The following is a 60,948-nucleotide window of genomic DNA, read 5'->3' as shown; positions in this document are numbered from 1 at the left end:
TGGAGTGGCAAATTTATAGCTGGTCGTGGTGGGGAATCAATCATTGTCTTCTACCCCACACTGCCAGGAGGTAGAATAGCCACATCTCTTGTTTTCTGCATTTCCTTTTCCTTTAGTGTTTGTAAAATCAGGACCAATACCTGATTACTCAGCTATTTAAGCTAGGAGAAGACTTTGAGTACTCTTTTCTAGGGTTGTTTGGCAGACTCTTGTTTACAAGAGTGCTCATTTTAAATAAAACAAGATAGAAGCTTAGAAGTTTGACCTTTAGCAGCTTTAAAACTAGAAAGAGAAAAAAAACCCTAAAAACTTACCCTGTAGTTTTTTTAAGAATTCAATTTTAATTGAATTTTAGGGCATGCCTTGCATTTTTGGTGGTTAGTGAAAGAGCCTTAGACTTTGTGACTGCTTTGGACTGAGGTTAACGATTGCTTTCCCTTTTTTTTCTACTTACTTCCAAACAAGGGAAAAACATGTTTATTTCAACTGAACAAATCCATATGCTGTTGTCCAGACCTAGCTGCAAGTGAAGGCTTTGTTTTGTTGTTGTTGTTGTCTTCTTTTCCAACCTAAATCATTCCATGAGTCTGTGACTCACTGCGTTGGCTGCCAAGGCAAATTCCCCGCAGCTCTATCTCCAGCAGGACGTGCAGACACACCACTTCTCTGTCTTGCTGAATATGAAGCTCTTCTGGATTTTCTGTGTGATATGTGAGGGCTTTTGGCGCTGAGGGTGGGTTTTTTAGTTATTCTTTGTGATACATGGAGGACTTAAGGGTCTGAGGTTGGGTTTTGGTTGTTCTTTGTGATATATGAGGGCTTTTGGGGCTGAGGGTGGGTTTTTCAGTTGGTCTTTGTGATGTGTGGGAGCCTTTTGGGGCTGAGGGTGAGGGTTTTTGGTTGTTCTTTGCGATGTGTGGGGGGGCTTTAGGGGCTGAATATGAGGTTTTGGTTGATTACAAACAAATACGTGGAGGACTTGAGGGTCTGAGATTGGGTTTTTGGTTGTCCTTTGTGATGTATGGGGGAGCTTTAGGGGTTGATGGTGGGGTTTTTGGTTGATCTTTCTGATATATGGAGGGTTTAGGGGCTGAGGTTGGGTTTTTGGTTGTTCTTCGTGGTTTGTGAGTGCCTTAGGGGGTTGGGAGGTGGATTTTTCTGCTGGCGTTTTGGAGCTATGATGTTTTCACTCCCACAATTACAAAACTGGCTTTCATGCTGTGCTCAGTGCCCTGTCTCTGGGTGGTAAGGAGCAATTTTTCACGGAGTTATAAACTCCCTCCCGCTTGGCAGGGCATTTCTAGAAAGCCCCATTGTTCTCCTGCTGCCAACACTGCCCTTCTTTCCAGGAGCCCATTCTCCCTGCTGCAGCCCGAGCTCATATTTTCCTTCTTCTTATTAGCACACTGGAGAAAGTCATCATTAATCAAATGCAAGCACATTTAGCAAAGTTCAATGTGTATGAAAAATTTATGTCAACCTTTAGGCTCTATGACAGTCCCAAGGCTTCACTTAATAAGTTCCATAATGACTTACTGTTAATGGCCAATCCACATTATCTCTTTGAGGTCTGCTGGGCCTTTCAGGAGCATTTTCCATTATTGATTCTGGAGCTGCTGTACGTTGCCCAGACATAGAAACAAAACTGTTTACATTCTTCACTTTCTAAAATGGAAAGTTGGATGCCTTAAAGTATAAAACCTCAGAGAACATGATTTTCTTTCCTGTTATGAGGCTCTAGCACAGAATGAATGAAAGAGTAGCTATTTGTGGGGGCTGGCAGAAGCTCTGGGAAATGACTGGAAATTTGATAAATCTTGTCCATTGATTTAGCAGAAATCTGCGCTTCAAAAGCTGTCCTCATGCAGCCATCCATCAGCCTTGCTAAGAGCCTTAGAGGAGCTCAGGTACAGAATGGCTCACTGCCCCAAGTTCTGCAGTTTTGTTCACTAATGAATCATAGTTAATCTCAGACATTTAATTTCTATCAGAATTTTAGCTGGGTAAAAAGGCTTCTGACATCCAAGAAGAATTCTGACATCCCCCATTTCTGGGGCTTTATACAATGCTCCAGCAAATGCTTTTCACTAAACACAGTCTCTCAGGATTATTCAGTTCCCATAATTGTATCATTTTGTGAAGCCTGGATCCTGTGTACACTCTTTAGCACAGTGTTTACTCCTGTGAGTAACTGGTAGCACTCAGAACAGTCAGTGTAATGAGGTAACACTGCTGGAATCCAAGTGCTCCCACATTCCTGGAGGCTGCAGTGTCACACTGTGTTTAAACATCATTAAATGAAGGAATATGGACACTGTGTGCCCACCAAGGCTGCACTGCACCAACTATTCTGGAGTGCCTGATGTCACAAACCACTCCTCTCGTGAGAAAAATCTCTCCAAAAACACCTAAGTCCCCCACTAAGAACTGCTAGAAAGGCAGATTTTTGGTCGTGGCCACCCAAAGAGAACTGACTGTTTCACTCACTCAAGTAAAAATATGCACCTGTAGTAAGGGTAAAAAAAAAGAAAAATAAATAAAGACATAGGAGCTGCTTTACAATATTTTGAAAAAGAAAGAAGAAAACAGCAACAATTCATTGTATTGACAGACACTGTAAATCTCCAGCAACTTCAGCCACTACTGTCCAGCCACTGTATCAAAGTATCACAGAATGACTGGGGCTGGAAGGAGCCTTAAGGATCCTCCAGTTCCCAGCCCCTGCCGTGGCCAGGGACACATTTCCCCAAGCCAGGCTGCTCAGAGCCCCTGCCAGCCTGGCCTTGGACACGCCCAACACGCCCAGTTGTTTTTCTTTCTTGCTGCCCTGCCCTCCCCTTTCCTATCCCGCCTCCAAGTAAGAGCGGCAAGGCCCGCACCATCCTACAGAGCACAGTGCAGTCCTACAGAGCACAGAGCCGTCCTACAGAGCACAGAGCCATCCTACAGGACACAGAGGCACCCTACAGAACACAGAGCCATCCTAAAGAGTACAGAGCCATCCTACAGGACACAGAGGCATCCTACAGGACACAGAACCATCCTAAAGTACACAGAGCCATCCTACAGGATACAGAAACATCCTACAGAGCACAGAGCCATCCTAAAGAGTACAGAGCCATCCTACAGGACACAGAGGCATCCTACAGGACACAGAGGCATCCTACAGAGCACAGAAACATCCTACAGAGCACAGAGCCATCCTAAAGAGTACAGAGCCATCCTACAGGACACAGAGGCATCCTACAGGACACAGAACCATCCTAAAGTACACAGAGCCATCCTACAGGATACAGAAACATCCTACAGAGCACAGAGCCATCCTAAAGAGTACAGAGCCATCCTACAGGACACAGAGGCATCCTACAGGACACAGAGGCATCCTACAGAGCACAGAAACATCCTACAGAGCACAGAACCATCCTATAGAGCACTGAGCCCTCCTACGGAGCACAGCATTGTCCTACAGGACACAGAGCCACTCTACAGGGCACAGCGCCATCCTACAGGGCACAGCGCTATCCTACAGGGCACAGAGCCACCCTACAGAGCACAGAGGCATCCTACAGGACACAGAGCCACTCTACAGGACACAGAGCGATCCTACAGGACACAGAGCCACCCTACAGAGCACAGAAACATCCTACAACAGGGCCATAGCAGCACCAAGAGCATGGACGTGGGGCATGGCTTGTGCTGTGCCCAACGGTGCATTGTAAAACCCCCTAATTCTGACTGGATTAATTCCACGTGCCTTTTTCACAGCAGATTCAGGTTTCTGATGCTGGAGCAATGGCTGGGTGGTGGGAGAAGTGGACAAATACGTTCAGAAGTCTGCTGGCTGCTTTTCAAGTGAGATCACAGTGTACTCAAGCTATTTACCACCAAACTCTTTAAAGAATTAAAAGCTGTGCATAACCCTGAATATTCCAAGGAGACTATTGCTGGCAAAGTGCTCTCAGCCATAACAGATAATCAGAAACTTTAGCGAAAAAAGCTTTGCTATTAACTCTACCTCAAAATAAAAAGGGCATCTGTACTTGACTGTAATAAAAAACTAGTGCAAAATGTCTGCATGGTAATAACAGAGACCACAGTTTTAATGAGAGTTGGGGAAAAAGAAAGAGTAGAATTTCTGACTGTTTATTTGCCCTTGGTGGATTATGAGATGAAATGAAAGTCCCTGTTTTTTTTAGCATGGAGGTCAGCTTGGAGTCGTGCTAATAAAAGAGCATTAGACTCCCAGTGCACCTATAAAACCCAGAGCCTAAACCAGCCCTTCCCGTGCAGTGTAGGAAGCCAGATGCCAGTGATTCACTGCAGACACGGCCCCTATCACACGTTCCAGAGGGGAACCAGACCCAGGAACAGTCGGCTACTCTGTTTGCTTGGGGCTCTGGGGGTTCCTGGAATCGTCCATCCCCGCCAGCCCAGGCTGTGTCCTTTCCTGTGACCCTCCGCGTACCCTGCAGGTGTTATCGCTCTCTGCTCCCAGTTTGTGTTGGCTGTACAGTCTGAGGGCAAAATTTATGAGATATTCCTGGGAGCCAGAAGCTGGAATAGCCACTGATGGATGAGAGATTTAGGGCTCCCTGCCCAGTGGATGGGACACCTGGGCTGCCCTGGCAGCAGTGTGGGTGAGCCAATGCAGAGCTGCATCTGCCAAGAGAACGATGTGCTGTGACTGCACCACCAAAACCACCACCTCTGGGGCCAGAAAAAACATCTTTTACTTTAGGGAGTCAGGAAATGGGGGTAGAAGCATTTCTAGGAAAGGGGCCTGCCTGGAAACACCAGGCAGCAGGAGAAGGAAGAGGAGCTCATCTTAAACCCTCCTGGTCTCCCTGAGCTTTATTCTTTGTCTTGAAAGCTCTTTCAGAGAAGAGTGGGAGGAGAAAAGATCCAGGCAAACTGCATTTGGTCTGATCGGTTCAATGTCCGATGGGATGAGAAATCAAAGTCTACAAGGCAAGCAAGATAATCTGTGTGTGTGTGAGGGTGTGAGAGGGACTCAGGCCTCAATGCTCACCTCAGCCACCACTTTGATTGCACTGCCATGAGGGACACTCAGCTCCAGAGCACAGCACAGGGGACACATGGATGTGGGGAGCAGACTGGTTTCTGTGCCACAGGAAAGGGCTGCTCTACGCCCTGGTGAGTGGGACCAGCTCCATGGAAAGGCCCTGCAGGTCTGTTGAGGGTGCAACATTTGAAAGGACCCAGATCCCTGCTGACTTCAAATGTTACTTTGCAGCTCTTAAAATCCCTTTCTCTCACGAGCCCATTGATCTTTAAGAAGAGTGACAGACCCCTGGAAACTTTCATCTACTCTCTGCTGGGTTCCTTCCCAACCCTCTTGTGCTCCAGGGCTCCCCATGGGCTCAGCACATCACTGAGCAGAATCAGGCAGGTCAGAGCATTGCTAGCAAACAGGATAAATCCTTCCAGTCCTTCCTTCAGGAAAGCTTCTGTGCTCACAGTGGAACGGCAGGGAAGCAGCATCCAGCTGGAAACAGGCTCTTGCTCTTAATGGGCCAAATTCAGAGTTATTTATCTGGCAAAGAGTTTCCATCTCTCTCAGAAACTTCAAAATGAGTCTGTCAGGTTGAATCCCATCATCACTTAAACTCAGAAGACTGCAATGTTTGTGTTGTTTTATTAGCCTTGAGTTCTGACACCCAAGCTCCTCCTCTCCTCCCAGTTCTCCAAGCAGAACTCAGTGTGCTTTTTTGACTCTATTCATGCTACTCACAACAAAGGGCACATGCTCATTTTGTCTGGTTTTTTGTTGTTGTTTTCCCTGAAAGATGGTGTTTTCTTTCTTGATCTCTTTTAGATTTCATTTAAAACCTGTTCTGTTTGCCACCCTGAGCACTCTATTAATATCCCTGCCACAAACATCCACAAGTCAGTGTATTCTCTCCCTTCAGAAAGTTTAATTTGGTTCAGTTAAAGATCATTGTTGGCATGGAGGAGCAGAATATCACCCTCACCAGTTTAATGAATAAACAGGGTAAATACTAAATCACTGCTCACTTCTGCAGGTCCCTCTGGTTCACTTGCAGGAGCTGTGAGGAGTATGGGGATTGTCTATGAGGGCAAAGTTCCTGAAGTTTAGGGCCCTTATGCAGAAAAATGGTCAGATGAATCACTGAAGTTACTCTAGGGAGAAAGGTGGCCATATGCAAATTTAATGCAGAATGGCCTCACCCTGCCAAGGAAAAGAGAAAGAAAACCACAGAGGGTTTTAGGGGCTGCCAGTGCATATTATTCAACTTTCATTAACTCTCTTAAGAACAAGCCAGAGAATTGAATTTGGATTCTTGCTGCAAAGCTAAACTGCAGCCCATCTGTTTTCCATCCCAGACAATGGATGGACCGAAATTTATGCAACAAAAATTTTGCCTAGGATTTGAAGGTTTAAGTCACAGTTACCTCAAAACCTGGTGCATCTTCACTGCTTCAGGGCTGTATTTTAGGGGAGATCTTTGCATTCAGGCTTCTCCTGGCTGTATTTGAACACTGCCTGAGATGATTCAGGAGTTTTGCTCGATGAACGGGTGCTGTGATCCAAGGCCCATCTGGCTTGTTTTGGAGTGTGTAAAGGTCAGTGCTTCTGTTAATACAACTCGTACAAATACTTCCCTGCCATCTGACGATGTTCCTCCTCATTCAGATTGGCAGCCATTCCCCCCCCCACAATCTGGAATTTCCTCCCAACGTGGGCTGTTGAAGTGGGGATGATCACAGTTTTAAAATCAAAGGTTGAATGCTTCTGTTGAGTTATACTTGGAAGCGACCATGTTCTGTACAGTGAGAACATCCCATATGGAAAGGACATATGTGTTGGAGACAATAATACATAAATAGTGGGTACAATTTTATATAACCCTTACATTCTTACGGCTGTTACATATAATTCTCTAATGGACAGGTGAAATACATTGCTTCAATACTGATATTTGAGTCCATATGTTGAAAGCTTACACAATAAATAGGGAGCTTTAAAGACAGATTTAGCTGTACATAATTTTTCAAAGAATTGCACTGACATAACTCGAAAACCCTGCTGGGCTATCCTTATACAATAGCTGGAAACAGCACTGGAACCTCACACTGAAGATCTGCTTGGACACACACACATACAAACATTCATAATTTGTCAAATATAAATTATTTAGACTGATTTTTTCCTGGTTTAGTTAAAAAAAACCATCAGGTTTTGGAGGAATAAAGCAGGTGAAAAGTTTCAGCGAAAAGGTAGAGCTAAGATGAAGAGAATCCTGACAGTAGTTTTATTATGAAATGTCAGCATTGCTCAGGTTTGGGGCTGGGCTGTGGGAGCAGGATCCTGGACAATCACGTCCATGTCATCACTGATCCTGCCCTAAGAAAACCCATCCCAGTGTAGAAGATGCCTAAGCCTGGGTGGGGAGGAGGGGAATAAAACTCAGTTTACAGATGGTCAGTGAAGACCTGTTAGCACTTGGCAGCTAAATTCTCTCAGGAGTCTGGGCAGACGATTCTCCCATCCTGTCCTTGTCCTCCCCAGGCTCAGCATCAGCCCCCACAGAGGAGCCTGAGCACTGAGCTCTCTGTTTAAAACAGGAAAGGGTCAACATGATGACATTTCTGCCTATTTGAAAGGAGATTAAATAGGTTTTTTTTCCTAAGTAGTCATTTTATGAACTTGCATTACCCAGTTTCAGAAGTTAAGGAACAGTGATGATGCATTTCATGTTCACATTAAGTTAGCTACAATATTTTTTTTCCTCATCACCACTGTATTACTTCACAGAACTTCCCAGAAATTAGGGAAATGTTTGTTTTCCCGCTAATGACTAAAACTGTTGTGGCTGAAAAAATTATTATTCTGATTTTTCGTCTCTGTTTTTTTCATTTTTGTGTCAGTGAATACAAAACACTGACATTGCTTTGTGAGAACCTTTTGGGGAGGCAGTCTGGGGATATATGTTATTCTCTTAACATATGTTCCCTGGAAATTAATCACCTATGAGATGAAGAACCTAATGGTTTGTGGTCATGCAGTATTAAGGCACATTAAGCACTGAAATGGAGCTGCTTTTTTTTCAGCACTACTGTGATAACCAAAAAGCCTTAGAAGAGAAACCCACATTTTTATTCTATGCTTTTTCATATATCTGATTAAAAATTAGCTGAGTGCTTTAACTGAGCTTGGTGCCAGTGGCTTATAAAAGAACCATTTTAAAGACTTCAAAGCTCTTTGGTGCCTAGTGGAGGCTTCAAAAGACCCTAAATCTGGTGTCCTTTTTTCCCCAAAGCATTTCCCAAGATCCTCCTTGTAAAAGGATCTGTGCTCCATGAACCTTTCTGCAAGTTTCCATCTTCCTGTGAAACGAAGCAATTTTTTTGTTTGCTTGTTTGTTGTTTGTTTTCTATCTAAATAATCCAAAATGCCGTCAAATAAACTGGGTGAAAAAAATCCTACATTGAAAGAAAACCAGTGGCCAAAGGCCAGGCTGTTAAAGAATAGTTTAACACTGCAGGATGGGAACATTTTAACCAGCATGGCCAGGCTGTTAAAGAATAGTTTAACACTGCAGGATGGGAGCATTTTAACCAGCATGACCAAACTGAACTGCACTCAGGAGTGAGGGTACATCTCACCCATCAAGTGATTCCTTAATCAACAATTCTGCAGCTTTACAGCCTTGAGAAACAAAGAGTCTGACTTCTTCATAAGCTTACAAACCGAATTACCTAGAAAACCCTTCACTGATTTTTGATAACATTCTTATTACAGCCATTATTGACATGGTCAGGCCTTGACACAAGTTTAGTGGGGATTTTCATGGTGTCCAAAAATCAAAGAGCAAATTTCCATAGGTTCCCTCCACAAGCCATTAGAAAAGCAGTGGGGAAGGGCTGAAAAGAGCCTTTTTGCACCCTCCTCCTCAACTCTCAGTGTACCAGCTCTTATCCAGCCTTCTTCTACATCACTGAATATTAACTAATTAATTAATTAATTTGTAAATTGAGCCTCACTCTGGCTGGTTTAATGAGCAGGAATGGTAAAGCAACAAGCAAACGAGCTAAATAAGAGAATTTCCTGGAAGCCACCCAAATTGGATGCAACGTTTTACTCACTGCGACGATGACCCTTCACTCTTACCCCGTCTTCTGAGCCCTGCAGGGAGGAACTGTCACTCAGTGACGCACAGAATTCCTGTGGCCCTCAGAGCAGGCATGGCTGAATCTGCAAGTCATCCTGTGCATTATCTGTTACATCTTTCCCTTTAAAAATATTCAGAGATACTGTGAGGCTTCTTCCACAAGTCATTTCCAAGTCAAAAATTTGCTTTTCTTTTTTTTTTTTTTTTTTTAATGTACATTGACTCACTCTGACACGTGCACAGAACTTCAGATTTCCACCAGATTACTGTATCTTTTGGCAGCCTGCAGCTATTAAACTGCTTGTGTTTTTATAGGATAGACTAATGGTATTGATAGTCCTTAAACATTGCTCCTATAGCAACTGTGGAATTTTTGGGGTGCTCCAAGGAAGCAGGAATTTAAACACCAGTGAGAATTAACCTGTTGTTGAAAAAGTTTGAATTGGTGTGGAGAGAAAGAGGGAGGGAGGGAGGGAGGGAGGAAGGAAGGAAGGAAGGAAGGAAGGAAGGAAGGAAGGAAGGAAGGAAGGAAGGAAAGGAAGGAAGGAAAGAAAAAGAACTTACCGAAAACCCCATATCTAAAGCTTTGTTTATCATGACTGCCATAACAGAATCTCCAAATACCAATTTCTCTTCCCATCTCTCACATTCTGAAGCAGCTGCATGACTGGTTCTGGCCTCTCTTGAACATCACCAGACTGAACATCTTTGTGAATGTGTCTTCAGCTCGCTCTTTCTTTTCCTCCCTCCCTTCCTTCCTTCCTTCCTTCCTGCCTTCCTTCCTTCCTTCCTTCCTTCCTTCCTTCCTTCCTTCCTTGTCCTTTCTCTTGAGGCCACAGAAAAAAGGAAAACTGTCTCTAAAGGCTTTAAAAAAAATTAAAAAGACCTTATATTTATCATTTTTTAAATCTCAGGGTTTTCAGCTCAGCAGTTTAGTAGGTCTGACTCACCGCTTTTATCTCTTGGGGATGGCAGTTTGGGAAGCAGATTTCATTACAATAAAAGAACAGGTGCCATTCATATCCTTAACATTTTTTTTATATCACTGCATAACATACATCTGCCTTACTGCAACTACACAAAACAGAAGCCCTAAGGACTATTTGCTGATTATTCCACACCATTTTTCTTAAGAGCAGGACTGTTCCCCTGTTCTGGTCAAACTCTAATTAACAGAGCGATAGCATCACTGTAGCATTGTGCAATTCCTATTTTAAATAATGTTCAGTGTGTACCGCTGCCCTTTTCTGTCAAAGTATTACTGTGTGTTTTGGCACAAAGATATCTGCATTTCTATATCTTCTACCAATTTTACAAAGGTTTTATAAGGCTTAATGAATGGAAAATGCTTTGAAAAGCTGTAGATAAAAGGCAATTTTGAAGGCAGTCATTAGTAGTAAATACCCTCATCAGAATTTCTCTTGCTAATCCTTTCTGCTCTGGCTGTGCAGGCAGTGCTGACAGACCATTCCTCCAAGGTTATTCTAATGCCACCTTACAGACAACCACCCTGAAAGTCACTTATAGTCACAACCCTGCTGCCACCAGTGTCACCCGGCTCAGTTTAAATTGTGCCACCTTAACACCACAGAGCAATAGCAAAAAAAAAGAAATTCATGGACTTTCTATGAGTCCCACCATTAAAACTAATATTGTGTAACTGGAAATCAACCGCTTCAATTAATGGGAATATATGGCCTCATTTCGTAGGCACAACCTTTCCATTTGAAAGCTCACTGACATATGGGTTCCCACTGGTGCTGTAATTACACCGTGCCTAAAAGTCATCATTAGTTTAAAGTGTGGAGGTGCCTTTTATATATATATATATAATGAACAGTCTTGGTTACAAGCTCTTTTCTTTCAGCACCAGTTACAATGGCACTCATTCACTGCGTTCCCAGTTCCTCCGTGGCTGCTCCATCCCCCTTGGCGTCAGCGGGGAATTCCAGGCTGACATTACCTGAGGACTGCTGGGTACAATGCCCCTCTTTAAAGCGCTCTGTGGCTGTAAGACAATGCAGCGTTGTTTTCCGTGGGGTCCAGGGTGAGGCCATTAAAGCTCTGCACCCCATAGTCCTGCCGGAATGGGAATGTTTATCCCACTGGATAATTGGGACTTCGACAAATGAGACGCTGACGGTAGCCTGGGGAGAGTGACTGTCAGAGAAGCAAGAGAGAAAACTGCTCTCCGAGCGCCTAACTGCACTGAGTTCCCCAAATTTGCATTTCTAAGGTCATTTTTAACAGTCATTCTAGTGAGAGATGCTCATCCAATGCTGTGGCACTGGGAGCATCTGGCTGTGTTTGATCAGGAGGTTGCCCGTATTGCCTCCAGATTAAGTTTTTGCCTTGCTTTTCTTTAATAAATAAAAAAGGTAGGTTTGTAAGAACAGTATTTTTAAGGTTTGGGGTGTGGACAAGTATGTATTTGCATCTTACTAATGGATGAAAGCCTTTACTTTGATCTGCAATGAGCACTTCATTTTGGATTTCAGTATTTCAACAACACTTGTATAGTTCAGAGGGAATGTTTACCTGAATTTGAAGTAAATTCCAAATGAAATCTTATGCAAATAGGAGCAGGGAGATATGTTTAAAGTCTGTCAAAACTAAAAGTTTTGATTTTTGTAAATCATAGTGTTTGGCTTTTTTGGGGGCCATGAGTATTTCAATGAAAGCAATATTTGATTGAAAAATGCCCATCAATGTCAAGGGTCTGTATTCGTCACACACTTCCAGTAATCTGTGTTTTGGTTGTGCATTTGACAGCTGTGGGTCTTGTAGATCCTCTAAGCATTTTGTTTCCTCAGACAGCCCCTTTAACCCTGAAAACAGACCCCCCACACCCAGCCACATTTCCAAAGGGGCACCAGAGAGGCACCAACATTACTCACATTGGAGCAATGGAGTGGGGACCATTTATTTTCCCTCACCATCCCACCAAATACCTAGGAAAGACCTGGAGTTCTTAAAAATATTTGGGCCTGAGGTCAGTGGAGATGGAAAAGCATCTTTTTATTGAACTACACAAGGTCTCATGAAGCAGCTGTCTTGTCACCTATTACGTATGAAATGATTTGTATCAGTCATTTTTATGTCTTCTCTCCTCAGGCAACTTCTATTTGGTGAGCAAAGCACCTGAGCAGGTGTTTTCCTGTGCTACAATGAGGCCTGGTGGTGTCACTGAAACGGTGGGAAAAACAAAAACTCTCCAACAACACTTTTAGTGACACTGCTTGTGAAGGCTTGGATGCAGCCTGGAATTCTGAGTCAGTTTGGGATTTGGAAAGCTACATGGGGCCATGTCAGGATTTGTGCTCACACTCTCTATCTTCCAAGGTGTGTATGATGCTCTCCCGAAGCGGGCTTGAAGCTGCTCAGTCTCTGGCTGTTTTCTATTCTCTTTGCTGTTAATTATTTCTGGAATGTACTTGGCTGTTGTTCAGCCTCCTTTTCTGTGTTGTGGAGAGGATTGAAGGAGCCAGGCCGAGGGAAGGGACCATTCCTGCAGCGAGGGAAGGGCAGCAGCGAAGTGCTGTGTGGGAGGATGTCTCACAGTCAGGCACAGCCACCAGCACAGGCTTGGTGTGGATCCCACAGGAGCTCTCTGAGCTTCCACTGCAAGGAGCTGTAGGAAGGGGGATGTTCCTGACTCATCCTTGCTGTGTGAAATATTTACGTGCACAGTCTGTGCACCCGGGTTAGCTCAGCCTGAGACGTGCCCTCAGCCCTCTGAGCCGCAGGAACGCTCCTCTCTTTTCCAGAGATCTCTTTTCAGTTAAGAAGTGCTGCTGTTTGCTTTGATGCACAGCTCTCCAGACCTTCACCCAGCTCCTCACTGCTAGCTCGGGAGCATTTCCCCAACTCACACTTGCTTCCTTTCCCTCCTGGCAGCACCCCATGATCCCAGCTCAGCCTTCCAGCACAGTCACCTACATTTCCCAGCCTCCAGTCTGCCTGAGCTGGGAATGCTGTCACACCAGCAGAGCACAACACAGCTCCACTTGACCAGATTTCACCTGGTACAGCCAACTAAACTCCCCCAGGCCAGTCATTAGGCTGTGTTAATTATGGCAATCAGCCTACCCAGTCTGACCTAATTATAAATAATTAGCTTATCCCTTTATTTCCAAACCTCTTCCCTAGTGAGACGGTACTTTTAAGATTTTTAAACTAGCAAAAGTTCCCTCGCAGAGTTGCTTTTCAGGTGGAGCAACCTTGGCATTAAAGGCCCAAGTCCATGAGAAAGGCATGGCCAGATCTCACAGACATGGGGGAGAAGGAGCTGTCTTTTCTTCCTTGAGGAATTACAAGCCTTAATTCTTAAGGTACTTCACTCTTCTAGGGCATTTAGTGGGATTTTTAAAAATACCTATAGGTACCAAAATGCCCATTTGCCTAATAAAAATATTTTTTAATGCCTATTTAAAAATCTTGTGCTTTTGGATTAGAGTGCAGCCTCTCAGAACCATTGTAACAAGAAAGTGAGCATGGCACAATCATGCCCAGTTATGCCCAGCACCAAAAAAGATCATTGCTCTCAGCACCCTCTGGACATAATTTGACACCAAAATGTTAAAAATTATTTTCTTTCAGTGAAAACATGCAACATTCTTATTTTTGCTGCTTCAAGCAGCAAAGAATTGTCTATTTGCCTCTTGTCTCGAGTTAGACAGTAACTAATCCTCACCGGAAAGACCAACTCCATATGAAGCCGCGTGGCTTCCCAAGTTTATGTTTTGCTGCTGTCATTTAGGAAATGAGCCCTGCACACGTAGGTGGTGTGGGATCTCTCAGGAATAGCGCACTTGCAGGAAGTGGATGGTGTATCCTTGTAGCCTCAAAACATCACTCCAAATGACTCTTCCAATAAAAGCTCTTTGAGGACCTTTCTAAATCCTTCTTCCTGACCCAAAAAAATCATTTTTTCTTGAGTTCCTGTAGGTGATTTTCACTTGTGTCCATACCTCCATGCCAAGCAGGATATCCCTGAAATTTTTGCTCTTTTCCTGCAGTTCTCCCTCCATGGGCAACAGTTAATAGAGATTCCTGTGGAGGAGAGCACCCCTGGGACTTTAGGCTTTGCCCACCCACATCTGGGAGAGGTTGTAGGTATTTCCCCTCTCCAGACTCCATGCCAAGCACAACTTTATACTATCATGCCCTGAAGGACCTCTTCTCCTTACCTTTCCCACTGGAAATGATGCAGTTTAAGCCAGTAACTGATGTCAGCCTAAAATCATTTTGAAATAATTCTCATTCCAAGGATTTGTGCTCCTGGCTCATTCACACTAAAGCAAAGTACTCCCAAATGTGTCAAAATTTCCTACTTTGAATACTAAGTCGAAGCTCATTAAAGCCAATTTATTTTCCCCCTCCAATGGCTCCCAGGTTCTGTGGATCAACCCCTGTTTACAGAATTCTCCCCAGGCTGTCTCATGCCTTGCCTTGCAAACGACATTTGCAAAGTTTAAAGCCACCTTTATTTCTATGCAGGGCATTTACCAATAGTTAGATCTGTAAATAACAAAGCTCCCTGCCTGGTCAGGAAGGCAGCCTGTGTGATGACATTTTACTCCAGAAAAGTATTCCAATGACTTCAAGTGGAAGCTGACTGGAAAAAAACCTACTTGCTCTTTGCTAGGAATTCTAAGCACAGTCTGGGGAGAAGATAAAGTTAACCTAAAATGGAATTTTTCTGTTTTGTGGAGTATGTGTTTCTGGACCCTTCATATGGCATTGGCACTGGGATAAATGGATGACTGGGCAATGCAAGTTCCTGCATTCCGTTCTGCTTTACGTGGGAGAAATGTTCCTGGGTCATGGAGAGTGCCTTGTTACAGTAGATGTTTTGTGCCAATTATCACAAATAGCTCTCATTTGCAGAACAAGCTACTCTAACCAATCTCTCTGAGTTTTCCTTGTACCTCTGTAGTGTGAGCATTATTTTAACTGAGTACTGGGCTGTTAGATGTGCTGGGTGTGCTGGTGACACTGCTGGGATAGAGAAGTGCACTTTGTTCAGGATGGCAGATTATGGAATCATAGAATGGGTTGGGTTGGGAAGGACCCTAAAAACCATCTCTTCCCACCCCCTGCCATGGGCAGGGACACCTTCCACTGTCCCAGGCTGCTCCAAGCCCCAATGTCCAGCCTGGCCTTGGGCACTGCCAGGGATCCAGGGGCAGCCGCAGCTGCTCTGGGCACCCTGTGCCAGGGCCTGCCCACCCTCCCAGGGAACAATTCCTGCCCAATATCCCATCCAGCCCTGCCCTCTGGCACTGGGAAGCCATTCCCTGCGTCCTGTCCCTGCAGTCCCTGAGGAATTGTCCCTCTCTGGTTTCCCTGCAGCCCCTGCAGACCCTGGGAGGTGCTGTGAGGTCTCCACACAACCTTCTCCTCTGCAGGCTGAGCAGCCCCAGCTCTCCCAGCCTGGCTCCACAGGGGAGGGGCTCCAGTCCCCTCAGCACCTCTGTGGCCTGCTCTGGACTCACTCCAACAGCTCCATGTCCTTCCTGTGCTGGGGGCACCTGTTCACAGGTGGCACCACACCCCAGACCAGGTGAGGCCTCAGGATAGCAGAGTAAAGGCGGAGAATCCTCTCCCTCACCTGCTGTCTGAAGTATGGTATATTTTGGTAGCATAAAAGAATAAATAAAACCCTCCTGATACAAGCCCTCTGTTATGGATGATAAATTAAACCATACTTTAAAAAAACCCCAAACCTTGGCACACTTTAAGCTTCATTTCTCAGTGGATTCTTATTCTTGCTTTTATTCTAACCCTCTCACATCATCTGTCTTGTCTCTTGTTTTTGCCTGAGTACTACAAAATGCTCCTTTACTCTCTGGCTCCCCTTTGCAGCCCATTATCCTGCCTCAGAGGGAGCTGCTGCCTATCTCCTGTTCCTTGCAGGAATTCCTGCATGCTGCTAACCTTTGCCTGCCTTGTACCAAGAGCTGCTCTCCGCTGTCTCTTATCTCTCTGATCCAGGCAGAGGTGTCAGAGTGTCCCAGGGAGCCATTAATCAACACCCCCCCTCTGCCATCAGCTCCTCAGAAGCTCTCTGAGAAACTGGAGTGCTTTTGGAGGTCTGCAGCAAACAGCACAAGAAGCTTTTACCACCAATATCTTTCATAGATCCTCTAACCTGATTGATGGTAATACTGAGAATTAAATATTTATGGCTTAGGGGCATGGGGAAGTTTTGAAATACATATTTTAAATCTGTGTGACAGGAGCAATGTCAAGGCATGTCAGGAGCTTTGAGCAGTGTTTGGAGGAGTTCTGTCTCCATTCTCTGCTGTTTCCTTCCTTCTTCATTCCTTCCCCACTCTTTCATTATTTTATATAAAGAGCACACTCAGGAAGTAGATAAAAATGGTAGATAAAAATCCCAAAAAGGTGCAATAGAAGACAGAAGCTGTCTCAGGCTTTTTGTCTATTTAACCATTAGAAAGAAAGAAACAACCTGTCATGTTTCACGTTGCTGAAGGCAGCCCAAGGCAGGGACTATATATACATCACAATAATGAATAATTTACTATGGCTGTATCATCCAGGACTATGATCTCATGCTCTCCTCCTCTTCCCACAACAAATGGAAGCTCCCACCAGGTCTCACACCTTGTGGCTGGAAGATCCACAGAGGTAAAAGGACAAACATCTATTAGCAAATCAATCCTTCTCCCTTCCATCTGCAGGCATCCTCTTCTCTGCAAATGCTGAACATGCTGGAGGAAGTTTTAGCCTCACACCTTTAAAAACTCCCATGAGCTCCTCATGGCATTTGGGATGTTCAGACATTATAGGGTTTTTAGCCAAGTAGGCCAGTTTCAGTGTTGTGAACTGCATTTTGGTACAGATATTGCCTTCGATCCTAAATAGGCCAAACTGTCCTATTAATATTCATTCTGTTTACCTTAATGACAGCAAAGAAGTACTTGGGCAAGGTTAAAGTGTGTTTCATTCCCTCAGAAGATTAGTGACATTTCTGTAATCTAAAATGTGAAGCCCTCCATATCCCAGATATGAAACCTGACAGCATAATCTTTTATTCCCATTCTAAGCAACAATTTGCATGGGTGAGCATTCTCAGGATTAGTTGCATAGTTCAAAAATGTCCAGGGCTTGTTTAGGATTAACAGACTGAAGAAACAAGACATTTTTAAATTAAACTGCTGGGGTTTAAGGAATGTTTCCTTAATGGGTCATCACTACCTTTTTTCCTGACTGAATGGATTTTTCTAAACCACATTGTATTGAGAAAGACTTTTCATGTCAGCTAAAAATACAAAGTGTTTGGCTACATGATCTATAGAAATCAAACAAAGAAACACTATTAAACATAAGAATTTTCTTCTCTGCAGGCCAGCATAAAGTCCATGCCCTATATAAATGCTCCTGGCAGCTCTTCAGAAAGGCTGACTTCACCTACAATTATGAATTTAGACCCAAAGTACTGAGCATACGAATTGATTGCTTCCATAGGTACCATTAATTTTCTTGCCCACCCCTTTCTTGATTCAAGATTAGACTTCAAAAAGTGAGCCCAGGAAACAAATCAGCAGCGTCTGAACCGAGGTCTGGTGGAACCTGGGACCTCTGAAAACACAAAGTACAACTGAGCCATAAATTAAGACCCCCCCAGTCCGGAGCATGGCTGCTTTGAACACAGCACACTCCCTTCTATTTGGGCTCAAATTGCAATTCCCTCTACAACCTTTGATCTTCTTATAAAAGAAATCTGAACAGCCTTTCTGCATGACCAGGAAATCATTTTGAAGTTCTGAGTTCTCCATCTCCCATGTCTCTGCAGGGCCTGCTGTGTCTAATTCCCAGTCAGGTGGAGCTCTCCTTTTCCAGCATTCCAGACGTTGTTTTGGAAGAAGGCTTCCACCACCTACTTATCTACAGAGAATGATCTGCCCACCTGGCATCAGCAGCAGCTCCTTGGGAGATCCCTGTCTTTGCAGGAAGGGTAAATAGTGGGATCAGCTTAACCATGACAAGTAAAGGCAGCATTATCCGTGCTTTTCCTGATTATGGTGAGCTCTTTTTTAACATCTTCATTGCACCAGGGAAATCTGGTTTTAATACTGGCAGATAGACAAGGTGATAAACATAACAACAACAGGGAGTGCAGCCCCAGATTTATCTTCATGTGAACACGGTGAGGTTCCATGGTTAGTCAGTCAGCAGAGCATTTGAAACTGGAATTTGAGCATCACATTTTATGGGCTTGGGCCTGGGACTAGAGAACTGTGACCCACCTCCCTGGGAGCCAAATGTCAGGAGTCAGACACCCATCTTTGTGTCTGGTTGAGGGCTCAATCAGATCTACAAAGGACCTGATTTCCAGAGCTGGCAGAACCAGAGTAAAACAGAGACAAGAGGGAATGCAGGACTTTGGCTGGTGTTGGGAATCCTGAGGTGCAAAGAGACGTGCACAGGATGACACCAGCAGGTGACAAGGACAGGGCTCTTACAGTCTGCTCTTCTGGCTCTGCAAATCAGTTCTATAAAATATTCATTCAGGTTGCATATATTGAAATTGCTCCTGCCTATCAAGTCATGTTGAGGTCTACAGATCTCAGCATTTTCGAATCAATGTTTCAAGGTGGTCAGCAAGTGCCCACTTTTTTCTTTTTTTTTTTGCTATTTTCTACTACAATCAATTTTTCAAAACCAAGACCAAAAACACAGCATGAACACAAATTAGAGACTTTCTGATTTGTGGTGATCACACATCAATACTGAAATCTAATTAAATCTTAGAAATAAAAGAATTGATGGCTAACTAAGCAAATTCTTGAGTCAGAAATGGTAAGGAATATGCTTATCTAGTGCAATCAAAAGGTTGAATAAGGTATCTGATGTTATATTACTTTAGGAAAAAAGTCCAGCTAAAACTTTTCCAGGCAGATTCAAATATTCTCACACAGTATTATCATTATCAAAATATTTAGATATTTACTGCAATATTCATTAATTCAGATATGTGCCTTGAATTCTGTCTATCAGAAAATTTGGGTTTCTCTGTGATTACTATTTCCTATAGAACCCAATCAGAGATGAGATTAAGGGTATTTCAATAACCTCTGCAGCTGATTTTCAAGTCCTGCTTTGAACCAGCCAGGGTCAGAATTTTAGCAAAGATCAGTTTTGTCACTGATTAGTGACTTGAATTAACTCAAGTCTTAAACCCATGGGAATTAAAATGATCTGGGTCACATGTTTACTGAGAACATCAAGCTGTATATCAAGTTTTTAGGTGAGAGTTTTGATATTTGTCCTTCATCCTAAATCTGGGTTTTTCCAACCAGAGAGGTCCCGTGTGGAGTTCAAAGCAATGTTGGGCTCAGAGCAGTGGATGACCACAGTCCTCAACACTGTCAGTCTGAAACAAGACAGAGGAGGTTAAATGCAGCCTTAACTCTCTGCTGCAAGCTTTGCCTTCCAATTTACTTACAGATAATGTGGGGTTAATACTCAGATCTATTTCTAACTGGATTTTTCTCAGCTCATGTTTGTATTCCAGCTCTGCAGCCTTTGTTGCATGAAGTCTGGGGACTTATGGCTGAATGGAGGATAATGCAATCAGGACTGGAATGAGTTCTCTTCAATCCTCTGTCCCACTGTAACAAAACCAGACTGGATGTGCACACAGCTTCCTGAAATCTGCAAAGTTTGGAAGAGAGCCCTGTGATTTTGGTCAATATACTCAGAAAATATCATGGCTTCATGGTTGTTGCTTATATGAAGACAAATTATTTTTACTTTTTTTTAGGTTCAGAGAACATGAGGATATTTTCTTGCGTAAGAACAGTGTGCACTTTCCCCCAACAGAGAGTCTGTCTCCTCTATTTACTGAAAAATCCAGGAGGAAAAGTCCTGTAACACTGAGGCTGTGATGGTTTCTATGACTTAATGTTAAATTTGGTGAGATCTGCTTTAAAAACCACTGTTTGCAGGTTCTGTAGCATTATTTGTGTTTCTGTTGAGTGGAGTGCCTACACAATCCTCAGTTGATGTTCAAAGTTGGTAAACATTTTCCACAGCTATATTTCCTCAGCAATTCCCTTACTTTTAATTGCAGTATTTCTTTTTATTGCTCTGATATTTTCCATTAGTTTCTAAATGGAGCAGATGTTTTTCCATCAGTTTGGGATTTTTCCTACCAAAATATTAACTTCTCTTTTCGATTTTGTATCTCATGCTTAGGGCTGGGAAACCTTTATAAAGTAGCTGTTCCTTCCTCATGGCACCAATGTTCTTCCAGCCCAATGTTGTGTTTCGTTCCCAGAAAAATCTGTCACTGTGGAATTGCAAAGGGATTTGATAATTAAAGTATAAACTGTTTTTCTTTACAAAAATGTATGATTTCTGTGGTTTAGGCCTTAAGAATAAATCAACATAACTGATTTCAAGAGAGAGATGTTAACACTTACTAAGGCTTTACCTTTTTCAGTTTCTTTTTTTAATGCCTTTTTTGTAAGCAGCAGGAAATGAATATTCATTATACTGATATTTAAATTGGTTATGAGAATCTTATATAAAGCTTTTTCATGGGCAAATATGAGAGATTTATCCCAACAATATTTCTTTCTACTCCTCTGAAATCCAATCCAAGCCCAAACCTCAGATTTGGTTTTTTGTCACTGTTTTCCATTGTGCCATACCAACCCTTCCATCAGCTATTGACAGAAAAAAGAAATAAAATCCTGATAAATTACTCCATAATGACTTATTCTTTTGCTTGAGCCAGACAGAGTTAAGCCTTAAATTTGCTATAGAAAAGGAGAAACTGCAGTGTACTCAAGACACTCAGACTTATTTAAAACTGAGCGTGTGTTCCCTTTTTAAAAGATTTCTCTCAAAAGGTTCTTTCTGAACCTACTACCAGTTCTGAGGGCTTATTTATCCTTTGCAGTTGACAAGCAATTTTAAAATAAAATATCACAACCACACAATTAAAAAAATATATATCTGCACAGGAAAAGAAAGACAGAGCAAGACTACATCCAAATGAAACTATCAGTGTTCTCAGTGAAAGACAATGAGGAGATGATTTTGTAAGTGTTCTCAGCATTCCCACAAATCACTGTGCTATTGATGGCTTATATTTGGGGTGAAGACACTTAAAACTTCAGAGGCTTGAAGTATTTTCTTTTCTTTTCTGAGTCTTTGCCATTTCCATTACCTGTCTCCCTGTTACGTTATACACAACTGCTTTTGTGCATTGTAATTTTCAATTACGCTTCAATTTTCTAATTGAATAAATTGTTCTGCTCGAATGTAAGGCTCCAAAGGTGTGCGAAAACACTGGATCAGAAAACCCCATCATAATGAATTGTTTTATAAAATACTCCTGTTTCATTAGAGATTTTATGTGTCTGAATGCTTGAGGTGAACAGGAGGTCAGGCCACGAAAAACTGCTGAAAGCAGCCTTTTTAAAAGTCAGAGCATTCTAATAAGTGGTGATGAGAACATGAGAGAGTTCCAAGCTGCTCCTCACAGTTGTTAAACCCGGGAGATAAAATCCCTGCGTTTTATCTTGTGTTGCCAATGATTCATTATCCACAGGAAAAAAAAAATCAAATACAAGACAGGGATGGGAAGAGGAACAAAGTTTACTTTAGATTTTTATTGTTCATAAGATGTTATCTACATGGAAAAAGATGAACATTTTCCTACAAACATGAACTTAATTTCTTCCAAATACATAAAGTCTTCTGCAGTGAATATTTGGTGGCCTGCTTTTCCTGTAGTCTCATGTTATTGACTGTATACCTGGGTTTCTTTAAATTTTATGTGCTAAACTTATACCTCTGACAAGTCTTCAGAGTTCACTATTTTATACATGCAGAGAAAAGTTAATGAGAGTTTAATTTTAAATATTTGTCTTCAATAAACACATACAGACATATGGTGGTTTTTAGTGAAAGGCTCATGGAAAGGTTCTATTTATTAGGGCAAAAGTTATGAATGTGAACTCTGTGGAGCTGTTCATTAAAAATATTTTGTTTACGTGTATTCAGGAGATTCTAATAATTGCAGTACAATAGATGGGAACCTTGAGCTCACATCAATAAATCTGGATGGAAATTGGGGCTTGGAGAGCACCTTGTGGTTCAAATTGAGAGGGAAGGAAACAAAGGAGGAACTTGGCAAGGAAAGCACAAAGGAGGTGTTTAACAGCCAGTCTGGATGGTTCATCAGCCAAGATAATCCTCTTAGTATTCAGATGTGATAAAGCAGCCAGATATTTGGGAAGAAAAAGAAAGTGAAGGCTGTGGATGCACAGAGATTTACAGGTTTTTCCCTCCCGGTGCCTTGAGGATGTAACAATGCAGATATTTGGTATTCCCTTGCATTCACAGTGGTGCAGCCTCAGCCTGAACTGTGTTATTGCAGGAGGGGATGGAGTCTGAGCCTTACCAAACACACAGTCTCTTCAAAGAGCATCCCTGTAATGGAATACATTGCCAAACCCACACCTGTGTGAGCAGTGATTTCTAAGCACTTCAAGGATATTCAGTCCCAACAAAGCTCAGAAGAAGAATAACAAGGGATGGATTCGATTTGTTTTCCGAGCTGATTCATTCTTTAAATTTCGGAGGTAATAATTAGACAAACAGATCTGATCCCCGTACTGTAGGGATGCTGGCAAAGAAATCCTTATCTTGGCAAAAGAACTTGGGTATTTTTCCTCGGTTCCTTCCCCTTAAAACTTCTGCTTCAGCCATCCATAGCCAAAGGCTTCCTTGGATTGCAGTGCTTGTGTTCTGCCCACAAACTCCTGCAACAAAGCTGTCCCCAGTGCTCCTAAGACTATGCCCTAATGTTTTCCACAGTCACATTTCTTTCGAGATGAATGTCTCAAAGTGAATAAAACCTTGGAATGATGTGAGCAGCTCAATTGTGAAAGAGATAAAGATATGAGCAGGAAGTATTTTTATTTAAATTCCAAATTTCACACAATACTTCATATGGATAGATATACTGTTTAACATAGTTGCACTACCAATGCATTAATCTTTCTTTTCTCTTGCCAATATTAGGCTTCTATATTGATTTAAACAAATGCTACACCTCCCTGATTAGCCTGTGCACCAAGATAAATCAACAAACCTCCAAAACCTAGTAAGATGGTGGAAAGAATTAATGTTAGCTGAGGCCTTTTGAATAATAGGTTTTCATCACTGTGCATTGCCATAAAAATCTCCATTTTTGAGCAAACAATCTTGATTCCAGAGTGGGCAAGGCTTCCTACCAACTATAATTATATGTAGGCCAACCAATTTGATGTATGTAGGACAACCAAAAGGAAGGTGGGTTGCAGACACTTAATTTGAAGGGTATTATTTTTAGTCCCACTAAGGACTAGTGGCATGAAAACAATTAGGATCTTTTGTCAAGTTAATTAAATTTTAGTAAGTCTAGTAGTCTCAGTGGGTTTAGTACACCAGAGGAAATGCTAATTAAAACTTAAATTCTTCCTGGTATAATAAGGAGCTCTAACTCTGGTAGCAAATGAATGTTTTGCATACTGATAGATATTCGAACACTGATTTTTAACTAGATGAGGGCAAACCCTTAAATGATTCAGATCTGCTGAAGGCTCACTTGAGAACACCAATAAGTGTGTTACATCCTAGAGAAATCCACCTCAGGAACATTAAACAGTCTGGGAATCTTGCCTCGTTCTTAAAGGAAATGATGTCAACTTAGCTGGACCCAAACTAACGTAAAGCAATTCCAAAGCCATACAGGTGTAATGTTTAAAAGTATGGGGCAAAAGAGACGAAATAATTCTACCAACTCCTCTTCCCTGTTTGCTTTTTCTGCTCTCTTGCTGAGCATCACAGTGTTCTTGAGGTTATTGGTCTGCAGCAGGTACAAGAACACTGACTGTGCCTTTTTTTGTTCATGCCACTTGATTTTCAATGGTCAGACAATCATTTGATATCTTTTTACACCACCTTTTTCATCATTATCTGCTTGAAAAAAGGGATCTCCAATAGCCTAAAGGTTAAAAAGACATACAAGGAAGATGGAGATGGGGCTTTTTACAAGAGTCTGTTGTGACAGGATAAAGGGGAATGGATTCCCACTGACAGAGAGTCAGTTTAGGTGGGATATTGGGAAGGAATTGTTCCCTGGGAGGGTGGGCAGGCCCTGGCACAGGGTGCCCAGAGCAGCTGGGGCTGCCCCTGGATCCCTGGCAGTGTCCAAGGCCAGGCTGGACATTGGGGCTTGGAGCAGCCTGGGACAGTGGAAGGTGTCCCTGGGCATGGCAGGGGTGGCACTGGATGGGCTTTAAGGTCCCTCCAAGCCAGGCCATTCTGTGATTCTATGATTGAACAATAGTCAATCTTTCGTTGTAGCTTTATTCTTTTTTACCTTTTAATTTACTAATCAAATTTAGACATGCAAAAGATTTTTCTTTAAAATGATAGTTACCAATCTGGACTGGAAAAACCCTTTGGTTTGAAATTTTATCTCTGTTCTAAAAGGTAAGCAGAGAGCATTATGGTGTTTCCCTCCTTCCATGGAGGATACACGGCACTGTCTGCACCCTCACTAAGGCTGGGCTGTATCTGCATGTGCATCCCTGTGCTGAGACAGAACTCCTGGCTGGAGAGCAGAGTCCTCTCCTGAGGTGTGTGTGTCCATCTCTGCCACACTGAGCTCAGGATCACATTGCAGATCTGCTCTGTTGCACTCCAAGGACTGGGAAAATTGATGGGAATCTCTCTGTCGGATAGCTGGCTGCAAAATCCAGCTGATATTCTGAGTTTGGAGTCATTTGGGCAAGTAATGCTCATCTTGCAACCACTCAAAGATAGGGTCAAAGCTGGGACAGAGGGATCTGTAAATTACAGATCTGCCTGGCTGGGACATGGGCTGCTCCCTGGAAAAAAGGAGGAGTGTGCACCTTGCTGTGCCCTAGGCACAACACTGCCTCTTTCACATCTTGCTTCTCTTATCCTTAGGCCCCTGGGATGCTGGAATAAAGGCTGGGTGCTTCTCAGTAAGGAACCACTGCTCATCCCAGTCCTGGATTACCTGGGAGCCTTGCCAGGGACAAGTAGAATACTCAGTCAGAGGAGGAAGAAAATAAAAAAAAGACAGAGCTTTGTGGTCTGTGCTGTTTGCCTGTTTGATGATAAACCAGAATGGTTTCTATGGCCTGGAAATACACAGAGAACACTTAAAGCCCATCCAGTGCCACCCCTGCCATGAGCAGGGACACCTTCCACTGTCCCAGGCTGCTCCAAGCCCCAATGTCCAGCCTGGCCTTGGACACTGCCAGGGATCCAGGGGCAGCCCCAGCTGCTCTGGGCACCCTGTGCCAGGGCCTGCCCACCCTCATGGGGAGGTAATGCTGCATCAGATGTGAATAAGGAGGGATACACTGGGCTTGCTCCATGTCTTCATTTGTGATGATGGCAATGTCTACTGTGCTTGTCACGGGAAGGATTTCTCTCTCCTGTAATAATATGAGGGAAAAATAAGAGTTGAAATCAATTCTTATTGACTTTAAAGCAGAAATAGATCTGCTAGGGATAGCACTGGGCACTGCAGAAATGAGCTGTGGTGGTGTCCAGCTGTGCAGTCCCCTTAGATCAGACATCAGTACACATCAGGGAGCAGGAATTTCATTTGCAGATATCTTGAAAATAGTGCCTAAAATCGCACCTTCTGAAATGTCCCCCTCATTCCTCCATGGCCATGCAGCCTGCAGAGCTGACTGAGCAGCAGCATGTTCTGTACCCATGGCTCTGACAGACACATCACCCCTGACTCCTAATTGGTGTATACAGAGGAACTACAACACATCCCTTGAAGTTTCCTTAACAAAGTGATTTCATTGGGGTCTGCTCAAAAAAGATGCAGAGCTCAAAAGCAGCCTGCAGAGAACTTTTTTTGGGAGCACTCTCCTGCATCAGACAGATTAAAAGTACAGGGAGAGCTCTTGCTGCCACAGATTCACTTTTGTCTGTTCCCAGGTGCTTCCAGCCAGGAGGAAAACAACAACAGAGCCTGTTGCAGGCACCGAGAAACAATGAACACTCGAGGCTCCTTATCAGTGTGCTGTTCAGCATGAGTTAACGCCGACACACTCACAAAATCTTTGGACCTTGAAAGTTGGAGGCAACTTTCCTTCAGAAATGGAAATATCTTTTAAATCTGTTTGGCAGACTGGCGGTGGATTAGCAAATACATAAGGAAAATGCACAGCAGCTCATATATATCCATCTTCTATTCTGACAAGTGAGGCTTAAATTATTGATAACAGACTTGTAAACATACTCCTGTGTCCTGCAAACCTGACTTACTTTTTGAGGTTTTCTGATGGGTCTGTTATTGAGGCTTTTCTCCTTGGAAGCTGAAGGAAGGCAATGTCTATTTTTCCAATATCAAAGTGTATTATCAGTTAGGTTTATCTGTGATGAATTAGCAGTAGGGAAGGAAAACTTTTTATAAAAGTGAAATTCTGTTCCTGACAGCACACAGTATTTCTGCTTCACAGCCAAAGCCCCTGCCCGTACTCTAAAACAAGAATTAACTCAATAAAAAAGAACACAATTTCTATCAAACCTCATTATAATAAGCAAAACCAGCAGCGAACCCAAAGTCTAAATTAGTCAGAAGTAAATTGCAGTGAAAACAACTAATTCCAAAATACAGTGTACCTTTCAGAAAACCATCTACCACACATATCCAGCCCAGGACAGACACATTATTCAAACATATCCAAACAGAGGGGGAGGGAGAATATTTTTGTCCTGCATGCCAAGCTTTGGCAGGACACCACCTTAATTCCTAAGACAAAATAATTCCATTGCAGCTGAAGGAGGGCAGATGTAGGTTTAGATGTTGCCCAGACAGTTTGTGGATTCCCCATCCCTGGCAGTGTCCAAGGCCAGGTTGGATGGGGCTTGGAGCACCGTGGGATAGTGGGAGGTGTCCCTGCCTGTGGCAGGGGGTGGAATGAGATGGTCTTTGAGGTCTCTTCTAACCCAAGCCCCTCTATGATTCCATGATCTCTAAAAAACCATAGGTAAGACCAAAGCTTAGCGTCGGCTTGTGGAGAATGGTTAATTTTGGTTGTGCACCACGATGTTTATGTACTTCATGAATAGGGAAGGTGCTGCTTGTGTGGCTAATGCTGAACAGAAGTGCAGGTGCCTGGCCCGCCAGGGACACCGTGTGCTGTGGGAATTGTGCCGCTTACCCAGCCAGCTTTACTGAGACACTGCAAAAATGTGCTGTGCAAGAACAGAAATCCCTTCTCTTCCCGTGCCCCAGCCTGTCCTTAAGCCCTGAGGAAGCACAAGGGGTGGAAAGCACCTGAGCAGGGCAAATGCTCATCCCAACCAGCCCTGTGCCATGTGCCCTGCTGAGCCACGGCCCGCGGCCAGCCCTGAGCTCACAGCAGGCACAGGGGGACATGGCACTGAGGGCTGTGTCCCTGACAGAGCCCAGCACAGCCTGCACACCACGTGGCGCCCAGAAACATTCCATTTTCGTGCAAGTAATACAAATAATATGGCACTGGCTGGTGCAAAGACGATTTTGATAGAAACTGTTCCTTGGCAGGCCCCTGTGTGTCCTGTGTCTGTTCAACTTCTAATATTTTCTGAGAGGTGGAGCCTTGTTTCTTTGTTGGAATTGTCATGCCAGGATATAAACCTAAAAGGGCTGTTTATATGCTGAATGACAGTATTTTTGTTTCTCTGTTGCTGCCAAGGTATCCACAATATAATACTTAATATTATATTTCTCTACATATATAAATATATAACATACATTAACATTAATATTAATAATATTAATAATTACATTGTTTATATAATATATTGATATTATTAATATAGCAATATATCATTAACATATCTATATGTAATATATAATACATAATATATACTATATAATATTATATATTTAATATTTAATACTTAACATTAATATATATCAATGCATATCTCAACATAATACATCAATATTAATTATAAATTATATATAAAAATATATCTAAAGTAAAAACATAAACACTTAATTGTACTTATTTTATACTACATATACATAATGTTAAGTATTCATTTCGGACTCCAAGTCTGATTTTATGCCCTCCAGATCTCTCCTCCCTCATTCTATATTTTCCAATTTATAATATGATTTTAAACACTGATGATGGCTATGCTGTTCCTCAGGTAAATGCAGACCAAGAGGAAGGTCTGTCCTTCAACTGTTTAAAATGAAGCCATGGAGTAAAGAAAGCAACTTTGATGGCTCAATCTTGTCTTATATTCCAGCATCTACAACTTTATGGCAAAGAATGGTGTGAACCTTGAAACTTCAGCAACAAACCACAAGTTCCCAGTTTGCTCTCCTGTCTTTTGAAAAATTCCTTGAGTACGAAACCTGATGGAGTGACATCAGATCCCTTCAAACTACAGCTGCTGAAGTTTCTGAAGGTGTGTGTTGTTCTTGTAACAGTTGTGTTGTTTTGCCTTTGCTGGGATTTATATATTCGGAATCCAGATCAGAGCAGCACCACCACTGGACAGTGTTGGAAGGGGCAGGGACTGGTGTGTTCCCAGCAAGTTCCTCTACTGTCTTTTGGTACCAGATGCTCACTTGGAATGGAGTTCTAATGCCCAGGGCCATGACCTTGTGATTTTACTCTTTTAGGACAGGAGACGTGCTGCTGTCTTGTCATTTGGTTGAGAACAAGATTTTCATTCTTCCTGACAGGTACAAAAAGCTATTTGTGTGTGTGTGCAGCTGGCAGTTATGTAATTTTCAAGCTGGACACTCCCTCTTGCCCTACTATTTCTTCCAATATCCGTGTCACACCCTCAGATTCACAAAGGTCACTTTAACACCTCATTATTCCCCATTAGTGCAGCCCCCACCAATTCAGTGGGGAAATCCAGCCAGGGGTGTCTTACTACTCTGACAAGCCTTTTCTTCTTTTTTCCTTTAAGTCTCCCTACCTAGATAGGAATCAAGAGCTCATTTTCTTATAAAAGTGATTCATAACAGCAGCAAGACGAAGAGAGCCGTGCTGATGACTGATCATCTTAATATATTGAGTGTTTGCAAGGATCCTGAGCTGTCTAATGCACTTAGCCATAATCAGGAGATAACTGCTGTGCTTAAGTACTTTAATTTACCTTGGACTACATTTCATGTGTCATTCTAGCTCCCTGATATCATTGCTTTTACCAAAAGAAATTTCAATAATAAATCAACACGAGCACATCTATAAATTCAGCCGAAGAGAGAGATTAGAGAACCTTGGTATCAGTTCAATTTTCCAGTCCTATTCAGCTCCCTGTTGCCTACCAGGATAGGGGAGGGATATAGAGAATGGGTTCATTAAGAATCTGTGATGATGTGTTTAAATAGTGCTGTTTTTCTGAAGGAACTGTCCAACAGTGGAATGCAGCCAGTGATAATTTGTTAAAGCTGTTCGAGGGTTTGAGAGCAGCAATCATTTATCTGAGTGAGGATTGCAAACTGCATTTTTATCCTTCTGCAGGCTCCTAATGGCGTGGAAATTGAAAGTATCATTTTTGCTCCAGCAAATGTATGTAATAGCATTAATGATCACCTTCATTGCCTTGTTACATCTGCTCCTACCAGTGTTCAACCAATACCTCCTGGCCAAGAACCAGTGATTCCAGGGAAAAGTAGATTTGCTCAGATGTCTTCACTCTCAGAAGACATGGGAGGCATATTTTGGTTATATTTAGAAAATAGTCAATAAATGAAACCTGCATCTGCATCTGCTAAAGTCTTAGCAAGATGGTGCATGAAAATATTTGCATGTTAACACCAAGAGGATGTTCATGGCTGAGAGGATGTTTGCAGAGATGGATGCTGCCAGATGCAAGGGAACTGGATGTTAAAGCAATGTGATTCCCCAGTTAATGAAAGCAGCTATATTTTATAAAGTCTCAGAGCACAGCAGAAATCACCAACTCAAAAGTCTCTTAAGGGAATATGTTTGGAAAACAAAAATTAAAAAAAAATATATAAAAGCTTTAAAATAATTTTTTATATTATTGAAGTTAAAATGACACACATTATCTTTTCAGATACACATAGATAATTCTCTTTTTATATACACATGGATAAAACCTTCATCTATATTTATCTGCTGGTTATGCAAGCGACTTCTTGTAAATTAGGCAGCCAAGCAATCATGTCATTAGGTAATATATGCATTTTGAAAAGCTAACTAAATACGTATTTTTAGTGATTTGAATGAGAAAAAGTTGTGTGACATTTCTGCAAGGAGGGGGAGATGGAGTTGTGGTCTCTGGATGGAAACTGTTATTATCTGTGTTAGCAACGAGAGATGTGGCATTTGGGCCAGAAATGGAAAACTCTGCTCCTTCCACGGCTGGATTTTCATATGCCACTAGCACATTGCTGCAGGAGCTAAAATTTAGCTTTATCAGACATCATAAACCCTGCTCTCATAATTCCTGCATCTGTGATATCCCATCTATTTTTGTGGAGACTTAACTGGGTGCACTGAAAGGCCAAGGAATTTCCACCTCTAAGTGAGATATGGATCCCTGTGTGATGAAAGGGAAAAACAGCCCAGTGAGAAAAATCCCAGGCTGAGGAAGGTGAAATCAAAACCTCATTCTCTTCGGAATTAGATGAATTGATGAGATTATATTTGCAAAGGTAAATACTGGGGCTAGGACCTGTTCCTTGATCTTCCAGAAGAATATGATGAGTAGGTGTTGATTACCATTCTACACGCTCTCTTCTGCTTGTCAGAGTGTGGTAAGTAAAATGTTAACATTTGGTTCCCACTTACATTTTATTGTCTGCCCAGTTTCTCTGTTATTCTCTCTTCTCTGATATTTTTTGAACTGCTATATTTTTAAAAAAAGAGATGTATGGTTTTCCTGTTGCTGGACAGCAGCTTAGATCAAGGTCAATATTTATTTCAACATCATTTAATCTTATGGAATTAAATGGAGCTGTACTGATAATTTCTTTCTGCTGTAAATACTTCAACCGTCAGAATGAAAATGCCTCCTTTAGTTCATAGATAGTCAATTTTTGTCACCAAAAAATGGACCCAATAATGTATTATATGGATAATGTGGTTTACATCTCAATAAGCGACAAACCTCAGCTTCACAGTTTGGACCTGTTGCCAATTATCAGGCAAGAAACAGGAAAAAACCTGTTTTCCCCAGAAATGGTACTTTACCAATGTAAGAATAAACACACGCACTTGTGCAGCACTAGCTACTGTTTTTAATTACTCAAATGAAGATAAAATATTTAATTGCAAAGTTTGTTACAGATTTTTGCCATCTTTTAGCAAACTTCATTTCCAAACATTTATACTTAGTGAAATGCAGGAACAAAATAATAAAATAGAATCAAATGCAAAATAGATTTAAGGTCCAGCTGGCTTTTTGATGTACAAAATTATTTTACCTTATAAATTCTTTGATTTTTATGTTGCCTAGAAAGAACAAAGAAAGCCAGGATTCACAGTGAAAATTAGTTTTACTCAAGGAGAGAATGATTTCAACAGAATTGGAAGCAGAAAATATTTCAGACAATATAATTGGCATCCCTGCCCATGGCAGAAGGGTTGGAGGCAGATGATCTTTAATGTCCCTTCCAACCCAAGTAATTCCCTAATTCTATGCTATAAATATTTCAATAGTAGAGTTTTAAAGGTAAATCCACCTAATGACGTGTGCTTGAATTTTTTGAATCATTCACTCGCTGATTTAAATAAAAATGAAGCATTTAAAGGAGCATCAGATGCACAGGATTTGGTTCACAAAATGATTTGTGTGCCACCAAAGCACAGCAGGATCCAGTCACATCTTAGGTGTAGCTGGCAGTAAAGGCATCCCTGATGGGATATTCTGCTCCTCCCTGCCTTGTCTCCATCCTGCAGTCAAGAGTCCTCTCCAACATCCACCTGTGGGAATAAAATCATGTTGATGATAAAAAGGAACATTAAGCCACCCCACACAAAGGCAAAAATAATAAAAAGAGGGCATTATAGTTGTAGGGATAAAGTGTACAAGGGAAGGGGAGGGACGCAGAGCTGAGAGAAACAAAACAGGGAAGGAAGGGAAAAAAAACCTCCTTTCAGCCTGGATTGTCTCCTGCTTCCCCTTCAGGCACCCAGGAGTGTGAGTGTGGCCTTCCCCCCACACTGGCACAGAGCCCTGGCCACGCTCAGCATCACAGGCAGGTGACAGTGCCCAGAGTCATCTGAGCTGGCTCCAGTGGCTCTGTGAGTGTGGCTGCTCTATCCCAGGGCCAAACACCTGCAAAATCACCCCAAAGTGAGCAGCTGGGCCAAGGGATGGCTGGAATTCAGCTCCCAGCTCACGGTTCTTGTGGGATGTGACCCCCGGCACTCACTCAGGGCAGCTGTGGTGCAGCATCCTGGGCAGTGCAGGTAGGAGCTGAATGTGGGACTGTGCCATTCCCACAGTTCTTCTGTTTGCTGGTGGGTGCCCTAAGGCAGCTCCCATTTTTAGGGAGATCTAGGAGAGGCTTTTCTGAAAAGGGTTGGAGTGGAGTCAAAATGAATAATAGTCCGTGCAGCCTCCGAGCACTGCTGGAGCCGCTAAGTATTAACAAACAGAATTAACATTTACAGGTTAAAGATCTGTTTGCTTGGTGGTTATTTTTCAGCATTAAACATAATTTATGGCTGGCTGATTTATGGGCATGGAGTCATTTAAGATATTAAACAGCACCAAGTAGCTGCTTCATCGCTGCTGAGCAGCTCCAAGTCTTGGGCTCAGCTCCCTGTGCCATCCCTCTGAAACAAAGACACCATTAATAAACTGCTCTGCACAGAACCAGCAAGGCCTGAGCATTGCAGCCTCATTGCAGGGGTAATAGACTTAATAATGAACAAATGACACTGGAATAGTTTGAGGCTATTATTTTTAGGAATGTATGTGCCTCGCTGGAGCTCTGTATGTGGTAAGCCTGGCTCAAGGAAAACATTCCATGGTTATTCACATCACAGTCTGCTCTGTGCTAGTTTTCTGTAAAGAGATCCAGACAAAAGCTTCCAAAGGACGAGGTGCCAAGGTCAGAGCCAGTTATTACTTAAGAAAATATTGTTGGAATCAATGAGAAGTGGTGTGGGAGTGGAAGGAGGAACTGTGGCTGCAGTCTCTCAGGATTTCACTTCACATCTGTCTCTACAAGAAAGACACAACTCACACTATTAGCTCTTTGTGGGTTACTTGAGTGGAATGGTTTGGAGGGGGCAGGGGGAGAGAAGAATGTTTATATCAGGTTTTCTTATAGACCTAAAATTTTGGCAGGCAGTATAGAAAACTTTGAAATTGCCAAATATTTCAGGGGAACTTGGGGTAAGTACTGAGCGAACTTTAAACCACCTCCTGGGATCTGCATAAGGACTTAGTGTAGCTATTTGAAACCAAACTAAATATAGAGATTTTGCATAGTTCCAACCCCAAGTCAGACTGTGCTGGCAGTTCAAGCTGGGTTCTCCTTTGGGCTCTCAGTTTTGTTTGAATTTGAAACTCTGAGCAAAACTCAGGAGATGCAAACATATGCAGACAGTTTCCCCCCTGAAGTGCTAACTGACTTGTGAACCAAAACCCAGTTGAACTCCAGTCTATTTAAAATCCATCAGGAAAACACTTGGCTAAGGACAACTTTTTATTCCCTTACACACAGAAAAGGGAGATAAAATGGTAGCACAACACCAACCACACAAAAGCATTTTTAGAGAACGAGAGAGTCTCCATCCTCCATACAATACAATTTTGATGGAGGGTGTCACATCATCTCCCTGAACATCTCTACTCTTCTGGAAGGGTTTGGATATGGATAGCAATGGGTCTTCCACAATCCTAATGAGATAATTTGCATCTACCAGAGTATTGTAGAATGGCTAGAGACAAACTAAATTTAACAAATTCACATCATCTAAGCTGTGATTTCACCTGTGGACTCAGAACATTTCCAGAACCACTGCACTGTCCACCTCCCTTCCTTTTCCTTCTCCAAGATAACAAATTTTAAAAGAAATTTTGGGTGAGGGCCTGCTGACCACCTTCCTCCTGCACTGGATTGCCAGACCCATGACTTCCACAGCAATACCTCAGTAATAAGCACAGACAAAAATGTTGTAATTCTGCCAAAGCTCTCATTAGAAAACAAAAAATAATGTTTATGGAGAAAGCTTTTCACAGGAAACTGGAAAGAAAACACTTGAAATTAGGACGGGTTCATGGCATGGCAGTTCCACACAGCCTGGTGTGTCAGGAGGCACTGGCCAGTGCATGCAGGAGGTGACGAGGGTGAGCACTTGGGCAGCACAGCACTCATCTGTGCAAGATGGGCTCCCACTGGGATGAGGGGAAGGACAGAAGAGCCTGGCTCTCATTAAAGAGGACATCTGGCCAGTGACTGTTCAGTTCAGGCAGGTTAACAGCTGGGTGTGCAGTGTGATTAACCATTTACAGGTGTGCTTGTATAGAGCATTCTCCTGTTAGCTCTGAGTCCTGGGGCCTTTGCTCTGTCCCTGTGGTCCTCCTGGTCCCATGAGGCAGCAGCTCTTGTAACAAAGGCTGCACATCCCCCAAAGTACTCAGATGCACTAAACAGCTGAAAAAAGTCCATGTTGTGATGTAAAGAGCTGCAGCTACAGAAAGAGGCAATTTTCAGAGTCACCCAAAAGCAAAGAAAGGCCAGAGGGAAAAGAGGAATAAAACAGCTGGGATGAACTCACTGAAGAAAAGTGATGTTGGGTCTGCAGAGGGAAGCAGCAGAGCAGGGCCCATGTCAAGAGCTGGGACAGGGATGGCCAGTGTGGGACTCCTGAAAAATAATTGCAGAATAACAGAGAGGTTTGAGCCCAGCTTTAAGGTTCCTGCATTCGTGTCGCTCTTTAGCAATTCAGCAATCACACCATGGAGAGCACCTTGTCCTCCACCACCATGTGAGATTCCATTCTCAGATGGAATCTGTCTTCAGGGCCACAGTGTGAGCCACACTTCTGACGAAGGGTCTTCAACCTTAAGAACTGTTACAAAGTGAAATTCATTCCCACCATAATTAGCGTGCCTGTGTTAACAGATGGGCAGCTGAGATTGTGAGAGTCTTGTTTGTTCAAGGTCACACAGGAAATCTACAGCAGAACCCTGATAGGAACACAAGTCTCCAGAGCCCAAACCTAATGCTTGAAGCACAAAGCTTCCCTCAAACAGCCCAGCTGGCAGCTCACTGGTGGAGTGCAGCAGGTAAGGGCTGACATTCCAAATCCTTTCAATTGATGTTATTAGCACAGAGCAGCAAAGACATGTGTGGTGGAGTATTGGCAGCCAAAGGGATAAGTGATGATTGTAAGGGAAAGTGTTTCTGGCCATCTGTTTGCAAATAATCCAAATTATTACTTTTAGGAGTGCTGGTTCTGCCTTAGCCATATTTGTGGGGTAGGGCAGCTCTTCTCCAGCAGTGGGTGGCTGAGAAAAAACACTTCCTTCTGGAAAAAAACCAGAAAAACTTTATATAGTTCTAGTTCATCCTTCTGATACAATACCAGACCTTTACATCCACAAGTTTCTTATTAAACAGAACCATGTAATCTGGATAACAAAAAATATCACGGTGAATTAGGAGAGCAAAGGTGCAGAGACACACACAGATCTGAGCATGTGAAGCTTTTGCTTTCTAAGGTTTAAATCTCTTCTGCTGTAATTACTGCAGAAGAAAAACAGCTTTCATAAAGCAGTGTCCCTTTCCCTGCACGTGCAAGGTACCTGCTCTGCTTTCCTCTCTCTGACACTCACACAAACAATTTAATTCCTACCAACCCAAGGTGCTTGAGTGTCCAAGCAGTGACAGGAACGAGCCCTGTCTCCTCATGTGCTCTGGAAAACAACAAGAGCTGCAGGACAACACAGACCAGAGCAAGGAGGGATTGCTGCTCAGGAGATTCGAGCCATGAAATCTCTATTTCCAGGCACACGGAGCATCCCTCTCGCTGGCAGCAATAAAAGGCAAAGAGAAGGCAGCTCCCCTCCACCCAGAGGAGCAGGTCAGGGCTGAGGACAGCCTGAGGCTCAGCACCAAAGCTGAGGAAGAAGGGATGTCCCTTTGCCACTGAGCTTTGGTAGGAACTTGCTGTAACACAAAACTCGAAGTCTAACTTGTCCTTTGGCTCTCACAGGTGTCCTCCATGGAACATTCCCTCCCCAAACCATGCAAACATTGCCCTCCACCACACTAAGGTACCTTCTACATATGAAAAGCCTATGAAGTGAGTGGCAGAACAAGTTCTACATTCTGATTTATTGTCTGCTTTGCCTCAAACCCACAGGACTATATATTAAGGGGGGAAAAAACCCCCATGCTGTCTCTGTATTTATAACCTTGTCATTTAAACACTTGGCAGCCTTTCAGCTGCTCCATATGGTCACTGTATTAAGCTTTACCATAAAAGGAACTAAGCAGCAAAGTCGAAAGAAAGCTGATATTGTATGGCTTAAAAGTCTGGCAGTAAAAATAATAATCAAGGCAAGTTCTCAATAACGGCCATTTGTGGTACCTCAGGAACTTCAAAGGCCTTGTAATGAAACACTGTCATCCTTAAACACTTCTGGCAGGCTGTCTTCAGACAAGAGGGCTTGGAATACACACTTCAAAGCTGCTGGTAACCTTGTGCCTCAAAGAAATAGGATTTTTTTTTTCAGTAGGTGGCATCAGAAGGAGAGAAAATTAGAATTTAGAAATTGGGAAAATTCTACGCCATTGAAAGGGTAGGATAAAATAGCAAAGAAATAAAATCCTCTGGAAGAAAGTTTGGAAATGGGTGGTAATGGGTCTTTCACAATCCTAATATGATAATTTATACTTATCAGATTATTATAATATGAAGACAAACTAAATGTAACAAATTCCCATCATAAGTGCATGGTTAAGTGTATTTCTGTACACACTTGTGGTTGATATGTCAGCACCTGCCTGCAGATGAGAGACCTCCTCCCCCAAACTGCCCTTTTTTGGCAGAATTCAGAGGAAATGCCCTGCTAAGGTAAATAACAAGAGAAACCCAAACTGCTCAGTGTGGAGCTCAATCTCCCATCCCTAAACTTGTATCAGCTTTGCAGGTTTAGAACTTTATGGTTGTTGTTAAGGAGTTGGATATTTATGTTTGTTCTTTGAGATAAAAAATATTTATCACCAGCTAATTCTAATTTTTTAATTTTTTTTTTTCATCACGGGGTTTTCTTTTGAAATACACCCCAGCTGTGGATCAGAGGCAGCTGAAAGAACTCCCACAGCAGCATCTCCTCACAGCCCCGTGGCACTTCCCAGGAGCTGGGGCCCTCATCTGTGGAGAACAAATCAGAATTGACTCCCCTGTGAACCTTCCCACTTTCATATTGGAATCAAAAATGCCTCACACCACACTTGCTATTTTTAAACATCATCTGTGACTATTTGCAATGTAAATAATCTTTAGTAAAAAAAAAAAAAAAATGCTTATCCTGTGCAATAATCCATTGCTTCCTTTGTAGAAACTGGGCATGGATATGATCCTGACACTGCACATGTGGAAAATAAATAGAGTTTTGTACAGTATTTTCATTTGGGAGTGGAGAGAGAGGAGACATAATTAATTAATAAAATGAAAATACAAAATCATTTTGAACTCAGTATTCTTTCCTAGTTGTTAACTCCCCAGAATGTTTCCTATTATTTTCTTACCCACAGTGCAAGTGAGGAGCTGAAATATTGAATTGCCCTGCTGTGTTGGACCAGAGCTATCCAAGCCCTGACATTTAATATTCCCAAATTCTATATATACATATTCTGGTCATATTTGGACAATCTCACCAGGAAACAGAGGCAATCAACCCCCACCCACTGTCAGAGGAGAATTCCCATTTTGCATTAATACCAATACAATTCTGAAGATTGATATCTATAACAATAAAGCTCCTGGTGTTCTGCATGTAAGAGATCCGTACAAGACAAGCAGCTCTCCCATGACTCCAGCAAATTCCAGTTGCTTTGCTAACTACTGCCCTGGACTGCTTTTGAATGTTAATTTTCTCGTGTGAAACGTCTAATTATCCTTCAGGATAATCTCTGCTACTCTTTTGGATCACTCTGGGGCTTGTTAAGTGGAGTGATCTTTCCTGAGAATCTTCTGAGTTATTAAATGACTTATATGCACTAAAAGAAATTCCCAGTGGAATTCCTCTGGTCTCTGTTAATCAAAGAATCCATAATTCTGTTGACATTTTCACATCTTTTTTTCAGTGTGATTATGGGATGTTATTGAATGACCAAACTGGTTTTGATTAGAAAATCATCACCATCATCTCCTGCTCATGAAATGGGTCTGGAAAAACCAACCTGTGCCATTCCCTAGTAAGGAATCCTCAGGTAATTATCACTCCAAGACTTTATTGTGGGATGGGTTACAGAATCATGGAACGGGCAGGGTTGGAAAGGGAGCTCCAAAAATCCTCTTGTCCCAAGCCCTGCCCTGGGCAGGGACAGCTGCCACCAGCCCAGGCTGTTCAGTGCATCCCCTCTGAGCACAGCCTGTGAGCAGATATTGGTACCTGTGGCCGTGATTCATCTCTTCAAAGGAAACACCTAAAAATTAAATCCAATCAATCCAAACTTAAATTGTGGGAGCAGCAGAGAAAGCAGAACTGACAGATTGGAAACCTTATTAGTACTTATGCATGATTCATTTGTCTTTGGCACGCCAAAACACTTTGGAGTAAATTGTTGTTTTAAATACTTGTATATTCTGAAATTCAAAGTAACTTGTCAATGAAACATGAAATTTGTCAGTACTCTCATTACCTTTGTGCTCTAAAAATTCATAAATAAATAAATACACCTCCTTGATGTTGAATGTTTATCAGTCTTGCTTTTTTTTGACAATGATGTGATAGTACACTAGTAATGAAAGGTGGAAAATAATCAGAATCTGAGAAAAAATGTTTAATTCATGAGTCAAACATGCAAAACATTTCCAGTAATTAATAGAAATTCAATGTCTTATCAGATTATCGTTGTGAGTTGCTGTCTTTCTCAGCTGGATCCAGGAAATATTTAAAAGACATAATATACAAAATAATTCATGAGCCTGCACTTTTTCTGAAGGCATGAGGATGCAGCTGTACTTTCAAACTTGTGCCATTTTTTGGTGGAATTAATCTGCTTTCCAAAAGTTGCTGGTTTTTACGCCAATGCCCTATTGTTCACTTAAATAAATAATCCTGAGCTGCCTTGGGACAAAGGGATGATGTCCATCCCTTTGTTTAGCTTGGATGTGGGCACACTTGTATTCCATTTATAAAACCCCAAAATGCATCCAGCTTCTGCTTCACTTTTATTAGATGACCTTTGGCTTGTGGGCAATCCCTGGTTGATGTATTTTCCAAAACTGAGTAGGAATTCAGCTGTTGGTATGAAAGAATAAAGCACTGAAAAGTTTTCATTGTGCTCTTAGCACTGAACTTACTGCTATGAATTCAGTTTAGAGGGCACAATTTGGGCCATGTGAGGAACTCTAAATGAGATATGACATTTATTACTGAAGCAGGATGCAAAGTGTGATTTCCTTTCCCAAACATCATCTTAAAACATCAGAGAAGTGGCATCTGCATACAGGCATTCATATCTCCCAAACATCAGAAGTAAACTTTATAATAACCTCTCAAATTGAACCAGCCAGGCTGAGAAAACACTCGGAAATGCACGAAATTTTACTGCATCTGCTCATGTGAATGTTTTTTTGAGATGGGAGAACTCAAGCTAATTAGACAAGCTGATTATTGCCACCAAGGTGGAATTACTGGCATAAAAGCTATATTTTAATATACATAATACTTAAAAACCAGTGCTGTCGCATAATGACATGCAGATGTAGAAGTGACACGTGCATGTGCCATGTCTGGGGAGTTTCCCTGTTCATGTTTGCTCTTTCCATTCAGAAGACCCCCAATTTCCTCCCCATGAACCTTGGTCTGTCTTGAACACTCCTTCCAATCAGTAATGCCCAACACACCTGACTGTAGCTGCAAGACACCAGGAGGTTATAAACCAGAAACACTGTGAGAGTTTTCTTTCAAAAACTATAGTGACCACCTTTGATTCTTGATGGAAATAAATGTTGGAAAATGCATATCTTCATTAAAATACAATTATTAGCTTATAATTCTGTATATACCCCTTTACACACGGCAGATTTCTCCATATTTGCAGAACAGCAGATTTCAGATCATCTTCTGCAAACAGAAGTCAGTGTTAAAAGTGCCTGACTTTCCCACTACACAACCTGGACAAAAATAGCTTTCCCCTTGAGTAATGCACTTCCCAGCACGGAATTGCTAAGAGGGGTGGTTAAAATGGGGACAAAATACTTCACCACTGTTTTCTCAGCAAAGCTTTGCCTTCTGGAAGCAAAGATCTGGGGTCTCCCTACTCGATTATGCTACACAAGATTTCCTAATGTCTGCAAACTCTGTCCCAAGGAAATCCTAAACTTGAAGCTGTCACAGTTTAATGAATAAGACAAAAATCTGAAGAGTGTAGATCATTCTTATACATCAGCTCCAGAACTGTACATTTTTATTACCACAAATAAAACATAAATGAGTGACAAATCGCCCAGAAGCTTTTGAAAAAGTGTTTGATGAGGTGGTGTAGATATTCTGGTTATTTTTTCCTACAATACTTGAAGAAAATATTGTACATTGAGATGCCGAAAGCTGAGGACCATGCTCTGATTTGAAATGGAGTGGCAAAAAGGAAAAATGCTGGACAGCCCCAGTACTGTAATTGATACCAGAGGCTGGGCAGAGCAGATGGGGGCAACTGATGCCTGTGCCAGTTTGGTTTGTACAAAGTGGGTAAATCTCTTCTGTTATCTCCCTTCCTCAGACTGGATTCACAGCAACGGCCCTGGTTTGTATCTGCTCTCACAGGAACCTTATTTCTGGTGAAGATGTTGAAGATAACTTAAATTGCCTCTTACCCACAGGCTCTTAAATGCAATCAATATCTACTAACACCACGAGCTATTAATCAAAGAGGGGTGACATATTCTTATTTGACCTTTATGAGCAAACCCTCTTAGTGATGATACTTTACTGCTTAACACTACCATTTTGTTCCAACATTATTCATCTTTGGAGAGACTACAAGCCCACAGAAATCAATGGCATAAAGGACAGAATTTCATCCTTGAGGTATGGATTCAGGGTTATGCAATGCAAGCCTGCAACACCTGCAGGTTTATAAGCAGGGAAGATTCATTTATCTTTTGACCCAACACACACATTGACATTGAGCAGCTATTTTTGATTGATCATTGTTCCCTGGGAGGGTGGGCAGGCCCTGGCACAGGGTGCCCAGAGCAGCTGGGGCTGCCCCTGGATCCCTGGCAGTGTCCAAGGCCAGGCTGGACATTGGGGCTTGGAGCAGCCTGGGACAGTGGAAGGTGTCCCTGCTCATGGCAGGGGTGGCACTGGATGGGCTTTAAGGCCCCACCCAGGCCATCCCGGGGCTCCATGAAGTGATAACCTGATGCTCAGATTTCTTTCCTGCATCTCAAATTAAAAATCCTGTTCACCCTGTGTGGGCATATCCCTGTCTGCTGAGGAGCAGCCAAGAGCAGAAGCGTTGCAGCTCTGAAGCCAATACCTTGTACCACCATGGAAATTAAAGCACAGAATTTAATGGGATATCAACATTGTCCATAAGACATGGTAAGAGATAATGTATTGTTTTATACCAAGCTGTTAAATATAATTCAAGGTAATATATCTTCAGCTGTAAGGAAGTGTTTACACTTGTTATATCATCACAAATAAAACAATGAGCTCATCAACCAGTATTTAGTGTCTTAACACCTCCTATAAATTTTACTAATGTCATCAAGTAAGGGAAAAGACCAGCTTTTATACATGGGGAACAAAACATATCTTTGCAGAGCAGTGTGCCCCAACTGCTCAGATGCTTACTGACTGCGAAATAACTGGGCCCTCATATATAGAAATTGTATCATTTTTTTAAGTTAGACAGATGCTAAAGAAATTCTTGTACTTCAGTTTTAGAATCAGGCACATTGCCATTTTTTCCCTGTGTTTATACAGGGCACAATTTTTAATATATAAAGATTGTGTAAAACACAGTCAAATTCTACTGTTAGCTGTATAAGAATTTTTATTTTCTATGGGTGAAAATAGTGTGGAAATTGCATAAGTGTCAGGGGAGCCTCGGGGAAATACACTGAAATAATAGACACAGGGGTCAGTCAAAAATCATAGGGTCATGGAACGGCTTGGGCTGGAAGGGGAAGAATCACAGAATCACAGAATATTCCAAGTTGGAAGGGACCCATAAGGATCATCAAGTCCAAGCCCCGGACTTGACACAGACACTCCAACATTCCCACCCTGCGCCCGAGAGCTGAATTGAACTGAACTGAAAAAAAAAGGAGAAAAAGGAGAAAATTAGCTAATTCCTGAAAGAATGATACATGCTGTTTGCAACGAATATTGCAATGAATCATGCAAATCCAGAACCACTTTATCCCCAATTTTACAGTGGTTCCTACACTCTGCAAACTTCCCATCTTTTACCTGCTGAGCATAACTGGAACTGCTCATTCTGCGCATCCACTTGACTCAGATCTCTCTCATAACTCCCTAGCTCTTTAAGAAATGTTGACCTCATTGGTTTCCTGCTTACAAACAGATAATTCCTCCCACTTCACGTCTTTATTGGGAGAACAAAACACCACATGAGCAATTAATCCCCCTGTGCTAATGACATCCCCTGCTGTTCGCACAAAGCCTTTGGCAGAGCTGCAGCACCTGACGGATTTCAGCAGCACACACACGTCCAGGAACTCTCTGCACTGCAACAGATGGCGGGGAAAAGGTTGAGCTGAGGAAATTCCAGCCTCCAGCGATTCCTTGCGGACACCTGCAAGCCGCTGTGGCGGGGAGTGGCTGCTGAAGCCGCACCAGGTCCGGGTCACTCTGCCTGGGGACACATTTGCAGAACTCCCCGTGTGCCACCACCCCCTGACTCAGGGACAGACTGCACCGAGGGGCACAGCTCGAACCTTCCTCACTTGGCCACAGCACAATTTATTAAAACACATCCATTAAATCACCCGATGGACGAAGTGATGAGAATTTTACAGCACTGCCTCATATTATGCCCTGAGCTCTCCTTATTTCTGTACTGAAACTCTCAAGGTAATCGCAGGGAGAAAAATAACCAACCATATAAACAAATAATGTATTTTATAACCACAAATAGACTGCATCCCTAAAACTGAATTACTGTGCATCTTATTCTGGATTATTTTATGCAATTACTTCGTCGATTGCCAGTGAGATAATGCTGAGGTGAGCTTTCAACCTTTCAAAATTAGACCTTTATGCACAAATATGTTTTGAAGAATAGCAAATGATTTAAAAGTCCACACGTAATAGTGGCATTAAAAATTGTAGCAGGCCTATAATTGAGCTAATGGAGAAGCTGATGGAAAGACAAGATAGCAAAGGAGAAATGATGCTGGAAAAATTGCTTCACTTTGGGTCCAAACGGCAAAAGGAGCTTGAGAAGCCCAGGGTTTCATGTGCAGTTAGTCTCAAAATTGAGAGATTCGAATATAATAAAAAGACATTATGTAACACATGGCTAAAAAGAAATGAAAAAGGACAAGAATATTCCACCTATACTGTCATTCTTTAAAATTACTGCTATCAGGAGGCTTTCACAATTTTGGGAAACTTGCTTGAGAAGTTGTTCTTCACAGAAGGAAAGTGTCTTAAAGGGCATGACATGCTTCATCTGGTGAGAGCAATCTGAAGAGTTACCAAGCATGTAAAAAACATAAAATAGAGGTGCCTGATTAGAGGTGACAAATTAGATGCTGGATAACAATAATGAAATTTACTGTGGACAATACACAGCCAAAGAAAAGGTATTTTGTATGATTTTCATCTCGAAATATAAAAACTCCTTCTTTCATACTTTCTTTTAAAATGTCCAACTGTCTTTATGACTTCATTGTTTCTATATAGCGGATCAAAGTTTTATGGCACTGGGGGCTGGGTCTTTCTCTGTTTTCATAAATAATGCCATTATTTTGAAGAGACATTGAAAAGGAAATACAGCACAGATAAGCTGATACAAAGGCTGCTTTGGAATATTGTTTTATTGTCCTCCTGCTGAACAGTCTGAAGTCAGTTCTTGCTATCACCAAACCTTTCAGAGCTTTGGCTTCAATTTGCAAACCAGATAATTGTTGCTGAAAAAATAAACATCAGTGTGCTTGCTTGGAGGGGCAGAGGCTGAAGGAGGGAATGAAGGGCATTTGCCAGGGATGGTGTCAATAGTAATGGCTTGTAGTCAAACCCCTCACCTACATCCTCAATGGCATTAACTTCCCTGAAATAAAAGGAATAAAATTTTGTGCAGTTGTGGAATGATGTGGTGTTTGAGCCACAGTTTGTGCACCACGTCCTGAGCATAGAGATGAGAGAATCTGCTCTGATCCCAGTGCTATTAGAGGGTGGCAGCAATGCTCCCCAGGAAATCAGGGATCCTTTAGCTGTGCCCATGCTGTCCTTGTGACTCTGGCTGGGACCTCTCTAATTAAAAACGCCACTTCTCAAACCCTTCCAAGCTGCACATGCTCACTGGACACTGCCATGCTGAGATGCTCTGCCCTCACTGGTTTGGACAGGCACTGTAGGCTTCAGTTCCCCCAGGATGTTTCCCCAGTTCCAGGAACAAGTTATTTCTGCAGTTATTCCTATGTGTGATGACAGCAAAAAGCGCTTTCAGGTTAATCCTCTTCCAACCTGATATAACAAGAATTAATGCACTGTGCGACTTGTTCCGCGGCCTTCAGGTCTCATATGGCATAAAAATGTCAGGAAGCACTTCCTCTGCAGCTACAGTTATGTAATAACCTTCCTGTGCCACTTGCTCCAGCCTGGGAAATGTGCTCTGGCTCTTTGGGGGCTGCTCTCTGGACTCCCTAAAGGCAGCAGAGACATCACCCTCCATGTGATTTCTGTGTGCTGCAAGTGCAGTGTGGGGCTCCCTTCGCTGCAGCAGGGCTGGCACACTCCACTGGGGGATGAAATAACAGTGTGGACATATTATCTGATGGACCTCAGCTTTAAAGGAAGGGATTGTTTTGATAACAGCAGGTAGAAGTAAGAAATGACCCTTAGAACACCACTTTTGGCTGCTACCCATCACTGTGTGTGAGGGGTTTTCCAGAAGCACCCCTGGTTAAACACTGCAGAAACTACTGGACTACTTTTAAATGACACTGAGGATCTAAACATGCAAAAATAATCCAAAAACTTCCAACCATATATAACAACTCAAATATCTGACTTCTCTTCAGGTGTTTATATAAATAGGCATGTAAAGGAAAAAAACAAAACAACTTTGCTCTCTCCCCACCCCAAATAAATGCATTGTGTGAATTGTAAAAGCAAAGTACACATTGGGGCTTCAAGTGGACCCTATGGGACAGCCACACTCTGTGGCTAACTCACATTGTATGGACACTTGGTATCACTGAGGTGATTCTGAGCCAAAGAATCCAAGATTATAGCATTGAATATTTTGTGTGAATTAATTCAGGCAAAGACTTGCACACATAAACTTCAAGTGCTGGTGCGTGTTATAACTGTGCTAGAGCCTGTACAGAATAACTTTATCCTGCTGTTCATGGACTAAAAGCCTTCCTGAAGCACTGGGTACAGTGACACTGCTCAAATTTCACCCCTCCGTAATAGAATGGGAGGAGAAATGAAAAGCAAGTAGACAAAATTATGCAACATATAAAGTAATAAAGCAGGTGTTTTATTCACTTGTCCTTTACTGTGACCCTGCCCTAATAAACCCAGTGACATATGGGTTGAGGAGCACTTCAGTCCATCTTGACCACAGCTGGGAGATGTGGCACCAGGTGTTTTTACCTGCTGCATAAGCACTCACATGGACTTTGTACACAGCATTTATTCTCTGCTGCTTCACAATGAGCTGTTCTCAAGCCCACCGGCACCTGTGACCACAATAAATCCTCTCCCAAATCACTGTCAGCAGCAGTGACAGTGCTGGCACATCCATCCCCCAAAAGAAGCAATAAGAAAGTTTGGGTTCCCTGTAGGAATCAGAGACAGCTTGTTTGGGCTGATGCTGCACGAGCAAAGGAAACACAATATCTGCTAATACAGCAAGGGTTTCCCAGAGCTCTCGGTGCAGAAGAGATGCTTAGGGGCAAAAAGTTTGTTAAAATTTGGTGTCACAATTGCTCTCTTCACCAAATCAGGTCAAACAGAAGGACCTTGACAAATGACAGGGCTGTGAATCACCGATGGTGGGATGTTCTACAAGGGAAAGTGCTGGATTCTGCACCTGGGATGGGGCACCCTGGATGTACAGACAGGCTGGAACAAGAGGGTGGAGAGCTGAGACAGGAAGGGACCTGGGGGCCCTGGTGGATGTCCAGTGGGATCTGAGAGAGCAGAACAGGCTCCCCAGGGAATGGGCACAGCCCCGAGGCTGCCAGAGCTCCTGGACACCGCTCCCAGGGATGCACAGGCTGGGATTGTCGGGGTGTCTGTGCAGGGCCAGGAGCTGGATCAATGATCCTGATAGATCCCTTCCCACTCAGGACACTCTATGATTCTATTGCACCAAAATATTGCCTTCTTTCAGGTGTATTCTCTGACAAGACATTCCTTAGAAATGAAACACTACCAGACAATTATGGAAACAACAGCATGAAGCTGCCTGGAGCTGCAATGATCCCAGTGACTGTACTTATTGACTGCATCATTCAAGCACTTTCAGTGACACAGGGCATCATTTAAAGCAGTGAAGAATTTAGGGATGCCCTTCACTGGTTTACAGGTAATGCTTTAGCATCTGGGAATCTCTCTCTGATCCCACCACAAGTATTTCCAAGTCCTGCTACCAGTGATGGACAGGAAAGAACAGTAATTCTGCTAATGGCATTTGATTACATCTTCAGGTTGTTTGTTAAACCATATTGAGCAAATAAAACTGTGCAAAAATCTCTTCAGTCTATAATAGAACTGCATGGCTTTTATGTAAAATTATTATAATAAGAGTCTTTAGTTGCATTTTTCCAAATGCATCAACACAATGGGTGGTGTTTTGCACGTCAGCATCACACGGGTGTGTGGTATGAGATGCCTTGTCTTTTTTGTTTACTGGTGCAGGATGCAAAAGAACACGAATGCCCCACAGTGTTACTTTGATTTAATACCTTGAAACAAGGGAACTGGCCAATAGCATTCAATGAGTTCAATAGCCATGAGTCACCAAGGGACTCAGTTGGAGATTTTCTGGTCTAGCACACACAATTCAATGAAGAAAAAACCCCAAAACAAAAAAGAGTTTAAAAGATATTGAGGTTTGGTTTTGTTTTGGTTTGGTTTTTTCCCCAGCTAAACTTGGATTTTAGAATCCCAGAATTATTTGGGTTGGAAGGGAACTTAAAGCCCATCCAGTGCCACCCCCTGCCATGGGCAGGGACACCTTCCACTGTCCCAGGCTGCTCCAAGCCCCAGTGTCCTACCTGGCCTTGGGATCCAGGGGCAGCCACAGCTGCCCTGGGCACCCTGTGCCATTTACATTAGCTACCTAAATATGGATCTGACCACAAAAGTCACCTGAAGTTTAGGAAAGGTACTTCTGTTTTCCCTGAACTGGAAACCCACACTGCCAGGCTGGCACCATGCTGTGAAACCGTTTAGAAACACAATTTCAACAGCTGCAATTCACTGAGCTTAAAATTATTGCCATTGTAAACAGCAGGAAACATCAGAGGGCACCCCGAACCCTACAAGTAGTAAAGGAGCTATGACTGCATAATATCATAGAGTGTTTAAGCTTGGAAAAGATCTCCAAATCCATCAAGACCAGCCTTTGACTGATTACCACCATGCCCACTAAACCATATCACTAAGTGCCATCACGGTTTTTTTATAATTCTTTAGAGTAGTAAGAAGGAAGAGCTCTTAAATATGTTCATTATTCTAACTTGAGAAAAAAAAAGAAAATTTCCTTCCAAAACACAAATTTAAAAAAATTAAACTAATAATATAGTTATATATATATATATTATATATATATAGTTATATATATACTTATAGTATTGATAATTTAAATTAATAATTGTTCATAATTAATCTGTGGCAATCTGTAGCAAATAAGCTACAATTTTTGAGCAAAGCAATATGTAGTTAAACAAAGAGAACATTTATTTCATCTGTTACTGCCATAGAGGATAAACTTACAAACTTTACTTCAGCTTCAGTGCTGGTTGTATTTCAAACCCAGTTAATTCAGGTAAACAACATTGTCTACTTTGGTTTATGTTTTGGGCATCTTCTCCTTCAGAAATAAATATTACATAATCACAGAAATTAAATTGGTTTTTATGGGTAGTATTTACCCTCGTGGGATGCTGCAGTTTAAGAGCCTGTTTATCATTTCATGTTCACCTGAATTACTGTTTCTCCATAAAAATAGCTGGAATGACCATGGTACCATGATGATGCAGCCACAATTCCTCATGAAGGTGTCAGAAGGACAAGTTTCCACTAGAAATGAAAGAGCCTGCAGGGAAATAAAAGGGCATAGAAATGCATTTTGCACTAAGCTGCTCTTGCTGTACCTGGATTTCCCCTTCCTGCTCAGAGGTGACCACACAGCTCTGACATCCTTCAACATGTTGTGTGTTGAAGATCTTTAGAATTGTGACCCAGAATCCCTGCCCAGATGCTGGGCTGTGATGGAAGTTAATATAAAATGAAAGCACTGCTCGAAAACAGATGTTTGGAATTTGAAGCACAAATATAGCTGACACTCAGCAGATAAGCCCAGATTTCACCAAGTCTAAGGGATAAGAGACAAACACTCTCCCTTTAATCTGATTTGGTTTGCTCACTAGTATTCAGATAAGATAAAAGCATAAGAGATCAAAGTCCTATCTTTTGAGCAATAAATCAGTGGCTTTTTATTTTCTCCTACAACACTTGGAGCATCTGTGTATCCAATAGAAGGCAAATCTCATGCAGAATAGGGATTCTAGGATTTACTACCAATTGCTTGTTTAAAAAAAAAATAACAAGGTGGCTGGCAACAATTCTGTGTAGACCTGAGTTTTAATGACTTTTCATGAAAATCATGCAGCTAATTAGAACCCACTGGGATATATAGAGACTCCAAAGTTTTGGGGATGGCTCATGGAGAAGAACGGGCCACAGACATCAAGACAAAGTCCTGCTTCAAGTAGTCACTGCATTTCCAGGGTACAAGAGAAAAACAACCTGAAAAAGGGAATAATTACCAATTAAACTGATAATTAATAAACCTTGTGCCAATGTTCTTATCAGTCTCCTTCACACAGACCATTTTTGCCACTTGCTAAAGCAAAAAAGTAATTAACAGCAATGATGGGCCATGCAAGGGAACATCTTATTTTATCAATACTAATAAGTCTTCAAGATTATCAACACTGGCCTTAAAAATGAGTAAAGAGACATTTTGACACCACTCACAATTTGTACAAATGAAATGAGATTTGGGCAATTACTAAATTTGGAGGGGCCTAAACAAAGGTTTGCTCATGGTGTGAAGCATTACAAGTAAAAGTGAGTTCCTAAAATACTGATGATGGGAGGGCATTAAACTCAGTTTCCACAAATGAGAGAGGAGGAATTGATTTCTCTCCTGCTCACTTTCAAGTAGCACCTTCAAAGATTTATTTTTAATTTTCAACGATGGTCATATAATTTGGAAAATTATTGTACAGAAAACTGCATGGCGTGAAATTCATAATTTGGGACATTGATAGATATAAAGACTATTAGTTATCTGTCTGTGTGCTAAGGGAATGCTCAGGAATTGTATTTTGACACTTTCAGTGAAGTGCAAAGATTGGAGGACACTGCAGAGAGCAGAAGTGGGATCAAGGGCTGCGTGGGCAGTGTTTCTGTACAGTTTGCCATTATTTCTAAAATCTAGGGAAATAAGGATAATGAATCATTCAAAGCAATGCATGGATGTAACACCAGTGCCACTGGTGCCTGCATGGGTTCATGGTACAGAATCACCACTGTAAGGGAGAACAGTTCTCAAACTCCACAGGTCCAGGCAGATCAATAAAAGAGAACATTTTCAGTATCCTGTACTGTTGGAGTGAAAGCTCCTCTGGACTCAGGCCCAGAGGGAAGCCAAAGCACAGGGGTTGAATTAAAACCTTTGGACAAGCTGAGATACATGGAGCTACACCAAAGTGAAATAGAAATATAGATTTTTAACTTTTAGGAGAAATATATGCTGAGTGCCTTAAAATTGAAAAGCTGCAGCAGAGACCTTAAACACAATTCTTACTGCAGCAGTGGTACCTTTTCACTGAATTCTTTACTTTAGACAAAATATAGATAGAACTGTACTGCTCACATTTTTTAGATGGAGTGTTCACATAAACAATAAGAGCCGATAGAAACTGTGTACACAAATCTGTGTAATACCTGTGTAACACTTGTGTAAGGCTTATGACTGTTAGAATTAGACCAGGATGGGTGAAGGAAAACTGGAATCATGTGTTAATCTTATTGGTCAATATATAACAAATATAATCCACACTTCTGTAAGAAAAAATATATAGAGAAACTAGAGTTAGAAGAAGAAGCTGTTTTCTGCCTGCTGTTTGCTGTTGCTGCTTGGCTTTATCACGTAACCCCCTTCAAACTCTGCCTTCAAGAAAGCTGTGAGACTATGAAATAAAGAACTCAGCAGAACAGCAGCCTCCTCTGCTCTCTTACCCTGCTCCGAGAAGGAAGGGTAACCCATCCAAACTCAACACTGTACTATCCCATTACAGTGGTGTTCTATGGAGAGAAAACCACAGGATTTTGTGGGTGGCCAATATAAACATTTCCTATTGATACATTCCATAAGTTACAAGGAAAATAGGGAAGCTCAGAAGTTCAGTCAAGTCTCCTCCAGGGGTGGTGACTCCACCACTGCCCTGGGCAGCCTGTTCCAATGCCTGGCAAACATTAGGGTGAAGAAATGTTTCCCAATATATAATCTAAACTTCCCTGACACAACTCCAGGCCGTTTCCTCTCATCCTGTCGAGGTGGAACTAAGGTGATAAGTATGAAATCAGTGTCAAACCTAAAATCTTAATCTGCTTGAAGTCTGACCCCAAACCAGTCAAGGCTGAATCAGGAGCTGCCTCTCAGCAGGTTTTGCAGTCCAAGTGAGGTGTAAATGGCTCGACTTGCTGTTGTTACAGCTCTTTCCCAAACTATGAGATTCTATGATTCTAAAAGCTGGAGCATCCATTCTCATCTCTGCTCTGTTCTGCCTGGCATCATCAACTGAAAAAACCTGAAGTGAGGTTTCTAATGAGTATTTTGCCACCTCACTGATGTCATGATCTGGTTCTTATCTGCATTGTTTATTTAGGTGCTTCTCATCTGTCAAGGGCAGATTTCTGACAGGTCTCATATCATCCCCCAAATATCAAAGCAAGGCATCTCCTGGAAACATCAGGGTTTCTGGAGGGCTTTTATCTCCTTAACTTCCTATAGAAAATGCAAAGGGCATATAGACAAATTCCAGTCCCAAAAGAAGTGAGGACAACCCCAGCAAAATCTCTGTTCTAACAAGGAGCAGAGGATGCCAAGAGCTGCCCTAACCCTGCCCTGCTTCAGGGAGAGCTGCTGCCAGCAGAGCCCTCGGGCAGCCCCAGCAATGCAGGGCTTGTTTAGCTTGGCTGTTTCTCTGGCCAGCCTGCTGTAATTAGGCACTTTTTGTGGATATCACATTTCCATGCCATTGGCCTTTTTCCCCCCTTCAGGTTTGCTTTCACATGTTCCATGTGATTTAACGAGGCAACACCTTTTTCTTTTATAAACAAATTAGGTGTTAGAAATTAATCACCCGCAGCAGGCCTGCCAGTTGTCAATACTTTGACAAGAAACCCTCAGATCTTGTGTGATGTGAAATCCAGGAAGGATTTTGAGGATGTGCAGTTCTCCACTATGTCCTAGTCTGAGTTTTAGTCTTGTTTTATTGCTCTAAAGCAGTCTCATGACATATTTATTGAAAATAAACAGGAGTGTGTGGTTGAGCAACCTCCTGCATGTTTTATTTCCAGAGGTATCTCTGTCCCATTTGTTGCCCAGACAGAGAAATATCTCATAAAGGCAGGCACAGGCCAACAGTGGGCGAGAACTGATACATTTTATTCTGTCACACTCACCCAACATGTGTTTGGAGGGCAAATCAATAAAAGACAGCTCTGCAATCCCTCTTATATTTGATTTGCAAGTCATGAACTATTATCCTGTGAGAATAGAGCACATAACCCTGTTAATCATTGCTGTGCTTTCATAATAAAAATATCTGTAGTAAACCCACACTGCTTCAAATTAATAAAACTAAGCATTTACTTTGCATAACTTGTTATCTAATATGGTGCGCACAAGGAAAATATCCTCTTTAGAGCTCATGCATCATCCCAGGAAAGAGCTAAAACACATCATTCCCATACCAACCTTTAGCTAAACTTATAATTTTTAGACCCAGGAATACTCAGTATATATTTCACCCATCCCACATACATTTTATATATGACCCACAAAGATTTTTTTAAGCTGAATTAATTACACACTTTAATGGAAATTACAAATGGAATGAAATACAAGCCATATATATATATATATGCAAGATATTATACTACATTACATTTCTAATTCAAAGGATAGCCTAAAAATCTATAATAAGTCTGACAAGTCATTCTTTCCTTATATGGATTTTCCACATTAATTTTGAATATTCATATCTCTTTTTAGAAGAAGCTTAATGAGGCATATTACCTAAGTGTGGCTTTTGATGTGACATTTCCTTCAAACTGTGATTCATCACACAGGCCACAAATATATTTATTTTTCCTAAAGTATTTTAAGCTCAAGACCCTGAACCGAGTATTCATCATTAAAATAGTGAAAATCAAATAGAAATGTTATTTATTTTAGAAATAAAATAGAAAAATAATTTTGCTTGGGTTATATTTCAGTACTGGTGTTTTGCATAAGGTGAGTGGCACGAAGAACATTTTTGGGGAGAATGAGTTAAAATCACAAATGGAACATCCCAGACAGAAAAGACCAAACCTGTCTTGGCAAGTGTTGAGTTTAACAGAAGTTGTGACAGTCAGGTTTCTCTAAATTCAGCCTAAAGGATTTCAGAAATCACATGTACACTAGAAATTACCTGCAAATATATAATCAAGAGTTTTCTGGCTTTGCTAATGTTTGTGTTTCCATGTCTGGGTGCAAACTTCCATTGTCAATTAATATTTTAAGTGATAACTTGGCTTAGTTTGATTTCTACCTTGAGCTTCACATGAGACAAACCTCACTGGAAACTGAAGTCAGCCTCAAACTCACAAAAAAATTAATAAACCTTCAACTGACTGTCAGAGTTGGTCCTAGTTTTAAAGTTTCCTATTGTAATCCCTGTCTGACACTAATCTAAATATTTTAATTACTTGCTCTGTTAATAGCAGCTTACAGGCTCAGAGCAGTGGACTCTCCACTCCTGTATGCAATGCTGTGACTTCCTAAATTAGAAAGCAATCCTCTGATCTGCATGAAATCAAATTTATTTTTTAATGAAATTTTCACCAAAATCCTTCATCAGGGATCTCATACATTGAATGCTGGAACTTTCTTTTTAAGGTTTAAAGTTTTTCCAGAAAACTCATATTTATATTTGTGTCATAGCAAAACCATGGTTACTGAACTGCTCATTATCTGACCCAGGTCACCTGAGATGTTGGACATCTCCTTTCTGCCTTATCCAAGTCAAAATTATAGTTCTTTCCCAGAAATCTTCATAAATTTGCACTTTGCTGCTTATGTTTTCTGCCTCTTCTAATTTCAAAATCAGATCTGCCTTCAGCTTCAGCTCCTCTCATTTATTTTTCCTGTGTGTAATTTCTTGGTGCATGGAGTCAGCTCCATGAAATTGTTTAATTCTATTCCTCTAAGTTTCTCTCCAGTACAAGTAATATAAAACCACTGAAATATAGGTGACATTTTATTCTGCTCCTCTTCTTTCATATCTAGACTGAAAATATCAGGATTTATTGGATGTTGCCACCAGACACATTTTAGGTGCTACTGTAAAACAAAATGATTCATTGATTCAGCAAACACTTACAGCAAAATGACTTTTTATAGCATTTTCAAATCAAAGAATCGGAGAATCACAGAAGATGCTGAGTTGGAAGGGACCCACAAGGATCATCCAGTCCAGCCCCTGTCCCTGCCCAGACACCCCACCAGTCCCACCCTGGGCATCCCTGGCAGCGCTGCCCAAACGCTCCTGGAGCTCTGGCAGCCTCGGGCCGTGCCCATTCCCTGGGGAGCCTGGGCAGTGCCCAGCACCCTCTGGGGAAAGCAGAACCTCTCCCTGATCTCCAACCTAACCCTCAAGTGCCCTCAGCTGTCTCCCCATCAGGGTGAACACACACCAGGCAAAGCATTGAAAACCACACAAAATACTGGATTTTGCCTGTGCATGTGCAGACACAGAGATTTCACACTTAGCACAGCCCAGACAAGTGGATATCCTCACACGGCAGGCTTCCAAGGAATGCTGCTGTGGGACAGGGATAACAGTCTCTGATTCATGTTTCTCCAGGACAGGAACCAGCCAGCCATTCCAAGCATTTTCAGGGACATGCATCCCTAGCTCAACAAGATTACTGGGGATGAAGCAACACAAGGATGCAGATAGAATTTTTTTACCTATTAATAACTGAGCTGGCTGATGTTTCTTGGCAGTGATCAGTTTTAATGTAGGAAATCCATGGGCTGTGGAAGCAGAATCTGAAGCAGAGAGCTTAATGACCAGTGTTTCAAAATCCAGCCTCTTGTTCCTTAGCAGTGTTCCATGCCCAGTCTGGGTTCGTGTTAACTTCCCTTGGGTGAGCTAATAAATGATGTTCATTATTGCCAGTGCTGCACAGAGTGAGACAGGGCACGTGGCAATGGGAGAGCACAGAGACAGCGAGGAAAATGGAGATCCAACTCAAAGGCCACACTTCCAGAACACAGGAGAAGCTTTTCCTTGCTCAAGTGAATCAATGTACAGTCGTTTAACCATACAGCTAAATAGTCACTGATAATTGCTAAACCATTACCCTCCTATCCCGCAGTGTCCAGTCACCTAGAAGAGGTGACCAATCCTGCAAAACAGAATTTGTCAGGCTGCTTCCCTGCTGGCTTTGTCACTGCTGTCCCTGCAATAGCCAGCAGCTGAGTTTCTATTTTGGCTCAGGCTGGGCTCAGTGCAGGGTGAGCCCGCCCGCAGCCACCCCGCAGCAGCGGGATCAGCCCTGGGCAGCGGGGACTGGCTGCTCCCAGCCTGGCAGAGACCACAGCAGGGTCCACTTGCTCCTCTTTCCAAATCTGACTCCCAGTGAAACAAGCTCCAGCACCACGGACTCATTTCGAACACAGACAGAGCCCTGTCCTGTGCTGCCAGGGCTGTAACAAACGACAGACACTGTTTGCAAGACTTTCAGAGGAGACTGAGTGAATGTAGAGTGAAAACCACTCAGCTCCCAAACCTGGTTTACATGTGCAGGAATCTAACATTCCTCAGGCATTAACATGCCTAAGTCAGAGCTCATTCTTTCATAATTCAACTGCATAATCATACAACTACTAATAAGTAGTTTATTGCTTCTAAAAATGGCTATTAACATTGCAGTAATGGATGTTATTAAAGTCATAAATATCCCACTTACAATGCTCATGTCTCACCAAAGTTTAAGGTTGTTTCAAAGATCAGATGTCTCATTCTTCAGTCTGCTTTTACAGCATAAAGGGATTTTGGTGGAAAGTCCTGTTTCTGCTCCAAGCAGAAACTTTACTGTTGTTGGAGTTTGATACGTGATGAAAGAAAACAGCTCACAGATGCTGACTGAAAAACTGCAACTGAAAGTAAAGAACTTTCACTCTTTCTCTTTGGGAAGTTGCTTTTCTCCAAGTCTGAGAGTTTCTGAAAAGTAAAATTCAAAAAGAAGAGGGCACAACTTTCAGCTGTGCTTTGAGTGAAATTTTGCCTTCCCACGGTTCTTAAAAAACAGGCAACCCTGGGCACAACAATTCTTATTTCAGTTATGAACACAAGGCACTGCTCTCCTTTCCTGTGGATGGAGATGCCTGTGGAGCGTTGGAGTACCCAGGATGGATTCAGCCCCTTCTCGAGGGGACTGAAACTCCCGTGTGCTGCAACACAAACAAACCAGCTTTTGAAAAGCAGCCTGCATGCATCATTAGAGGTGAGCACTAATCCCCTGACAGTGCCGGAGAAGGTGTGAAGGTGTGAGAGGAGAGGGAACCGTAGCCCCACAGCCCCCCTCATGCCCTTAAAGAAAGTGGCAGCTGTCCCTGCTGTCAGGGAAGAGCTGTTTTACAGGACTGTGGCATCTCATTCCCCAAAATTCCCATTTGAATCAGCCCCGTATTGAAAATTAAGTTGGAACAAGTAGGGTTTTAAATTCAGTTTTACTTACAGCATGAGATAGTCTGTCTAGATATCTCAAATCTGAAATGCTGCTCCTATGCAAAAGCACAACTGCACCTATCCAGAATTAAAAAAAAAAAACAACAAAAAAACCCCAAAAAAAACCACAAAAAAAACCTGAGTATTGCCAGCATGAATATTGAACCAATTTTAAAAGTATTCAGGACCAAGATGGCTAAATTCCTATTCAGTCATGTCTGGATCTGATTTTAATATCCATACAATAACAGAAATAGTATAATTTATGGAGCACACCACTAAAGATGGGGAAAATGATGTGTGACAAACAGCCAAAGGCTGTATTGCAGTAACCAAGTATTGCAGTAACCAAGTGCAAGTCACTGAGCCGTGGTGTGTATTTGAGCCACATTAGAACACTGTGGAGTTCATAGTTTCTAATTTTTAAAGTAGATTACAGCTGCCACATCGTTAAGACCTTACAATTATATCTGAACAATAAATTGTATTATTAATAGGATGGTTATGGCCTGTGAGTATTAGATATTGTTGTTTGTGATTTGCACTTAAAGAGGGATTTTAATCAAGTTTACCATTCTCAAAAAGTCTGGTTTGCATTTAAATAAGCATCCTTAAAAATTGATCTGTTTTGCTCAATTATACAATGCCTCATTCTGGAGCCTCAAAGTAATTTATTATCCAGGCTCTGTGAGCAAGGAAGATGTATTGCATTGTACTTAATCTTATCAAGTTTCTGCTGATTTTTGATGACAATGTCTGTTTATCATAATTATTACGAGTTGTCTGGGTTAATAAAACCTGAAAAACTGTGTGGGAATTAACCCAGTATGGAATGTTAAACTTACTATTTGTGTAAGGCTGCCTGATCCCAGCTGTCCTTCAGAGGTCCATGAAGCCATTTATGTCAGGGAATCACAGAATGGTTTGGGTTGGGAGGGACATTAAAGCCCATCCAGTGCCACCCCTGCCATGGGCAGGGACACCTTCCACTGTCCCAGGCTGCTCCAAGCCCCAATGTCCAGCCTGGCCTTGGACACTGCCAGGGATCCAGGGGCAGCCCCAGCTGCTCTGGGCACCCTGTGCCAGGGCCTGCCCACCCTCCCAGGGAACAATTCCTGCCCAATCTCCCATCCAGCCCTGCCCTCTGGCACTGGGCAGCCATTCCCTGTGTCCTGTCCCTGCAGCCCTTGGCAATTGTCTCTCTCCAGCTTTCCTGCAGCTCCTTCAGGCCCTGCAAGGCCACACTGAGGTCACCCTGAAGGTTTTCCTCTGCAGGCTGAACACTCCCAATTCCCTCAGCCTTTAGAGCCACAATCAGCTTTCGCCCTGTTAGGAATGTTTATAACCCCTTGTTGTACTGGTTCTATCCCATGCCATCATCTTTAAGAGGTGTTTCCTCCTGGAAGTGCATTCAGTAGGAAATTATTTCCAACACTGACAAACAAAAGAATTTTAAAAGGCAAATCTTGATTTAATGCACCTTCTAGAGGATGCAAAATACAAAAATTTTTTTTACTTGTAAAGAATTTAAAGCACTTGCTGTTTCAGATTACACCAAGGGCCTTTTGTGATCTGAAGTAAAAGCCCATGTTTGCCACATTCTTTGACACAGAATTGTATTGATTTTCCCTAGAATTAAATCTGTAGGCAGGGAGCAAGTTCTCAGTCCAAGGCCAGGTCAATGATACTCCAAAGGTACAAGAATGCCCACAAAGCCGTTCCACAGTAAAGAATGTGGACAAAATACACTTCAAATATTCCAGCAGAAGCAATAAAGGCACATGAAATTCCCAATTAAAAGTGGGAATGACAAGGTTGAGAGAAGGTTGAAAAAACTTTTCAGTCAGCAGTGCATGTTTTCACTTGGAATACTGATCCTATTCCTGACCAGTCTAATGTCCTGCTGCTGCTATTAGTGAGGCTGGAAAGGTCAGGAGTCCCTCTTTTTGGCTCTGGTTTTGATTATTTTGGGACCATTCTCACCTCATTGTCAGCTGTACATCTCAGCGATAGCACCAGCCATCTTTGGAGATATGGAATGACTCCAAACTTCCAGGGTAAGGCATGGAGCTCTCCACAGCAGCCACAGTGGAAATGCAACCCGGTATTTGTGCTGCAGGAACAAGTTTGGAGTTAAAGAAGTGACAAAAAGCAACGTTAAGTAAGTTCATAGCACAGCCAATAAACCACATAATGACAAGAGTTAGTGCTGTTCTATTTCACAATTCAATCTAATGGAAACTTTTGCTGCTCAAAGGGGGACTTTATTGATGTTTACAGATAGATTTTATGGCTTATTTGTCACCAGGAGAGCCTCGATGTGTCTGTCTCAGTTCCTGCTCAGCAATGCCTGGACCTTGCATAGCCTATTTCTGTACCAAGGAGGAGAAAAAAAAAGGAGTCTTAAATTCCTGGATCAAAGCAACTTTAACTTGTTAAGGTAATTGTCTTGCAATGATTGATCTAGTCATGTCAAGATAATGAGGTTTTTATGGTCCTGAGGAGGATTTAATCTAATTTTTGGAGGGATTCTGATCTCACTGTTGCTACTTTATCACTTTTAATCTCAATACTTTTATTTGAATTTGCTCTGCAAAATTCAATATACTTTTAGTTGACAGCTGAAGACACAGAATAGTCTTTTCACACTAACTTTTCCTGTGTTGCAACTGTGTTTTAAATCTTGTTACCATTACTCTGAACAAATGCAATTATAGAGCTGTTTTGCTGCTTTAGACAGAGAATACCCAGTATAATTCCTCCAACACAATAAAAGCACCTCTTAAAGAAAAAGTAGTAGCCCGATTTTGAAAAGAAGATGGCTGCTAATGGTGTCTTTAATTATTTGGCAGAGGATCATTTGTGAGAAAAGATATCTAAGGCTTGTGTTATTCTTTAGTAGAATCCACTAACATGTGTTCAACTTTCCAATAATATGAGGACAAAATAAAGTTTGTATTAAAAAAGGTAAATGGGTAAGCATTGTCTTCTCAAGTCTCAGGTTTAATAAGCCTTTTTATTTTTTTTAAAATTTCCTAAGGCAAAATGGAAAATTACCACCAATCTGGTTAAGGGATGATTCATAAAATTTGTCAATCAGAACCAGTTTGGTGCAAAGTCCCCCCTGCTCTGCCCACACCAACTTGTATCTTCTCCCCCACAGACAGGGAAAAGTACTCAGTCTACTCTTCTGGGATTGTGCTACTTGTTGTATTTTCTTTTTGGCTCTATCCTCTTTGATTATTTTTAGTTCTTAATCTTATTACTTCACACTTCTGTACAACTGAGCTGAATAAGCTACTTATCCAGCCTCTAAGCTGAATCTATCCAGATAGTTTTGAATTTATTTGCTCTGTTCCTCTGTATTTACTCTATCGTCCTTTCCCAGTTCTGTGTCATTGGCAAATTTGGGTCAGTAATTTATAAAGTAAACAAAAATGGCCCTAATGCTGCACTTTCTGACATTCCTTTTAACTCCTTCCTGAGCTTTTCTTGTAGTTTGCAATATTCGTTCCTTCAACTGAAAATAGTTCCCTGGAAATTCATATGCCTTTCTGTAAGGGAATGCTTCCCTTATTTGTACATCAAACCCTTCTAAAATCGACTTTAAAATAAGCACCGCATTTCTCTCTTTTCCATCAGCTGAATATGCATTGCCACATTCTCCAGAAGAAAGACAAGACCCAGAAGTCTCTCAGCATCCTAAGCCAGCTCCATCATGGGATCCATTTGGTCTGGGCAAACCACTTCAGCTCCCTTGCAGCTCCCCAGGGAAGGAACTCACAGTTCTGGGGATTATTTTTCACTGAGCACTCGCAGGCTCTGCAGACGTGGTTAATGTGTCACACAGAATCACAGTCTCTGCAGTCTCCAGCCTTGGAACACGTTTGTTCACATTGTTCTGGCTCTTGATGGCTCCATACATTCTCATTTTTCCATCATCAATATCCCCTGGCCCTAAATAAAACATTCTGCCCCAGGTGGTGGGTAGGGAGCAGTGGAAAGATGCTGTCACTTGACTGGCTGTGACATATTTCAGGACATGCTTTGAGAAACTCTCTGGTACTTCCAAATAC

At 42.1% G+C, this 60,948-nt stretch overlaps 2 long non-coding RNA genes across 2 annotated transcripts; both read left to right on the top strand.

Moving 5' to 3' along the window:
* Positions 1-635: 635 nt before the first annotated feature.
* On the top strand, positions 636-22,123 carry LOC125331987. Its single transcript, XR_007206318.1, has 4 exons — positions 636-733; positions 12,270-12,497; positions 17,977-18,205; positions 19,699-22,123. It is a non-coding gene; the product is annotated as an uncharacterized LOC125331987 (long non-coding RNA).
* Positions 22,124-30,495: 8,372 nt separating this feature from the next.
* Positions 30,496-39,106, top strand: LOC125332151. Its single transcript, XR_007206372.1, has 2 exons — positions 30,496-30,978; positions 37,477-39,106. It is a non-coding gene; the product is annotated as an uncharacterized LOC125332151 (long non-coding RNA).
* The last annotated feature ends 21,842 nt before the right edge of the window (positions 39,107-60,948 follow it).

This window comes from Corvus hawaiiensis, chromosome 12, assembly GCF_020740725.1.
Source record: "Corvus hawaiiensis isolate bCorHaw1 chromosome 12, bCorHaw1.pri.cur, whole genome shotgun sequence".
Classification (NCBI taxonomy): Eukaryota; Metazoa; Chordata; class Aves; order Passeriformes; family Corvidae; genus Corvus; species Corvus hawaiiensis.
This window is presented reverse-complemented; position numbering and strand designations above follow the sequence as displayed.